At 52.6% G+C, this 60,948-nt stretch overlaps 1 protein-coding gene across 1 annotated transcript; it reads right to left on the bottom strand.

The window, feature by feature from the left end:
* Positions 1-265: 265 nt before the first annotated feature.
* On the bottom strand, positions 266-31,771 carry CARD11 (caspase recruitment domain family member 11). Its single transcript, XM_081035778.1, has 23 exons — positions 31,561-31,771; positions 29,728-29,865; positions 28,340-28,665; positions 25,371-25,550; positions 24,387-24,539; positions 23,797-23,922; positions 23,067-23,264; positions 21,117-21,293; positions 20,218-20,269; positions 19,032-19,114; positions 17,862-17,962; positions 16,880-16,932; positions 14,826-14,958; positions 14,032-14,233; positions 13,530-13,656; positions 10,511-10,751; positions 9,905-10,001; positions 9,383-9,478; positions 7,672-7,807; positions 6,729-6,908; positions 4,205-4,329; positions 2,652-2,767; positions 266-1,135 (listed from the first exon to the last, which is right to left on the bottom strand). The coding sequence occupies exons 1-23, from the start codon at positions 31,757-31,759 to the stop codon at positions 931-933; spliced, it is 3,444 nt and encodes a 1,147-aa protein (XP_080891904.1). The 5' UTR covers positions 31,760-31,771; the 3' UTR covers positions 266-930.
* Positions 31,772-60,948: the final 29,177 nt, after the last annotated feature.

The following is a 60,948-nucleotide window of genomic DNA, read 5'->3' as shown; positions in this document are numbered from 1 at the left end:
ACGGGACCTTTGCTAGCTGTGGAGGGAAGCACAGCTTTCTTGTACCCTCAGGTCCTGGGCAAACCCAGTACAAAGCCTTACCCCGAAGGCCCCCTCCTGAATGGAGGAAGCAACGCTGCACATAGGAATACCACACACAGAGATACGGAGAACTCATGTAGGGAGAGCTGAGTAAGCGGAGGCCGGGCTCAGGCCTGGAGGCAGGGGGACGCAGGGGCACAGACGACGAGACCTCCCAAATAGCCCATGAAAGGACGGGCCTTCCCCAGGGTAAGTATAATTTATTGTCCAAATCAGGACACATCTTAGGCAAAGGGGGTGCTGTTAGTAGAGGAGTAAATCAGGCCTGTCCGGGGAAAACTGGGATGTTTGGTCTGCCCCCTCCACCCCACATATGACACGGAGCCTGAACAAAGTCTGCTGGTTTGCAGGTTAGGAAGATGGCAAGAGCTGAAAACCTCTGCAAACTAGTAAATTGAAAAGATGGTTGAAAACAAGGAAACGGGGAAATTTTAATGCAAGAAAAACCACCGCATGGCACAGTTCCCGTTTCACCAGCTCTGTGCTGCCTGGAGATGTGCACATTGTGCTCCCTGAGGGCAGGCGGGTGCCTGGCTCCCAGGGTCCCTGCCCAACATGTGGTACACCTGTCCCCTGCGTTACATTCAACTGCTGTTTTGGCCCCTCGGGGCCGCTGGCATCGGCCTTGCTTTGTGTCCTCTGTGGGGCCCTTCCTGCCCACTAATGCCAGCAGAGCTGGAGGACTCAGCAGGGTCAGCCCTGGAGGAACAAACTGTCCCCTGTGCCCCGGGACTTCCTGGAGGGGCTCTAACTGGGTGGGACGGAACCCCCAGGCTGGGGCGGCTCTGTGGGTGCAGGCTGCCCCACACCCCACAGCACTGCCATGTCCCGCTCAGGCTCAGGCCCATCTCACAGCTGGTCCTCATCCACCCAGACGGTCTTGCGCTGTTCCTCGCCGATCTTGTCCTTGATGACCCGGAGCAGCTCCTCCACGCTGCCCCACATGTCGGCCTCCACTGTGGCATACAGGCAAGGCAGGGCCTCCAGCTCCTTCTCCTTCAGCCGGCACAGGCGCAGGAACTCCTCCTCGGTCTCGGGCCGGGGAAGCATCTTCCTGTGGGCAGAGGAAGAGGGGGATGCAGGCGGGGCTGGGGGGCGAGGCTGCAGGGCCTGCTGGGCTGGTGGGCTGGTCCCTGGGCTGTAGGACCGCTGCCTGCCCACCCGGGAGAGCCTCAGGAAGTGGCACTGTGCGCCCTGGCCACCCCCTGCAGGAGGCCTGCCCAGCCCTCCTGGGGCCACCCTCATCACCAGCTGACTGCCACCTTCCCTGTGCTTTCTCCATAGCGGCTGTTTCCCTTCAGCACGCTATATACTGCACCCTTCCATTCTGTTCATTATGGAAACCCCGAGAGGTGGGGACATAAAAAAAGATCATTCTTTTTAATTTTTCATTGTGGCAAAGTACATATAGAATAAAACTGACCATTTTAACCATTTTTCAGGGTGTAGTTCAGGGGTGTTAACTTTATTCACACTGTTGTGCAGCCATCACCACCATCGTCTCCAGAACTTTCATCTTGTAAAACTGAGACTCCTACCCATGAAACAGTCACTCCCAATGTCCCCCCACCCTCGCCCCAGGCACCACCACCTACTGCCTGTCTCTATGAATCTGACTCCTCTAGGAACCGCATAGAAGTGGAATCACACGGAGTGCGTCCTTTTGTGACACGTTATGCCGATTTCACTGAGCACATCCTCGGGGCATCCACGCTGGAGCAGGTGTCTGACTGGCCTTCCTTTCAGAGCTGAAGACCACCCCACTGTGTGGCTGGACCCGATTTTGCTTATCCATTCATGCATCAGGGGACACTTGGTTGCTTCTAGCTTTTGGCTACTGTGAACACCGCTGCTGTGAACGTGGGCGTGGAAATGTCTCTTCAAGGCCCTGCTTTCACATCGTTCGAGTATAGGCCCTGAAGTGGAGCTGCTGGCCCCTACGGTCATCTCTGTTCAATGTCTGAGGAATCACCACACTGTTTTCCACAGTAGCTTCGCCAGGGTTCCAATTCTCCCCAACTTTGCTAACACTTGCTAGTTTCGGGTTTTGGATACGGCCATGCTGATTGTGTGAGGTGGGGATTTTGGTCTCGTTTGCTCACTAATGGGATCCCCAGTGCCTGGCACTTGATAGGCGCCCAGGAAACATGTGGTGAAAGGATGGAGTGGGCTGCCTCTTAGTGTACTGTGCGAGGAGGGGTGGGATCAGAGATGATGTCACGTCACGCTCAGGCCCCAAACCTCAGCAGCATCCCGATTCCTCTGTCCAACCCCATAGCTAGCCTTTCAGCAAATCGCACAGCCTTGGGCCTGGATGCAGACTGCACCTTTCCTCATCACCTGCCCGACAGGGTCTGAGTCCCGCTCTTGTCCTCATGCCCACGTCCACACAGCAGCCAGGGAGCCTCGTACCCCGTTAGACCATGTCACAAATCTGCTCAAACCTCCAGCGGCTCCTGCCTCACTTGGAATACAATGGCCTGGCGTGGGCTGGACACCCACTGGCTGCAAGGCCACCTCACACCACCGCACCCCCGCGCAGGTCGGCTCCGGCCAGTCCCCTCCCCTACCTGAACCTCTTGATGTTCTTCTCTGACACCCGGATGAAGAGCACGATGGGGTAGATCCTGGACTTGATCAAGTCCCGCGAGCAGCTGATCCCGGCCTCCAGTAGACAGTGCTTGTTCTGCAAGCACAGCACCTGGCAGTCAGTGGGGGGACTTGGGAGGGGCCGTGGGGCAGGGGCAGAGGGTGGGGACGAGAGCCCAGAGGACCACTGCCCGAATCAGGGAAAGCCCCGACACAGAACCCGGTCTCCTCTGGACAAGGCCCCCGCGCCTGTGGACACTCAGTCCCACTCTGCTGTGCACAGAGGCAGGTGCTGGCCGAGCCCAGGCAGCAGGCCCAAGGTGAGCCAGGCGGTGTGAACGAGTCTTAATAAAGGTCAGAGTTGGCATCAAGGCCGCCTGCTACATTCTTGGGACTCGGCAAGGGGTGGGAAACACCTCGAGGTGCACTGGCTGGACAGTTCTGGGAGCACTGCGAGGGCTCCCAGGCACCCGCAAGCCCATTACTTCTGAAAAGGGATAATCCCTGCTTTGCTGAACGTGTCACTTTAAGAAAACAACCCCCTGCATGGAAACATGAATATGGAAAAGGGCACGTGTTCCTCAGCCAAAAGCTCGCACATTTCACAAAGTGAACATGCGTGGAGCTTGCACTGTGGTCCAAAGATAGAACCCCCCATGTTCCTTCTGCTCACTGCCCCCACCCCACCACCAGTGCAGCCACTGCCTGGATTTGTTGGACGGCATCAGCTTTTCAGCTACTGTGACCTCGGCTCCAGCCCTGCACATGCATTTTCCATCCACTCCGCTGTCAGAATTCCTGAAACTGCTACGGCCCACAGTTTAGAACCAAACCGTCCAAGGTTGGCTGATGGCTCTGCCCATGCTTTTGTCTGTGTATGACCACGCAGGGAGGATGCAGGAGTGACCATAAGCTGGACAGCAAATGCAGAGTTCCTGGTTGGGCACCTGCTCCTGACACCCCCAAGGTCGCTGCCCACAGTGAGGCTGACCCCCTGACTCTGGTCCAGCTTGCAATTGCCGCAGGCAGGGAGCTGAGCTTTCACAAAGCCTTGACCGAGAGAGAACCCCATGCTGAAGGCTGGTGAGGGGCGCGTCACCTGGCTCCAGAAGACTCTAAATTGCATGCTGACACCTTTTCTGTATCGCTGCCAGTAACCCTCTGAGGCTCCATTTTCCCACGTTTGGTGAACATGCTATCTGTCAACCCCTGCTCTCCCCATCTCTCGCCCTCACACACTTGCTCTATCTCTGGCCTTTGTTATCACAGACACACACACACACACACACACACACACACACGCCAAAGCAATGCGAACTAAGACACCAGCACTAGGAAGCCGTCATGAATAGAAGGTTTCAAGATATAAATGTGTGTCAGAGCCCGAGATGAGGGTGTGTAGAGGGTTCATATGGGGCAGGTGAGAGAGAGGGGGAAAAGGAGAGGGAGAGGCAGCCGGCAGCCCGAGCTCGCCCATGGCTGAGGGGGCCTCACAAAGAATCAGGCAGGTGTCACCCCCCAGCCCCCACCTCACCTTGGCTGCCACAGCCTCAATGTTGGCAGGAACGATACATTCAAAAGTGTTGGGGTTCTTTTCTCGGGAGTAGATGATGGTGTCCGTCTTCTGTTTTCTGAGGAACTCGTCCCTCGTGACAACATCTGTGGAGAGATGGGCCAGTTCTGAGGGTGGCACGAGGTGATCTTGGGTCAACTGTCCCATCCAGACTCTGCCTCCACCTTCTGGGCTGCAAAGCACTGCATCTTGGTCCCTTCTGGACACGTTTAAATGAATCCTGTCTCCTCCACTAGACCGCAAGGCTTCTCAGGGGCAGGGGCAGGACACACTTCTGCACAATCCCCCTGGCAACCCACAGAACTGCTGGTTAGTAAATACTTGTGGTTCGGTCTCTCAGCAATATGTTTTATTGGACAAAGCAGCTTAGACACTGTGATGCAATACTGATCACCACCTGTGTATCATTAAGGATTTCCCACTCCACTCATCCATCCATCCACTCATCCATCCATCCGTCCATCCACCCACCATCCATCCACCCACCATCCATTCACCTATCCATCTGTCTGTCCATCTGTCCATCCATCCATCCATCATCCATCCATCTACCCACCCACCGTCCATCCATCTACCTACCATTCATCCATCCACCATCCATCCACCTACCCATACATTGATCCATTACTCTGTCCATCCACCCATATATCCACCTACTTATTAATTTAGTAATTTAATATTTATCAGAAACCTACCAAGGACCAGGCATTAAGAATAAAACTATGATTAAAAATGTAGCTGTTGTACTTGAAAAACTGCAACCTAGCAGAGGAGAAGAATATGGGATACAGATAATTATAAAACAATTTAGTGGGTGCATATTGGGCCACTTATTGTGCAAGCATCAAGGAAGTATGGGGATCTGGGGGAAGAGGAGCAGGCAGGCTTCCTGGAGGAGGAGGTCCATATTGGAGCCCCCCCCCACTTGCTGTGTGACCCTGAACATGTCTTTAACCTCTCTGGGCCTCAGGTTCTGTTTGCGAAATGAGAAGGATGGAGCAGGTCCCGGCTGGCCTGTGGGAGCCCACAGCATGAGAACCACCGGGGCAGCTTAAAATAAATGACTCCTGAGGGACACGTCTGCACGAGTCTCAAAATCATTATTGGGTGAAAGAGGCCAGATACAAAAGATTCTACACTGTGTGATCCCACTAACAGAAAACTGTAGACAATGCAAATTAACGTGTGACATGGAACACGTCCCCAGTGCCTGGGGAGGGACCTGACTATAAGGGGGCCCAAGGGAACTTTTAGGGAGACACAATGTTCTGTCTCCTGGTCCTGGCTGTGCTGGCAGGGATATATACGTTCGTTCCAACTCATTCAACTGCACGTAAAATGGGGCATCTGATTGTAAGTAAACTACACCCCAAAAAGTTGATTTAAAACCTTGACACCCCTACTTGACATCCACTAAGATGGTTATTATAAAAAAACAAAAACAAAACCAGAAAATAACAAGTGCCGACGAGGACGTGGAAAATGGAGCCCTGTGCACACTGGTGGGACGTGAAACGCTGCAGCTGCCGTGGGGGACAGTGTGGAGGGTCCTCAAATAATTAAACACAGAACCACCAGGTGACCCAGCGATTCCACTCCTGGGTCTGCGCCCAACAGAACCGGAAGCGGGGTCTCAGATACCTGCATCCCACGTCCACAGCAGCGCTGTGCACAGGCGCCAGGAGGCGGGAGCAGCCCGGTGTCCACTGACGGGTGAATGACAGACAAATGCGGTCCAGTCACACAGTGGACGTTACTCGGCCTTACAAGGGAGGACACTGACACCTGCTACAGCGTGGACGGCCCCTGAGGACACTGTGCTGATGGAACCAGCCAGTCACAAAGGACACACTGTGTGATGCCACTGACATGAGGACCTAGGGGTCACGTTCAGAGACAGGAAGTAGATGGTGGTGCCTGGGGCGGGGGAGGGGGAGTTAGGGATTAATGGAGACAGAATGCCAGTTTGGGAAGAGGAGAAAGTTCTGGAGAAGGACGGTGGGGATAGCTGTCCAATAATGTGAATGTACCTAATGCCACTGAATGGTTAAGATGGGAAGTTTTATGTTATACTGACTTTGTCGCAGCTGCAATAATCCCCGGATGCCTGGCGTGCCATTGGTCCGGGTGGGCCAGGCCGTCAGCGCTAAGTACAGATGACACCGAGGGCGATTCTGGTGTGCTGCCAGCACTGGGGCCCCTCACTCTGTCCTCCCGTCACCTGGGGACGCAGGAGCCCCCAGTGGCGGGTGGCTCACTGCCACGTAATGGCCCAGAGCAGGAACCCCAAGCTGAGTCTCCTGGCTGACCCTGCGACCCTCGCCCTATCATCCTCAGACTACAATGGGACCACAGTGAACCTGGAGAGGTGGGCGTGGGCGCAGACCGCCCTGTCCACACCGGGCCAGGAGGAAGTGCGGCTGCTCCTTCGCTGCTCCATTGGCTCCTGCCCCCGCTAAGTGATGTGACCTAGTGGGGCTCTCACCCGGCTTGCACATGGTGAACTCCATGGCGCCCCCCGAGTTGAGCAGCTTCTGCACCAGCGCCTTGGCCAGCATGGTCGGTGTGAAGAGCACGGGCCGGCGGCGCTCACAGCGAAAGTTGCGCACCAGGCTGTAGGGTATCAGGCTGAGGCTCTTGCTGAGCTCGCTCTCGGGGTCCAGCTCTGGGAGGCGACAGGAGAGAGCTGGCTGTCACGCCCCTACCAGGGAGGCCCGTGTGGCAAGAGGCAGACAAGCAGTGTGTCACAAACACCAAGTCTGGTCACTTCGGAAGGCGCTGAGCTCTGAACAGGGGCTTGGACAGTGAGGAGAGGGGGAGCGAGAGTGGCCTGGGCAGAGGAAGGACAGTGAGGGGACGGTGGGAGCCCACGAGGTGGCAGGGCTGGCCAGCAGCGGCTCATGGCTCACTGCAGGAAGCCTGGAAGGCCTCCAGGGCTGAGGCGGGGAGTGACAGGGCCTCATTTCCACCTTTTCAATCCTCCCTGGCAGGGGTGTATGGGCCCCAGCAGCTGAAGGAGCCTCCCCAGAAACCAGAGGCTTGTCATTTACTTCACCCCTGACCTGGCTGTCCCCATTCCCGAAGCCCAGGCCCTCCTCTGGCCATCAGCCGGGCCTTCCACAGAGAACTGTGCAATGGCGGCCCCTCGCTGGCTTGATAAATGGCCAGAGCATGCACTGGGGAAAGAAATCAATAAGCAAACACTCCACAGCAAACAGCTCCAATTAACATGCGTCTGGGCTCAAACCAGCTCCAGCGGGTGCTGGCGGGATGCCATGCTATGGGTTGTGTGGTCCCCCCACCCAAGGCCGGGAAGGCCCGCCCCAGGCAGCACCCCATTTTGAGGGAGCAGATGTCCCAGGCCTCCTCACGGGACCCACGGCCACCGGGCCAGTGGGAGCAGGAGGGCGCTGCGGTCAGGGCCCTACCGTCCTGCCTGTCGGTCAGCAGCTTGGTGGCGTCCAGCGAGGGCCGGGCCAGGCCGCGCCGCGGGCTCCCGGGAACGATGCGAACCCGCTCGTTGCTGTTCATCCGCTTGTACTTGTTCTCTGATCTGCTGACAAACTGAGGACAGAGGGGCGGACACAGCTGTTGTCCCCACTTCGTGTCCAACCTGACCGAGCGCCTCGACGCTGACCTGGGCAGACCTGTGCTCAGGTCCCAGCTCTGCCCAGGGCCTGGGTTGTCACTTCCCCTGTGAACACAGGAGGTACCTAGCAGGTCGCGTGGGCCCTTTAGCTATTTGGGTGGCAGTAGGTAACCGAGTGGACAAATGCCACGTGTCCTTCCTCACCCAGACATGGGGCTTATGGGGGCTGGTCCTGAGCAGGCCCCCCGAGGTCCCTCCTGCAGTGCCTCCTGGTAGCGACCTTCCTGGGGAACCGGGGGGCAGTCTCTACGGGCATGGTGGGACCTGGAGTGCCCAGCGGCTAAAGGCCCTGGCTGGGAACCCCCGCTAGCAGCCTGCCCGGTGGGCGCGGGCATGACTTCACCTCCCAGGATACTGCTCTCCACAGGCCCTGCCTCGGTCCCCGACTTCTGGGGGAGTGCCTGCTCTCTTCTACAGGTCAGAGATGAGTCCTGGAGGGTGGAAAGGGACACCCCAATGGTGGACACAGAACCCAGGTTCCCACCGTATTCCCTGGGGCACTCTGAGTCTCTTCATATGCTCTTTCTGCAGGGAGAAGAATCAGGGAGCCAGGATCTCGGGCCAGCTCTGCTCGCCGGCCCTTAGGTGAGTCACCCAGATGCTCAAGGTTTTGACTGTTCATGACTTGTGGGCAGACTGTGTGGTCTCATGTGGCCCTGCCCTCAGGAGCCCCGCAGGCTTGGCAGGTTCCTTCCGCCTGTGTCTTCCTGCTGCCTGTTTGCAGCCACTGGGTTTTGGGGTCTCACCATTAACTGTCTCTGGGTTTCCTCTGTTCCAACATCAGGACAAAGCAGTGGAGTGACACACTAGCTCCACAGAAACCTAAGCAGCACAGTATCCACACAGGAACGTCCTCACAGGGTCACATCTTAATATTACTCTCTCAACTTCCGTTAGTTCATGACACAGAAAGGCCACACAGAGTACGTTCACAGTATTTATGGAGGATCACTTCTGAAGCTCTCACTACGCTACTCAGTGTTCCTTGGCTAATGACCCATGAAAAAAATTCCTTTTAGAATTAACTATAAGGGAAGATTCTTTTAGCTCTTGGTTCCAAAGAGCTAACATATTTCAGTGGTTAGATAAGATTTACAGAATCTGCTGGGATTCCCTTTTTTCCTGGGCTGCTGGGATGCTCACAGATAAATTGAACACTCAGTTGGAGGGACTAAACTGAGCCAGACATTTGAAACGTTTGTTTTCCTTTCCTGATATACAGTTTCTGATTTTTCTATTAATATTTTAACAGCGAGGTTAAGTGTTTCTCCGCCATAAGTTTCTTCACATTTTTTACGAAAGCAGGGTTTGCTTCCAACAGGTGCAGAGACCGTCTACTGACCTGTCACTGTGCGGAAAACGGGATGGGAGAGGAGAGGCACTGTGCAGAGCTGCAAGTGGTGTGCCCTCATTTTGATACAGCCTTTCCTCTCGGTACGGTGAGGGCAGAGCCACAGAAAATGGGACTGCCGTCCAGAGGCAGGCTTTACCTGAAGGAGCTGGCCAAAGAGGAAACTTGCTCGGGAGAGGCGGGGGCTGACCCGGGGGTCACTGGTGGAAAGCGCTTCTTCGGGCTGTAGAGTGTTCTGAAATGAGTTTACCCCTCAGTCAGTCCCCCTGGGCTTGGCTGGACACTTGGGCAGCACTGTAAACCAGAAATGTGTCCCGAAGCCCCTCCGTGCTAAAGGGGGAAAAGTGACAGTCATGGAATCAAGTGTCAAGTGTCGGGGGGGTCGGAAGGGTCGAGGTGCCGAGCCTTGTGCCCACAGACCAGACGGCTGGCAGGAGGCCCACGGGCACTGAGAGTCCTGGCTCAGCCAACACCGTCACCTTTCAAGTCAGAGGCTGGGGAGGGGGCAGAGGGTGGGCTCCTTTGGAGGGGGTGTCCCGTTCCTGAGAACCTAGTCGCCAGTCACCCTTCACCCCAGTGTAGTTAACAGCTCTCATTGATGATCCCTCCAAAAAAGAGCAGGAGGAAGGAGGTTTGAGGGGGCGGGGCCGCGGTGACCTACCCGGAGTGCCCTCAGCGTGTGGTGTGTGGTGTCGGCCTCCTCCCGGCCGCCTCTGTGCATCAGACGCTGCAGCTTGACCAGGAGCAGTTGCTGGGCTCTGGGCAGGAGAGAAGGGTGGGTGGCGCCTCAGGCGGGAGCGCTCCCCAAGGCCAGCCCTGGGCAGGGGACCTGTGCAGGTGTGAGCTCTGCGCCCCTGGGCACCTGGGGACAACACGGAGCCATGGCCTTGAATCCTGCCCCCAGCACTGACTCGTTACCACAGCCGGCAAAGTCTCTTCTGAGCCTGGGTTTCCTCATCTGTAAATGGAGTCTGCCTATGCTGCCCTCGCAGGGTGGGCCTGACACTGGTGTTCAGAGTCTACAGTTGCCTGTAGAGGCCTGTGCGTCTGATCAGGGGGACGCTGGGGCTCAGCCCAGAGTAGTTACGTGCAGTTACCACTGTGTAATCATGGAACCGAGCACCCAGCTGTCCGGGAGTGACAGAGAGAGGGTGCGCTGGGATGAGTGACAGCAACACCCCTGGGGAGGGAGGGGAAGCTTCCAGGAGGAGGCGGGAACGGGGGCCTCTCCGCTGAACAGGCAGCCCGGCCCAGGTCCTGGCCTCACCGGCTGTAGCTGGGTATGGTGCCCATGTCCAGGTCCTGGTCTGTGAAAGGGTCGACCCGCGCACACAGCCACTCATGCCTGTCCTGGTACATGGTGTCACGGATGTGCACGACGTCATCACACTTCAGGGACATGGAGCAGGCGTCCAGCTGGCTGGAGATGTTCAGGTTCAGCCGGATGTAGAAGGAGTCCCCGGAGGTGATCAGACCCTCCTCCATGTCCCTCAGCAGCTTCCGGTACCCTGTGGAAGGGCAGAAGGGAAAAGCAGCTCCAGCCATCAGTGGGAAGGGCGTCCCACCGCCGAGTGGCCTCCTGGAGCAAGTCCCCTTGCTGCTACCCCCAGATAACACAGCGAGTGGTTCCTGCCGAAGCTGGTGGCCAGGGAAACACCTGTCCTGCCCGATGAATGAGTAGCTGTGGTGTTTATCGGGTCCCTCTTTGTCTTGGCTGCCAAGAAGCTCAGAGTTACATTTTGTGCCACGCTGCAACACATCGATCTGTGCTACAATGTCCACGTCTCCCCAACTACACGGTGCTTGTACTTTCATTTCTTTCCTTTAATCCATGCATAACATATGTACAGTAAAGGGCATCATTCTTAAGTATTCAGCTTGATAAATTCCCACAAATGTATACACGTGGGCAAGCACCTCTCAGAGTCCTGTGTCACGCCCCGTCAGAACCCTTCCCGGGTAACCGCTAGCCTGTCACCACAGACCAGTTGTGCCTCGCTGCACATATAGTGAAGCAAACGGTAGGTTCCTTTGTGCCTGGCTTCTACTGCTCAACGTCATGTGTGAGGATCACGTGATGCCTGCCGCACTGCAGCACCCTGTGCTCCTTTTCATTGCGGCATAGTACTCCGGGTCGGTTTCTCCTTTCGCATGTGCACATCTGTGCCACTGCCAGTTTTGGGCTATTAAGGATAAATCTGCTGTAAACATTCTCCTATGTATCTTTGGTGGACACATGTACTCATTTCTCTTGGGTGTGTCACAGAAGTAGAATTATCAGGTCACTGTTGTGTATACAGTTAGCCTTCGTAATACGGCCCAGCGGTTTTCTGAAGTGGTAGGACCACGGTGTGTGTTGGTTTAACCTTCTTTAACACCATCGTGTTAACCTTATTTACAGATCCCTCTGGAAGGAAGCAGGACATAAATCATGAACACAATAAATGCTGCAAAGTGAATGTCTGTGACATAAATCCGTATCATTCCTGAAATCAGCCCTATGTGTAGAGCTGCGTGACACAGTGGAAACTCAAATGGTCCTCATAGCCAGGCCCAGAAATCGCTCATCAAATATCCACAGCACATGTGCCGGGAGATTTGAGCCAGCGGGGTTGTCTGGTCATGTTCATGGAGAAACGGGGGACTCCTGCTTAGGTCCCTCCCACCCACGGGGCCATATGAATGCTCATCACTAGCTGAGCTGTCACCTGGGAGGAGAGGCCCTACAAATGGCCTCTGGGACCCTGCCAGAGGGAGCCTCGGCTTCAGTGAATTCCAGACGGCAGGGTGACACCACTGCACACCTCTGGGGGGCACTGCTCACACTGTGTTCTTGGCTCTGCCTATCCGTGGCCAGGGCATCGCCCAGATACTTTCTGCTGGGCTGAAAAGCTAGGCCGGGGCGACGGGAGGCGCCTCCCCCTGTGAGGAGGGGGCCCTTTGTTGGGGACAGAGCAGCACTACACCTTCCTCACCGGCTGGGCACTGCCAGGAGGGAACGCGGGTGGGCAGGCGGCAGTGGGGAATGGCTAGAGGAAAGTGGCTATTTATGCTCTATTGAAACATTCATGAGCCCTGGTGGTTAAAAATAAGATCCAGCTGCAGAGATAATCATGCAGGAAAAACCCAGAGGTGAGGAGGAGAACGCAGGTTGTGGAAATGGAGGACAAAGCTCAGTGCTCGCTGCCCAGGATTCTTGGCCAAGGAAGAGGCGACTCAATGAAGCTGCTGCTGGGGGCCAGCGCAGAAGGCGGGGCGAGGTCTGGCCCTCAGTGTGGCTCAATGGCCCTGCTTGTGCCAGAGAGGCCACCCCCACAGGCGCTGCTGATGTCAAGGCTGGAAAGCCTGACAGAGAAGGCAAGCTTCAACCTGGCAGGGAGAGGGAGCACCGGGCCAGGCAGGGACGCGGCCGTTGGCTGGGAGCGCTCGCCTCCTCCTGCCGGGTGCGGCGGTCTGCTTGTGGCCGGATCTGCTGTCTCCTCTGTGAGCCAGGCGGGCAGCCAGAGGTGTGCCAGGGCAGGTGTGTGCGTGTGCTCGTGTCTGTGCCCTTCCCTGCCCACCCTCCCACACCTGCTCATCACATCCTCCTGACGGGGCTGGACTGGCTTGTGCCTCCCACTGAACAGATGAAGAAGCAGAGGATGTTTGTCCAGGGCCCCCGCCAGTGCAGGGAGGCGGGGGGCTGGGGGCCGTGCAGGGAGGTGGGGGGTCTGGGGGCCGTGCAGGGAGGTGGGGGGTCTGGGGGCCGTGCAGGGAGGCGGGGGGGGCCTGGGGGCCGTGCAGGGAGGCGGGGGGGGCCTGGGGGCCGTGCAGGGAGGCTGCGGGGTCTGGGGGCTGTGCAGGGAGGCGGGGGGGGGTGTCTGCGGGCCGTGCAGGGAGGTGGGGGGGGTCTGCGGGCCGTGCAGGGAGGTGGGGGGTCTGGGGGCCGTGCAGGGAGGTGGGGGGGGTCTGGGGGCCGTGCAGGGAGGCGGGGGGGGGTGTCTGCGGGCCGTGCAGGGAGGTGGGGGGTCTGGGGGCCGTGCAGGGAGGTGGGGGGGTCTGGGGGCCGTGCAGGGAGGTGGGGGGGCCTGGGGGCCATGCAGGGAGGCGGGGGGGTGTCTGCGGGCCGTGCAGGGAGGTGGGGGGGTCTGGGGGCCGTGCAGGGAGGCGGGGGGTCTGGGGGCCGTGCAGGGAGGCAGCGGGGTCTGGGGGTCGTGCAGGGAGGCGGGGGGTCTGGGGCCGTGCAGGGAGGCAGCGGGGTCTGGGGGCCGTGCAGGGAGGCAGCGGGGTCTGGAGGTGGGCCTCACCTTCCTGGTTGACTTTGTAGTGCAGTGTGACAGGGCCACTGCACCTCTGGATGGTCCAGTGCGCCTCCTCCTTCGTGCACGTTTCCAAGGGGACACTCTGCCTCTCACCTTTGATGCAGCCTTCTAGCTAGAGAGCAAAGACATTGTTCCTCGGCCCTGTGGGTGAGACCGCTTGCTCCACGGGAAATAAAAGCACCTCCCCCCAATACTGACAAGCTCAGCGCACCCCATACGGGCCGTTTGCCACCCAGAGCACACGTGTATACATGTGCACAGGCTCCAGAAGCAAGTGAGGAGTTGCGGAGAGAAGAGCCTGGCCAGGGACCCCTGCGGAGGCGCTGACAGTCCTGCACCTTCCAGCTCCCTCCTCCTGGCCAGGAATCCCAGCTCAGTGCAAGCTGGGGTGCGGGGATGGTCCTGTCAGCTGGGCAGAGAACACAGGGCCAGGCAGGGAGGGCCCTTGAGCAGTACTGCCCCCAGCCCCCAGCCCCCAGCCTCTCACCAGCAGCAGCTGGTGGCCCTCGTGGAGGCCTGCCTTCTCAGCCAGGGAGCCCGGCTTGACCGAGCGGATGAAGCAGCCTCGCGCGTTGCCCCCGACCAGGGTGAGCTGGGAGATGAGGCTGTCGCCGGCCAGTGTGGTGTGCTGCACCGAGGGCCCGGGCCCCCGTACGTGCCCCACGGACGTGACAGACGGCCGGAAGGGTCTGGGTCAGGAAACAAAACAGGAGTCAGGCAGTTGGAGCCAGGACACCTCTTCCAGGACACACCAGAGGGCAGGCCTCACGGGCAGCCTCCTGGGCTGTCAGCTGCCCAGGGAGTTGCGATTGCAGCCAGTGTGAGAGACAGCTGGCAACTGGCTCCTGCTGTGAAAACAGACAAGCCGCTGAGCTGCCCTCCTGGCTACTGGCCGAGACCAATGGGCGACGCTGGCTGGGAGACCTGAGGTGGCACACGGGGCACCAGGCGTACTGGCTACTCTGCTTCTCCTCACATGCCAGGAGGGCCGCTACGGGCACGGCCCACTCCTTCGGCGTGTCACTGGCGGGGCCATCCTGACACTGGAGTCCTGCTTCCTTGCCTCTACCACGCTGTGTGGCCCCGGACAACCCCCTTCCTTTCTGGGCCTGACTGCGGGTCAGGGGAAGTGACCGCTGACTCTGGGGTGCTGGGATCCCCGGATTCTAGGGGAGTTCAGGGTGACGATGATGGTCTCCTTTGTGGGGAATCGAGGCAGGGCACGGCCCGGCCCCCATCCTTGCCCCCACCCCAGTCTCCCCTTTCCCACGACCACAGTACCTTTCTAGAGAGAACTTCCTAAACATGAGGTTGACCTGCTCCAGGTCGTAGGCGTCCAGGCCCTCGGACTGGTGGGAGGAGGAGGAGGAATGGATGGAGGGGGGTCCAAAGGAGGACTGCTCATGGCTGTCATCTGCAAAGGAGCCAGGCACCCTCAGGACCCAGGAGCCGTCGGCGGCCCCTGGGCTCTCTCCGGGGCATCTTCCCCTGGGCGGGGAGGCTTGGAGAAGGGCTGGCATCAGGCAGCTGTCCCTACGGCCTCCGGGGGCACCGGGTCCAGTCCTTGCAGCCCTTTCCATACAGATATCCCGCGCCCAGGGGCCCCTCTTCAGAGGAAGCTGGCCAGCTAGCTGGTTTCTAAGGAGCCATTTTTTGTATCTGGAAAAGGGGACTTCCATTAGCAGCTGCCAGTTCTGTTTCTGAATTGGGGTCCGTGTTTTCGTTTTGGGACCACCTGAGTTTTCACCACCATCCACCAGCTTCTTGGCCTGTGGGGCTGGGGTGGGGCAGGCACTGCAGAGACTGGGCCTGTACAGAAGCCCCTCTTCCCAACTCAGTGGGACCCCAAGGATCTGGGGGGAAAGACGCCCACCGCACACAGCTCACGCCGGAGGCTCTGCAAACCCTGCTCGGGGCTGATAACAGGCGCCTCTGCAAAGGGAGTTTGTCCCGACACTGCAGAACGCTTTGGACGGCTGCCCAGAATTCTCTCCGGCTCTCCCCTTCCCAAACTCCTTCAATTCTTCTCATTACCCAGCCTCCATTAGGTGCTAACCTCTCTTTAACACTTGATAGCTTCTGATGGCCCCCAATTAAGGAGAGACACTAATCTTTCATTCTATCTGCTGGCAGCCTCAGCTGGCAGGAGTAGAAGCAGGGTGGGGGAGGCAGTTTCCGTGCTGCCAGCCCTGTTGGGGCCAGGGGCACTGCCACCACCCCAAGGCGCCCAGCTATCTCCTGAGCGGCCTGAACGCTTCCCGCTTCCACTGCTGCCCCTCCAGTCAGGTGCTCCATGCCTGTAAATATGCCCTGGTCGTGCCCGCTGTGCATAGCTGTACCACAGGCTCTGTCATGGCAAGGACACATCCGTCGTTGTGTCCCATGCACTTGTAACGGCCTGAGAGGTGTGGGGGCTGAATGTGTACTGGGTTGAACTGGACCTCCTGGCTGTAAGGGGCGGGGGCTGGTGCGACACACACTGTCCCTGGAGACCGAGCCCCCATCCCCAGCTCCCTGCATGTACATTCTGGGCCAAGGGAATATCCCCTGGTCACACCAGCTCTGCCTGAGGGAGACTACATACTCTCGGTCTCCCTACTGCTCACCTGCCCCACACTCCCATTTCAGATGACGAGAAATAACCGTAATTGCCACGCCACCCCAATTCCAGCCTTGCCCTCCCCACTAGTACTTGTCTGGTTTAGGTTGGTTAACAGTTTACCGTGTTTCTCCGAAAACAAGACCGGGTCTTATATTAAGCTGTGCTCCAAAAGACGCATTAGGGCTTACGTCCAGGGGATGTCATTCTGAAAAATCATGCTAGAGCTTATTTTCCGGTTAGGTCTAATTTTGGGGGAAACATGGTAGTATATGGGTCCTGAAGAGGTCTCCCTGCTTTCAGTCTGCCTCCCACCCTACTGTTCCTTCATCTCTGTTTCTTCTTCTGCAAAATGGGGCAACAGCATTTCTGCAAAGTTGCTAAGCATCAATTAAACTGGATCAGGTACACACAGGCCCAGCACTTCCACGGTGCTTGTCTACAATCACGAGATGTATTCTTTCTTCAAAACTCAGAGCTAACTTGGACGCGTGTGCAGCAGCTGGGGTGTCCCCACCGAGCACCAAACAAAGGACAGGCTCCTCCAGGTGTCTGCCTCCGGCCACAGGCAGCTCAGAGGCCTGTCTTCTTTGTGTAGACAGCACCTGACCACTGCTGTCTCGGAACCCATTCCACACCCATTTTCTGAGGACCTACTGTGTGCAGGGCTTCCTCCCAGGTCAGGGTGTCAGCAACATGGGAGGTGCCCTGGCTGAGTGTTCTGCTGGGTACCTACCATCAAAGTCTAAGGCATCGAATCCACCGCTGTCATTGTCTTCTTCAAGTGTGCTGCAAGACACGAGGGAAGAGTGGGGGAGAACACGTATGCATCAGAGATGGTCACGGGAAGGAAGCTTCCAGAGTGGGCAGGGCAGACAGGAAAGGATGGTCAGCAGGTGGAGCGAGGCCTATGCACCCAGGGGGAGCTGGATGAGGCTGGACGCTCCGCTGGGAGGTTGCGTCAGCCATGGAGTGGAGGGGCATGAAGAGCAGGTGGGCAGGGTCCCGGTCAGCCCCACGAGCTCTTTCCCACTCACTCTTCTTCTCTGATACAAGGACCTAACATCCACTGGTACTCAATGGGCTGCACTGGGTGAGGGGCCTGAAACAGCTGACCGTCCCGAGCCAGGACTGGAAGGGACCTGGCTCGTCAGTGTGTCCCCAGAGGTCGACGTTGTCCACATGTGGCTCGAGGCCCACACCAGGCCCTTGGCAGGACTGCAGATGTGGACCCAGCCCCTCTGGCCAGTTCTTGCTCTTGGCCCTTTGGAAACCACCCAGCTATGTCAGACTTTGAATGTGATGTGCCAAACATCTGGCTGGTTGGAAACATCTGGATGCCCAGGATTACCTCTCCTGTAGTTTTCCTTGTTGGGGACACTGATGGTTTCTGAGAGGTAAGGGGTACAGGGAACAGGAGTTGGGGGGCCATTCACAGGTCTCTCACTCTTCAGCAGGAAAAGCCAAGCCCTGGGGCCCTGGGACAGAAGAGCCTGACTTCTGGCGAGCATGGGGCAAAGTGACAAGGGTTTCATCATTTGATAGCTGCTGGGTGACCCTGGATGTCCCTTCTCTGAGCCTTAGCCGCCTCATCTGTAGAATGGGTACTATCCTGACTCTCTTTCCAGGTGGCCTCGAGGACGGCTGAGGTAGTGAGTGTTGAGTGGCACATGCAAGAACCGGCTAAGGTCCCGCCTCCTCCGCCAGCTGTCACCCACCTCCGATGAGGCGCATCTTCCTTGTAGCGTCTGACAATGGAGTCATTTCCTGGGGGCTCGGCAGTGATTGACATGATGCTGGAACGGCTCCGGTGGGGCTGCTTCAGACGTACATACAGGTGTGTTACAGGCTGGTATTTATACGCCCATGCCTCCGTGGGCATAAATATTGTATACACAGGGACTAAATGTAACTCAGTTGTGTCCCCACTAATCCAGTTGTGGGGGTCGGCAAGCTGGTTCTCAGAGTAACCTTGGCCGGAGAAGGCTCACTCAGCCCGGGGCAGCCGAGCTGGGTGCACATCTGCTCGCACAGCTGCTCCCTTCAGGAGCGGGGCAGGGAGGACACAGCCGGGAATGGCCAAGGCTCAGGGGCCAGGCTGAGCTCCATGTCCCCGGGCTGCGCCGGTCTTGGGCACTGGCTCTGGACCAGGTGGAGACCTGATGTGTGTGTGTGTGGGGGCAACAAAAGCCCCTAAACAGCATGGGGGCTAGAGGTAGACCTTTTGAAACTAGGCCTGTCGGCTCCTGGCAAGGACTGCCTTAAATAAGAGCCTGTGTCCCCCTGCCCCCCACCAGCTGCAATCAGACGAGTTGTCCTTGCCATATCTCTACGGCCCCCAGGGCCTGATTTTGGAAGCTGAGCTGACAAGCTTCCCAAGTCTTCCCTCGGGGTTAGAATGCTAAATCCCAAGCCTTGTGCTGCCTGGCTGCGGGGAGGGACTGGATATAGTGGCTGACTCCCTGGCTGGCCCTGCCCAGGTGGGCTGGAGGGGGGTGTGGGCTGGGGCAGAGGGCACCGAAGCTTTGCTCTGTGGTGCCTGCAGCTCCAGCTGCTCTTGGCCCAGGCCCCCCCCTCCCCACTCAGCAGCCGGAGTTGCCAGGGGCTGAGAAGTTGCAGCAGAATTTTCCGCCGCCTGTGCAATTCGCTACAGCCCCTTGGAGGCCCATCTCTTCCTCCCACCAAGTGTTAAATTGGGAAAGGAGGAGGCAAGAAGGTGTAAATACATCATGAGGCTGTGGAAACATCTTTAAATAAACATAAGGATGGCCTGGGCTGTAGCCCAGAACACGAGTGGTGCTGCCACAGGCCCAGCTTGGCGGGGAAAGCAACGGGGCCCAGGTCTTGGGGGAATGTGGGGGGGAGGGGCTGGTGGGGACCACGCTTACCATCTTGGGGAACGAGGTGGTGACCGGCAGGGACCGGGAGGAGCTGGGGCTGACGTCCAGGCCTTCTTCTTCTTGTCCTCTCCCTGTCCTCATCCAGACGAAGCAGGAGAGGTAGAAAGGGAAAGGGGACAGGGGACTGAGAGCCCCTGCAGCACTGAGCCCGGGGTTGACCTGTCTGAGGGGCTCAGCCTCCTATCTCCCATGAGGACTTCCTGGAGGGGAGCCTGGTCTTGTTCACCAACACGTCCCCAGCCAGGCCCATGGGGACCTCAGTCAAGGTCCCCAGCCAGCACTCCCTCTCTGGGGGGAATGTCCCAGCCCATTACCCCATCCTTAAACGAATCCCATGGCCCCTGTGGAACAGGGCCGCCTGAGCAGGGGGCAGGGCCAATGAGGGCACCTCTCCCGCTCCTTCAGGGGCAGTCTGGGGCCCTGTCCTGGGAGGTGAGCTTTCCCATCCGTGTCCCGCCTTGCCGTGTGCAGGCAGGCAGATGGACGCATGCACACACCCTAGCCTGTGGGGTGCCCTTCTGGACACTGTGTCCACTGGCAGAGATTCTCCCTTTTCCAGGCCCAGTCTAACGCCCCTTTCTTGATGGGCCTTCCCCAACCTTCCTCCAAGATCTCTCTCAGGTGTCCAGAGCTCTTCCCACCTCTCACTGACGGTCCTGAGTACATGGGCTCCCCAAGTGTCCACTTGGGCCTGCTGGTACCTGGCACTCAGTAGGTGCTTGAGTCACCTGGGCAAACCCACGCTAGCCAGTTGCCACTCCAGGGTCACAGTGAGGACCAGTGAGGGGAATTCTGAAGACAGTGTGTCTTGCAGAACTAGGTTTCATGGAAGGACCATAGCCCCATGCTCCAGGGATTGCTGACCAAAACGGTGGGAGGAAGGTCGAACAGTTGCCCGGCTGACGAGCTATGAGCAGAAACTCCAAGTTCAGCTTAAGTACTGGGGGCTCCGGATGGGCCCACAGGGAGGTGTGGCAGGCTGAGGGAACCATAGACGTGACATGGCTGCAGTCACAGCCCCTGCCCTCTCTGGTGACAAACAACATTAATTACTCTGTGGATACCCCGCTAGCTGGGGCGCCGAGGCCTTCCCAAGTTTACCCTGCAGAAGTGATCGCTACAGCGGGAGAGACAGAAGGACAGATAGCAGAGGGAATCTGGGCGTCTCACTAACCTTGACAATCTGATGTCTGCTTCAGGCTGATGGGCGATTTGGCTCTCTGCAGCTGAAAGGGGAGGGGAGAGAAAAGACAGAGGACACAAATCAAACAAGGCCTGAGACACATGTCACTGGAGTGACAGAAATAAATAAATGGAAGTGGAAATAAATAAATAAATGCTGCCCCTCGTCATGTGGCCACCGGAATCACAGAAGCCACACCACGCCCATCTCGGGGGCACTGCTCCCCGGGGCTAGTGAGGCAGCTGCTGGTACAGACAAGCTCTCCCTCGGGAGGCCGTGTGACGTGGCTCAGATGGCATGAGGAGCCCAGAGTGGCAGAGGGGAGGGGTGTGTGCGGGAGTGCCAGGCCGAGCAGAACTGGCACACGACGCAGGGGAATTTTCAGGAAAGGACGAGGCTTTTGGGCGGCTGTCCTGGCCGTAATCGGCACGAGGGCTAGCAGTTCCCCCGCTGATGTCCGACATGCTGCCTCTGGCTCCAAGTGTGCAGGGTGGGGTGCCCATCACGTGAGACTGTCTCACGCCCTCTCTCCCCAACCAGTCAGCCGTGTGCCGTGGATACTGAGCAAAGCAGACAGGATCACTGCTGGAGCCCAGCTCCCGAATGGTGCTCGGCACAGCCATTTGCTCAGTTGACATGTGAACAAACAAATAAATTTGGAAATAATGCTTATTTCATATTCTCTCTCTCCCTCTCCTACTATATTTAGAAGAAACGGGAGAATTGGTCAAAACAAACAAGTGAAGCTTGCGTTGGCACAGTCTCCATCGACAGGGCTGCAACAGCGGAGGCCCGTGTGGGGTCTGGGAGCTGCAGCCTGTGGTCGTGCCGCGCCTGGGCTGCCTGCCGGGGCTCCAGGGCCCCTGCCCCGGGCGGAGGCAAGTAAGTACCTGGATGCCCTTCAGGTTCATCCTGCGCTTGGGTGGGTGGTAAGGCAGGAAGTATCTGCTGTCTTCTGGCGACTCCTCTGAGGTTGAAGAGTCATCAGCTTCCTGACCGTTGGTCCTGGGGCCAGCGTCCCCAAAGTTCTGAGAGATGATGGTCACCGGCAGGTTCCTGGGCAGACTCTGCAAAGAGAAGCCGGGGCTGGTGATGGTGCGTGAGGAGCAGCCCGCAGGCAGATACCACTCTGCGAATGGTGCCATCACTCCGTGGCGACCCAAGCCTGAAACACTGGACGGCCTGCACCTCTTCCCTGACCCTGCGACCACCCGCACGCCAACGCTGTCATTCCAGCTCCAGTCTCTCTCCTCACGAGCCTCTGGCCAGGGGCCTGGAGCAGGCCGCGCATCCTTAGGAAAGGGACTGCCATGGGCTGCAGTCGGCCCTTTACTTCTAGACCACATCATATTCCCAGACTCCAGCCGCAGGCCTACGCTACAAACACAAAGGACTGCTGAATAAGAGTAACGATACAAACAGCTCCAACGCTGTCCTCAGGGCTCTGGATCCCTCGTCGGAAGCTGAGGCGCAACAGCATTCAGTAACTCCCACTGCCCCCCACGCCACACAGCACCTCATTCTACACTGCCCCCAAGGCCAGGCTTCTGCCCTGCTTCCCGGCACAAATCCTTCACGGTCCTAGAGCCACCGACCTCATAGTCCTGCTCCCTCCTGCTGCCCCTCCAGCCTGCCCCAGCCTCCCACTCCACAGATGACAGAACTGCCAGTCCTGGCTGCCGACGGTGTGCCCTGGGTGCCACACCCCCAGGCCTTTGCTCATGCTGTCCCCGGGGCCCCATGTTTCACTCATACATTCGCAGGTGTTGCTGATGGTCTACCCTGCATCGGGCAGTGTGCCAGGTGTTGGACAAACAGAGGGACCTTCCGGGAATTCCTGCCTGGGCACAAAATGCTAGAAAGGTTGAGCCCATAACACAGAAGCTCCAGGTTTTCACTATGGGGCCAGTGAAGGCCGAGTCCAGCCGGGGCAGGACGTGGTCAGGTGAGGTTGGGGACAGGGTTCCAAGTGGAGGTCCCGAGCCAATCAAGGGCTTCTCCTATAGGAGTCTTTCCTGAAACCTTGGGGAGCACAGCCCTCCACCCTGCTCCATGGCACCCCTTCAGTGTAATTTACAACACTGTTGAAACGCCACGCTCCTGGATTTGCCTGCAGTGCTAGATGGGAGCCCTGGGGGGGGGGGCATCTCATACTGGTTTCCCCAGGCCACTGACTAGGGGCCTCAGGCCAGCTAGTCGGCTGCGTGTGGCTGGGTTCCTCCGTGGTAAATGGGGGCAGTAATTGGACCTTCCTGGTAGGACAGTCCTGTGGGTTAAATAAGACCACGCACAGAAGGCACTTAGCACCACGTCTGCACACGACAGCACTCAGACCCACGCTGCACAATAGTACCCCCGCGCTGATGCCGGCGTTCACTCATTTCTGACTTCCCGTTCCCTGCTGTGCTGTGTACTGTGAACTTCATCCTGCCCATAAATGACAGTTTCCTCCTAGGCTTGAATGGGAGCAGGTCATCTTAAACCTGGTGACCATCCAGATGGTGCGGGGACCCCAATGGGAGGCCAGTGGCTGGCTGTGGTCAGCTGAGAAGGAGAGGAAGCTCCTTGGTGCAGTGACCTGACTGACATCACCCAGCCAGCAAGTGGCCCAGCCAGGGTTTTCACCTGCGTTTCCTAACTTCCGAGTTAATCGCTTCCACCCATCACTGCATAGACACACAGAAGGTTCGAGGACATAGATCGTTCTGGGTGTGGTAGGAGGGGTAGACTTCTGGCTTCAAATGGCTGAAGAGCCACCACAGGGAGGTGAGGACCCTGGGCGCCACCGGGGTGTTGGGAGGGCCTGGGCTCCGGGTGGGGCCACAGACAGCCCGCCCCACCTGGTCCAGGCTGCCGCTGTCCCTGGAGAGGCGCCGCAGCTTGCTCTCCAGATTGACAATGCAGGCTTCCCGCCGGACCATTTCGATCCTCATCTCGTCATTCTTCTCCTCCAGCTCACGGATCTGCTTCCTGTACTTGTCCTTCTCGATTAAGCACTGTGCGTACTGGGTCTGCGCGTCATCCCGGGAATGGAAGGCCTGCCAGGGAGGACGACAAGGCCACTTAGCTCTTCAGCCCAAGCAAAGCAGATCAGATCCGGGACGTGGGCCTGCCCAGACACCCACTGCCCAGCCCAGGCGCCAGCTGCTCTTTCCTTGACACCCTCTCCTGGGTGCCAATCACCATCAAACTGCTCCACAGCTGCCATCTGCCCGGCCCCTACCGTGAGCCAGGCCCCGTGCTCAGAGCTCTGGTGCAGTGTCTTGTTAGTGCTGTTATTATTCTTCCCATTTTACAGATGGGGGTCACTGAGGTGGGGGGAGGGGAGCTTGGCTGCAGTCACACACTGATGAGTGGCAGGGCCTGAATGTGGCTGCCTTACTCTAGAGACCACACTGTCACATGCACTGTGGCTCAGGCCCCCACCATATTCAAATGCCTGTGAATTATGAAAGCCTTTTGGATGGAATTCATCTTGAAACGGCAACAAGGAAGCTGGATTCATGAGTATCTCCTGCGTACTGACATGACACTACATGAAACGCCCTGCTGGCCACCCCGCCGCCCTACCTGGTCGCGCTCCCGCTCCACCTCCTCCAGCTGCAGCATGACTGTGTTCATGCGGTGCTTGTACATTTCGCAGTCCTTCCCCAGGGTCGAGCACTTCAGCTCCAGGTCTTCCTTCCCCTCCAGGTACTGCGGGCCACGGGGGGAATCAGCACGTGCGGCAGGGCACCCACTGGTCAGGGCTGGTGGTGGGTTTCTAGTGCCTTTCTGCTGGCCGGCCGGCCAGAGCTGGCCTGTCCCTCCCTACATCGCCTGTCCTTCGGAGATCCAGCTGTCTGACTAGCAGGGAGCACGGCAGTGGGCCAGTCAATTAACTGACATTTGCTTCAGACCTACTATGTGCCGAGGAATGTATTGGGGCAGTGTAGATACTGCACGTGTCATCCCATGGCCTTCAGTCAGGAGGGCCAGACAGTCATTGATAAATGACTACGGGGGTGCGGACGCTGGAAGCGCAGGGAGTTTATGCTCGGGTCAGGGAGAGAGGGGTCGGGGAGTCGGGTTAACTCACGTTAGTGCACAGGGGCTCCCTGGTGACGGGGCAGCCCAGGGGCACCAGGGTTGGAGGCTGCCCCACCGCCCAGCACTCCCACCTTGTCCCGCAGCTCCTCGGCCTGGCGGACCTCCTCCTGGAGGTTGTAGATCTTGTTGACCAGCTCCTGTCGGTCCTCCAGTGCCTCCTTGCGGTCATGCTCCAGGATGTCCAGGATGGCCTTGTCGGAGTCGGGAAGGCTGCGTTTCCCGGCCTGGGCGGGCGGGCGGGAAGGGTTAGGGCAGGGAGCAAGGTGGACCCAGAAGGCGGGGGTCAAAAAAGCCAGCGACAGACACTGAGAGACCAGAAGATTCTGTGCCAGGAAAGTACAGGCGTGAATCGCTGTCTCTTGGGGTCCTTAAGCAGCTTATTGTTTAAGAATTTTATCACCTGGAAAAAAGCATAAAACCCACTTGTGCTCAGGAATACCCCGTGGCCTGTTGTTCTGCCCTAGCTCTTCTCAGAGCCGGAGAATCATGTGCTGCTCTTCAAACACCTCACAGGTGACAACAGAGAGGGCTGATCGGCCTTCTAGATGCTTCCCCTGAAATATCAACTAATCTGCCCTGATTAAACCGTGTCCATCCTCTGCTCCGCACCAGAGCCTTACACACCAGGCAGCCAGTCCCGGGGAATTAATGCTACAGGGCTGCCTGTTTCCTTTCCTTAGATATATTCTGGGGCGTTAGTCCACAGTGACTTGTTTAACCCCCACACCTGACTCTGTGGTGCCAAAAGCAGGCAGGCTGGACGTTTTAACAAACCACACGGAGCTGGCTTGTGGCTGATTTCTCAGATCTTTAAGGGCAAGTGGGTTTCCGGCTGTACCTTCCTCAGGGCGCCCGGGACACTGGCATGTGAATGATTTTTGTGGAGTGCGTCAATTGAGGAAACTTTTCACAAGTGTTATTTCACGTGACGTCATATCTGTGAGAAGTGGGTGTGTGCTCACACCGTCTACAGAGGAGGAAACTACTTCGCCCCAGGATGCCATGAGTTGCCTGCAGTCCTGGGCAGGTGACTGGCCCCGCCCTCCCCGGTTCACCTGTATGATGGACTGCAGCTCCTGGATCTTGGTCTTCAGCATCTCATTCTCCCGCTCCAGCTCCAGAACCTGCTCCTTCTTGGGCCGATTCTCGATGTCATTTTTTAGTTTCAGTGACTGGTTCCTCTCCAGCTTGCATTCCTCCTCCATCTTATTCAACCGATGTTTCAGCTGATCGATCTGCAACAGCCCAGCAGGGACGAGGGGAGAAAGCCGTTGGCAGGAAACACTCGGGAAAGGCCATGCTTCCTCAGATGGCCCTGAACTTGCAGCAGAACCTGTGCTATGCCCCCTCTCTCCTTCTTCCAGGTGGTGACAGAGAAGGGTGCAAAGAAACCCCTTCCAGTGAAACAAGCCACCATCTCCTAGCTGGTGAAGAGTTCCTGATTCATTAATTTAGAATAGTTCTAAAGGCGCTTAGAAAATGCCCTCAGGTAACTTTTATGGGGTGGAACAGGCTACACAGGAGGATAAAAGATACCCACCAGTGTTTCCCTGAGGTCTGTTACCCACTTCAATGCCCTTTTATGATGGGCTTCAAACTCTGATCCTCAGAGCTCAAGGACGGCCCTGACAAGCCCTAGTGTTACGCACAGGAAGTTAGGGTGCAGGGCCCCATGCCTACTCCACCCCCCAGAGCAGCTCTGCTTGCACAGATTTTATTCTCTTGGGTTTCGCACAAGATTTTATTTGAACAAACGGCGCTGTTGCTAGACGAACGGCTGGAGACCCACTGGGCTGTAAGTTGACAGGACCTCTGGTCCAAAGGACCTGCCCAGAGTTAGTATCAGAAGTAGTTTCCTGGAGGAAGCAGTTACTACATCTACAAGCGGGACCACTGGAGCTATGCTGGGTTCAGTCTCAAGAGGTGAGTGTCAGGAACTGGGATCAAAAGACTTCTTAAGCCTTTGTGACTCAGAGTGTCTGCTCCCCCAAACGGATCAGCCTTGGTAAAACACCCGAAACAAGGGGATTGTTTTCAGGGGCTGCAGGGAAGGGAGGCACCAAAGGGGTGGCTGTCCTTTTTAAATTATAGGCTTATGGGAGAATAGCTTCGAGATATCTGGCAGGTAAGGGTGGTGGCTTTAACAAGGAAAGGACAGCTGCTGCAGCCCCATGGCCCGAGGGGAGGAGGAATGAGGCCCCCAAGGAAGCAGCCTGGGGCTGAGTAATCACCTAGGGACTCCATAGGCCTAGACACGCTGTCTCAGCATTAATGTATCTCCAGGGAAAGAAAATACAGGAGAAAGTTCTCAGAGAGAAACTTGTAAGTCCCTGCCAGAGGTTAACTCCCCAAATCCTGGGTAAAACAGAATCTTGGAAGATCCACCCAAGTACCCCGAACAGAGCCTCAGTTCTACCCGAGTGGGCATGGAGTGCCAGCACTGTGGGGTGCTTACTGGGTCACCCACTTTACCAGGCTTATGATGGTGCAGTGTCTCAGCAATCCTAGGGCGTAAGTATTATTTTCATTATTGCCATTTACAAATGAGGAAACTGAGGCCAAGAGCCAACTATGGTGAAACTAGAAGCCAGATTTGAACTCAAATTTATAGGATTGAAGAGCTCATGCTCTTAACAGAAACTCTATTACCCGCTGTGCCACTGACTCAATTCATCTGAATTCAGTAGATTGTTTACTGATCTGCTTGCTTCAACTAAATCGTAAGTGACCTGAGCAGAAATCAGGTTATTTATCCCCATGTCCCCCACAGTGCTAAGCACCGTGTCTTATGCATGACAGGTGCTTAATAAATATTCTATTTTCCACCCAGTAGCCAAAGTGATCCTTCTAGATATAAATCAATTGTCACTCCCCAGCTCTCAATCCTTCAGTGGCTTCCTACCACAGCTGGAATATATTACCAAGCTCTTACCAGGTCCCCGCGATCTGGACCCTGGCCATCTCTCCCACCTTTCATGCCCCTTACTCATTTGGCTCCAGAAAAACACCAAACATGCCCCCTACTTGGGACCTTTTGCATGGCTGTGTCCTTCCGTTTCCTCAGATCTCTGGTCACGTGTCCCCTTCTCACCAGCCTTTCCCAGCCATCCTATTTAAAACAGCATTCCTCACAATCCTCATACTCTTTATTTTCCTCTCAGTACTGCCAGACGTGTATCTATTTGTCTTCAGATTAGAATGTAAGCCTCATGACAGCAGGGCCTTCCTTGGTCTTGAGTTATGTGTCCCTGGAAAACACCCTGGTGCATGGTGGCTGTCCATAAGCACAAAGAATGAGTGAGTTAAGCCAAGTCCCTTCCCTTTCTCCATCTTGATGGTGAAGTCATTAATGACATCAATTATCCGGCGGGCAGACTATTCATTGATAAGTCTATTGGCTACCCCACTGAGCTTTGTGGAGACAGTTGTGAAAGGCAGAGCCCCAGCCTCAAGGACCTCATGCCTCCCCGGAACAGGTGCTGTGTCCATCTCCTCGCTGCCTTTCTGGGGCCACCGTCTGGTCCCCTGGGTCTTCCCACCTTCCCCCTCACCTGGCGTGGTGCATTATCTCTGTGCGCATAAGTGCACATGCTCACGGTGGATTGGGACCCAGAGCAGGAGGGAAACCCCACCGGGCCATGTGGGCTTGTCTGCACTTGTGTGTGGTAGGTCTAACCTCCTGAGCAGGATGGAAGCGCCACTGGGTTCCTGTGCCCTGGTCTGCACATGCACATGTGATCTGGGTCCTGATGCGGTGGCAGGAAGCCCCACTTGTTCTGTGTGCACATGCGCACACATGCGAATGGTGGAGGTGGGTCTTTACCTGTCACACTCAGCTTCCTGGGTCCGTGTGCGCACGTGTCCGGTGGGTCTAGGCCTTCGGAAACACGTGGCCCCCCTTCCCCCTCTGCTAGTGGAGGAACGCGAAGCTCTGGCGGCCCACTGCCCGCACGGCGTCTTGGGCGCCAGCAGCCTCGCTGCCCCTTGCTGGGCTCGGCCCAGTGGCCCCCGCCGCGGCCCTCACCTCGAGTTGGAGGTCTCGGCTTCTCATGACTGCCATGTTCTTCTCCTCACTGAGCTGGGCGTAGCGCATGGCCAGGGTGTAGTTGTCATCCTTCACCTTGACCAGCTCGTCATTGTAGCCGTCCCGCTCCTCCTTCATCTTGTAATACCGATCCTGGAACGTCAGCAGCTCCACCCGTGTCAGCGTCAGCTGCTTCTTCTCGTCCTCCAGCTGCCGCGACTTGGCCAGCAGCTCGCAGCGCTGCAGGTCCTTGGCCTTCATCTGCTGCTGCAGCTTGATGACCTCGTTCATCAGGAAATGCGTGAGGCCCTCGTGGCCCTCCTCCACTGTGGAGAGGGGCAGCTGGTCAGGCCTGGGGCCGGGGAGTGCAGGAGGGGGCTTCCAGACGTGGGCCAGGCGCCACTCGTTCACTCATTCACTCACCAACACGTTACTACCGTTAGGCACTGGGGTTCAGGGTGAGCAACACAGCCTTGGGCCCGGCAGCGCTCACGGTCTGCTAAGGGAGACAGACATTAAGAAAGCAGATGATCACACACAACTGTAACTACAGACTGAGGCCTTGACTGTGAGAGTGTGTACCCGGGACCAGGTCCAGCCCGCTGGCAGAGGGCTCAGAGAAGGCTCCTGACAGTTGAGCTGCAATGTTAAGTGTAGGAGGAAAACACACTCTAGAAGTGGAGCATTGCCAAGGCCCTACCGGGAGGCGGGAGGGACTTGGCACATTTCAGGAACTGAAGGAAGACCAAAGTGGCGGGAACCCAGAGAGAGACAGAGGCAGAAAGGTGAGACTGGGAGTGTCAGCAGGGGCTGGACCACGTTCAACCTGTGTGGGCTGCATTAAAGATGTGGGTATTTAGATGGAAGCAAAGGAAAACCGCGGAAAGGTCTTACGCAGGGGAGGTTTATGTAAGGAGAGGAGAAAGCACTGGCAAGCGTAGAGTGGACAGTGTTGTAGGGATCTGGACTGGGTAGTGGTGGAGATAGAGAGAAGACTGATTCAGGAATGTTTAGGAAGGAAAATTAAGAGAACAAGATGACCAAGGGTTCTAGCTCAGGAGACTGGCCAGAGAGTAGCAAGGCAAGTACAAGATCCAGAGGGTAGTACCAGTATCTCTTCTACCCCACCAATGTCCATGGGGTGTTCCATGAACACCTACTTCTCTCGGCTCCTGCTTCAGTTTGCCCGTCACCTACTTTGCATCATCAGGCAGAAATAAGTGGTTGACAGCCCATAAGTGCCAGAGGGGCACAGTCCTAATGCCACGGACTCATAGCTTTAGAACTGTCTCACCACAACATAGGGACACACACACACACACACACACACACACACACACACACACATCTACCAGAGTCTGAATGCTCTGGATGGCAAAACCACTCACCCACGATGGTGGAGAATCTCCGGGTGGGCTCCTTCCCAGTCACCAGTTTGTACAGTTCTGGGTAATAAAATTCCAGGCTCTCCAAGAAGACCACATAGCCCCTTTGGCCCTTGGTATGTAGAATGTCTAGTAATCGGCCTAGGGGAAAAGCCAAGTCACTCAGTGAGAAGAAGAGGACATGACTGATTAAATGCAAGTCTCCATGTCCAATCTTATCCTGGACTCTAGGAAGACAGATTCTGTCACCACATTCTGTCACTCCTGAGTTGTATCTTGGAGTCCAGATAATGTAAATCAAAGTGCCGGGCTCGCAACAGGGATTCAGTGGGTGTGAGTTCCCTTTTTCTAAGAAATTGGTAGAACCAGGATAAATGGAATTGCAGCCTCGGGAAACCAACAGTTTCAAAGAGCTTCCCAGTTGACCAGGATTAAAAGGAACCATATAGGCATCAGCTCTTATGTGATTGAAGGAAGTTGGAAGTACAATAGCAATTACAGAATAACACGTGTTTCTCTGGGATTTAGAGCAGAAAGACAAACATTTGTGTGGGGAGCGAGGAGAAGTTACAGGAAGCAGGCATAGCTCCCTGTCTTCTTTGGGATTATCACATACTCTGGAAACATCTTTAACCTAAACGTAATTTGCCCAGCAGTTTTCAGTTTCCACCCTACTGGATCCACTTATTGTTTACATTTCTTGGCCCTTCCTTAAACAATTTATTTTCAGTTGTTTCTTCCCTTGAGGTCCTAAAACTACCTTTTCCGTAGGATAGACATAACAAGTAAGTTTCATCTTGTGTCAACGGATTGCTTGGCGGAGCTGCCTGGAGCACTGTGTTGAGAAGGCGTCTAAAGTTATATCCAAGCTCAGGAGGAAAGCATGCTGTGATTAGTGATTTCTGTCATGTAAGCAAAAGAGAGTCACAGCGTATGAGCTACTTATCAGCAGTCACATGCGGGAAGGTGATTTTCAAACCTTTTAAACCAGGAGCCACAGAAATATATTTTACACTGTGTGACCTTGTGCCCACACACAAAGACAAATACACAGACATATATATACATATATATATATACACACACACATACATATATAAACCCAGAACAAGTTTCACAAACCACTCTTATTAGGGTGAATGAATGTGATAAAATGTCATGGACACTAACTAGGCAGTCTAGAAAAGTCTATGGACCCCTTCTCAGAATAATACTTTTTTTCCTCCTTTTTTTAATTAAAATTTATTGGGGTGACAATGATAGAGTAATACTTTTAAACAGATAAAATGCATTGGATTACAACAAGAAACAATTACAATAAAATACAGCGATCAGATGTTCAAGTTATGACTCAGTAATGTGCTCCTCTATTGATGCATTAAATAACACAATGTCACGACAGGTCTAATAAGTACTACAATTTCAAGGGAGAGATGAGTGTAAATGATATTTGGGGAGATCCGTAACAGCTGTAATGTGATGTAATGTGATATGAAGACGCCTGTAAGTTTTCCTGGCGACAAAGTCACAGGTGTTGCTACTCGTTACTGTCATTTGGTGCCTACCTACATTCATCATTGAAGGGGATACGAAGGCTCAGTTAGGTGAGAGAAATAACCGTAATCCCCCCACCCAAGTTCGGGACCCTCTGAGTTCCATACTTAGCTTGGTGGGGGCACAGGGGTGGGCAGAGGTCTGTCTGTGGACCCCAACAGAAAAACTCACGACGTCCAGACCCGTCGTGTGGGTACAGCTGCCTGGAGGTGAAGGGCATTTCCTGCAGCTGCCACCAGGGAACCGCGTGCCCCGCCCCTAGGGGCCCCGCTGGGTACCCACCTGCCCGGTTGATCTTGGATGGCAGCATGGGTGCATTGAGTACTTCGTCCTCATCTTGCTCGTCGATGACCTTGCACTGGCGCAGGTAGGGGGTGAGCTTGGCAGGGTTGATGTAGCGGCTGAGCATGTGCCGGTTACATTCCACGTTCTCCCACAGGGCGTCCTCCTCGTCCTTCAGGGTCTCCATGTAGTCATCCATCTTGGGCCCTCCCCCTCTCAGACAGAAACCCCAACAAGGTCAACAGCAGGGCGTCACTGGGCAGCCCTGTCCAGTGCTTCCGAGTGCTCTCTAGGGTACAGGAAGTTGGAGAAGTACAGGGAAGTCTGGATGTGTTTTACCTACTTAAGAAAGGAGGGCACAGGAATACGGGGATGTATGGGGGGAGAGGGGACAGGTTGCAGCTGGAGAGCCTTTCCATCCCAGTTTGTACATCTCACTAAGGACGTACCTTTCCCAAAACAATACATACTACGATTTTTGGTTTTACAACGTCACATAAATGGTGTCATACCATATGCTTCCTTGTTTCCGTTTAAAACTTGCTTTTTACTCTCTACATTTTTTGAGATTTATTTACGTTGATACATAGAAATCTAGTGTGTCCATTTTTAAACAGCTTTAATGAGATATAATTCATGGACTATACAATTTACCTTTTTAAAGTGTACAATTCAAAGGTTTTCAATATATTTACAGTTGTGCAACTATCATCACGATTAGTTTTAGAACATTTTCATCAACCCCAAAGAAACTCCACATCGCTTAGCAGTCTCTCCCATTTCCCTCCAATACATGCCCCTCCCCCACCCCAGGCAACCACTCATCTACCTCTGTGTCTACAGATTTGCCTGCTTTGGACATTTCATGTACAGCAGGCCCTTGAAAAATGTAGTTTCATTCAATTGTCCGTATTAACAATCTCTGAACTTCAATTGCCTTGTTCATCTTTAACTGCTGAACACATTATCCCATTGGAAGGATATACCAAAATTTCTTCTCCATTTCCCTACTGATGGATATTTAATGTCCCCCCAAGTGTTTACTTGACCATTTAGAACTATTTGCAAGAGGGAAAAAATGGAAACAACCTAAATATTCGTCAGCAGATATTCCAGGACCCTTTTATACCACAGCATAGAGCACAGGTGTGGTGACATGAAAACATCCCAAGACACATTGTTTTTCAAAAGAGTAAATTTCAGAAGACATGCACGCAGTATACATAATAAAAAAAGTTTGGGTCTTTGTCCCAGGCTCCTGGCACAGAGCTCTTAGAACTCTTGGACTCCTGTGTGGTGAGAGTGTATCTTTTGTATGGTAACAAGATGACTAGTTGATAAAGGCCCCTAGGGAGCCACACGGGTCTTTCTATTAAACAGCAGGGAACACCAGATCAAGGCTCTCGGGCCAGGCCCTCCAGGTGGGCCATTTTGTCACCTCTTTTCCGGGACAAGGAGACTACCTGCCTGTGGACAAACTCCGCGGCAGCTTCTGGTCTCAGCCCCTTACTCAGTCACTGGAAACATTTATCGTGTGGCTCCCTATGGCTGTTTCCGTGAAGCTCAAAGTCCTGATCTTGATCCCCAAGGCGCTGTGTGGTTTGCCTCCTGCCCGCCCTCCTGGTCTCATCCTGACGGTGTCCCATACACGCTGGCCTCTCTCATTTTCCACAAACTCCTGCTTGCTTCAGAGCCTGCTGCCTGCACTTCCCCTCACTGCCCCCCCGTCACGGCTCAGGTAACCTCCCCTTTATTGTTTGCTCTAAAGGAGATGACATGAGAAGTACCTGGCATGTGGCAGGCTCACGATGGCAGCTGCTCCCCTGTGATGGAGGTTTGACTTTACTCCTGCCTGGGGCTTGTCCCTCCTGGAGCCAGTCTCCTGAATCTGGAGTTGCGATGGCAGGGATCTGTCCAAGGAGAAAGAACATGACTTGGCACAGAGGTGGTCAGAGAGCGAGAGCAGCATTCAGGTATCAAAGTGATGCCGAGTGCATCTTTCCAGGTGACAGTGACGAGACGCACCTGCCCAGGAGCTGCTGGGAAGCAGGGCTTTTGTGCCAGCCTGTGGGCAGTCTGGAAGGTCGCACTGGCTGCAGGTTCTAAGACCCCTGGGAACAGAAGTTGGGGCACACGTGGCCTGGGGGTTGCTCATAGCGGGGGATGATCTCTCTATGCAGAATGGAGACCTTCTCATCAGCCACTAATTCATGAGGTCAAAAACAGCAACCACATTCCTGAGCCCAGATGAGTTCCCTTCACTGTGAGTTATGTCTTCAGCCCCCGGCTGGCCGTGGGTTTGGGCAGGAACATGCCACGGCACACTCTGTGATTTCCCCAAGGTGACATTTCTTATGGTGACTGACAAGGCTGTGGGAATGCCTGGCTGCTCTAGGAGCCTGACTGTGGATTTTATCGGGAAGGGCCAGTTCTCTTTCTGGAGAATGGGAGGCTAGGGAGAGGGAAAGGTGGGGCTCAAACTCTGAGAAGGTGAGAGGGGCCTGACTTCTGACAGCTGCCGGGGTCCCTGTGGTGGGGCCTCAGGCAGATGCTCCACAACTGCTCCACTTGGGAGTGATGGGGACCCTGGGAAGCCACTGCTTCATCAGCAACTTGCTTGGTTTTGGCTTTGAGGATTAATTACAGGTGACACCAGCTCTCTCAGAGCTGACAGAAGCTGTTCTTGTAGGGTGTCAGCTGGATTGGAGTGAGCTGTCACCGGCCCTGGGCCCCAGGGAAGTGGCAGTGACACGCTTCTCTGGAGGACACCGTCTCCTCGGTGTCCTCATGGCCTCCCTGCTCTGTAGCTGGGACAAGAGCAGTTGCACTGCTGTGGGCACCGCGGATGAGGGCTGGGGCATGACCTGCAGAGCCAAGTGCCAAGACCAGTAGGGCTGGCCACAGGCCAGCAAGCAGGGGCAACGGGGAATGAGCCTTTCCTGCGCTGGCGTTAGAAAGGAGAACATGTGTTTCTCTTATAATCAGAAAGTTTTTAAAACATTAATTGTGAGGGAGGGAAAACAGGTATGCATAGGTGAGGAGGGGGAAACCGAGGCATGGGACAACCAGTTGTGAGGGTGACCCACTATTTATGCCCTCAGAGGCCGGAGAAATGTATAGCGTAAGAGGTGTCTCAAGAGACTGACTTATGGGTAGAACATTCAACAGGCTGAAGCATCTCCCTTGATGCTTACAGACCATTGACTGTGTGCCTGGTACTTTGCTAAGCAGAACCCTATCTCAAGGTCTCTTTGAGATAGGTGCTATTATTATTATCATCATCGTCATCATCATCATCTTATATCATCGTCATCATTACCATCATCACCATCACCATCAGCATCATCATCGCTGTCTTACATCATCACCATCATCATCACCATCACCATCACCACCATCATCACCATCACCATCATCACTATCACCACCATCATCACCACCATCACCATCATCATCACCATCATCGTCATCACTGTCTTACATCACCACCATCATCATCATCATCATCATCATCACCATCATCACCATCACCATCATCATCACCATCATCGTCATCACTGTCTTACATCATCACCATCATCATCATCATCATCATCATCATCACCACTGTCTTATAGCCAAGGAAATCAAAGCTGGGAGAGGTCAAAGTCTTATAATTAGCATGGGAGGCAGGATTTGGACCCAAGGTTCTCTGACTTCCTCTTTTTTTTTTTTTATTAATTTTATTGGGGTGACAATTGTTAGTAAATTTACATAGATTTCAGGTGTACAATTCTGTATTATATCGTCTATAAATCCCATTGTGTGTTCACCACCCAGAGTCAGTTCTCCTTCCATCACCATATATTTGATCCCCTTTACCCTCATCACCCACCCCCCACCCCCTTACCCTCTGGTAACCACTAAATTATTGTCTGTGTCTATGAGTTTTTGTTTCTCATTTGTTTGTCTTGTTCTTTTTGGTTTATATACCACATATCAGTGAAATCATAGGGTTCTCTGCTTTTTCTGTCTGACTTATTTCACTTAGCATTATACTCTCAAGATCCATCCATGTTGTCACAAATGCTCCTATATCATCTTTCCTTAACGCCGAATAGTATTCCATTGTGTATATGTACCACAACTTCTTTATCCATTCATCTATCGAAGGACATTTTGGTTGTTTCCATGTCTTGGCCACCGTAAACAAAGCTGCAATGAACATTGGCGTACACGTGTCTCTATAGAGAAATGCTTTTATATTTTTGGGGTAGATACCCAGGAGCGCGATTGCTGGGTCATATGGTAATTCTATTCGTAATTTCTTGAGGAACCTCCACACTGCCTTCCATAGCGGCTGCACCACTCTGACTTCCTCTTAATCACTACTATAAAGACCCTACAACTGCCTTTTTTTTTCAGGTTTACCATTTAAATGACACTAACCAGAAAGTATACATACAAAAGCTCCGTGAAACATCACTTGAACACACAAGCTTAAGACAGAACCAAAAACAGGTTCTAAGATGGCAGATATTGGCTCAGGGTTAAAAAAAGAACAACTACTGCTTCTCAGAAAAGGCATCAATTGCTTGGTGAGTTAGTCATTAGTGTAGTTCAAGCCCCATTTCAACCCCACAGCGAAGCCCACTAGAGAAGCACTCGTACACACTGCCTGTGTTGCTCCCACTTAAGAATAAAGACAGCCAAGGATCATGTGATGTTTGAGGAATGGCTCCACATGGAAGGAAGAGATCAGAGGAGATAAAGTAAGACAAAGAATCCAGGAAGCAGACAATGCACAGAATAAGATAAAACTTTAAAAAAACACTATTTGATAATTAAAATCCATTAAGACATAAAATAATGTATCCATAAAACAATAGTAAGATGCTATAAAAAGGGAACAAAGAATGAGTTCTTGGCAATTCAAATAAGGTAGCAGGAATTCATAATTAATAAAAGGTTTGGAAGATGAAGTTGAAGAAGTCTCCCAAAAATTTAATAAAAAGAGAAGGAAGATAAGAAGAGAGAGGGATGAGATCTACTCAGACGGTCTAATGTCCAATAAATAGAAATCCTAGGAAGAGATTACAGAGGTTATATTTCCTTTGTTGTATATCTTTTGAGGATATAATATAAATTATGGGATGAAATTATCAGAGAAATAATATTAGACGATTCTCCAAATGTAAGAACACGAGCCTTCAGATTTAAAGAGACTTTGAACATTCAGTACAATCAGTGGAAAAGAACCTACGCAAAGCATCATTATGAAGTTTCAGGTCACCAGGGAATAACAGAAGACCCTAAAAGCTTCCAGAAAGAAAATATCAGGTCATCTGCAAAGGATGGGAAGCGAGCTTGGCCTCAGATCTTTCCCTAGCAACACTGGAAGCTGGGAGATAATAAAGCAGTACCTTCACATTTTTGACGGAAAATACTTTTAACCTAGAATTGTGAACCCACCCAAGCTATTACGTGTGAAAATAGAATACTATTTTCAGAAAGGCAAGGACTCTATACTCTTTCTTAGGAAGCTACTGGAGGACATACTCTAGTAAAATGAGGGAATAAAACAATAAAGAGGAAGGCATGCAGCCCAGAAAACAGAATCTAACTGGACAAAACACCAGGGAAAGGCCAAGGAGAGAGGGACGCAGCAAGAAGTAACTGCCAAGATTATGCTAGGACTATCGAGGGCCCATTGGGAGGCTGCCTGGAGGAAAACACTGAATGATTATCTGATATATTTGATAATTTAGGCAATGATATTGTTAAGCAAAGGACAGGTCTGAGAGTCAGATGGAGAAACAGTTAAGGACAGGTACATAGAGAGTTAGAAGTGGGTGCCTCTGGGATCAGGACCAGGGATATTGATGGCCAGGCTGGGAACTGATGTTTTTCTTTACATTTCACTGCTTTGCTCTGCATGACACACATATTATCTTGGTAAAACAATTAATTAAAAGAATAATACATGAGTGGGACAATTAAGTTCGCAAACTTTCCACTGTGCACTTACATGGTGGAAAGTTCATGAACTTTATTTGTCCGACCTTTGTGTGTCAATAGTTGGAAACAGGAATTCATAAAAGTATAAAGAACCAAACAGTTACCTCCCTTCTCTGCACACTTACCACGTTCTATCTTTTGTAATGGCTGTCATACGGCTCACACCTTCATAAACCAGAAGTGCTGTGTGTTGGGCACTTCAGAGATGTCACCTCCCTTCACCTTCATAGGAGTGTGATAAGATAGGTTTTAATGTTCCCATTTTATGATGAGAAGGCAGGATCAGAGAGTTATAATAAATAATGGGGTGAGATCCCACTAAGTGGTAGAGCAGAGATTCCAACTCGGCCCTCAGTGACTCCATGCCCTCTGATCTTAATTAAACTAGCAAATATCACCACTAACATTTATTAAGCATACATCTAATCTAACCAATTAGATTACCTGCATCCTGGGTGCCCTATCTTCCTCTTTACTGCTTCCTTCCCTCATTTTGCTGGAGCGTATTCTGTAACAGCTGTCTATGAAAGGTGCATGGTAGTTGCTGTAGGCAGACACCCTGTGGATTATCTCATGTAACACGACCAACCTATGAGGCAGCTACTACTATCACCCCCATTTTATAGAAGAGGAAACAGGTTCAGGGAGGTTCAGCGATCTGCCACACATGTGTCTCACCTCGGCCTCCTCCACAGAACTTAGCATGGGGCCTTACTCTTAGTAGGTGTTCAATATGTATTTGTTGGATGAATAAATAAAAATCAAATCCTGAATAAAATAAACAGTGAGGCTGCTGTTATTTCAAATCCAGAGAATGCCAAGCCCTTTGGAAATAAGTGTCCTTGTGGGACAGACACCTCTTCTCTTACGAGTTGCCCCAGGGCAAAAGCTCCGGAACCAGGAGGGGGTGAGTCAACAGCCAGTCAGATAAACTCACGTGTGGTTAATTGATTTGCCTGGATGATTGCAGTGAGTGGCTTCACTGAAAAGGAGGGTTTAATTATTCCAATGAAACCTTTACTTAATTGAAAGGACTTCTGGCAAAACAAGGGACAAAGATTATTTCAAAGAATGACCTACTGCCTGTGAGAAAGGACTGAAGAGACACTGGTCCTATCAGCTCCCAGCCGTGTACAGTGTTCACAGCCCTTTATGGAAAAGAACCAGAGTCATCCCTTCCTGTGCGTCTCCACCCCCACCCCGCCTCGTTCCCTTTCATTGCTACAAAAAGGGCACTTAGAGAAGCAGCTAAAAAATTCCCCCACAGGATTCTTCCTTGGATCCCACTTTTTAACCTCTGTCTATCTCAGCTCATTCAACTGAAATATTGAGATAATATTTCCCATCAATTAACATGTGTACAGCAATCAACGGAGCTTCACTGATACGTATTTTGAAAGCAGCAATTACCATTTTACATTCACAGCGGAGTGGCAGACACTGCCAGCTTCCGACCCAGTATCCATTCTTTCTGAGTTATTAACAGAGCCCGGGTTTTGCTGGGAGTGTTCCTGTGCCCATCTGAAAAACTATATGTCTCGCCTCCCTTGCAGCTAGAGGTGGCTATGTGACACGGTCCTGACCAATGAGATGTAAGTGGGAGTTCCTAGGTGAGACTTCTAGGAAGGCTGTTTGGCTGTAGGGCAGACTCAGGTGAGCAGAGCCTTTTATTTGTCTCTGCTTCCTACCTGGAACGTGGATGCAATGCTCTGAAGCAGAGCAGCTATCTTGTGAGCACGAGGACAAAGACCACACTTGAAGTATGGCTGCCTAGGTTGCTACAAGGGCTTTGAGTCCAAGCTAACCTGAGTCCACGACCCACGAGAAGAATTAAATCTCTAGTATAAAACTCTGATTTTGTTTCTACTACTGGCAGTTAGGAAAGCCATCCTAACAGATGCATGTGACAAATAAGATCCAAGCCGTCTAAGAAAGTCACCTTGGTCCCAGCCATAGACTTCTGAGCCCTACCATCTGAGCAGCTGCTGCCATATCTGTCTGTCCATTCCTGTTCCCACAGTGAGCAGGCGACCAATACAGACTGAGGCCTGCCCATGGATGGAGTGCTGCGGGGGACAGACAGACTGTGACTCCGAGGGGTTACAATGCCATGAGGAAATAAAGCATAGGCCAGGACATGGTACCTAACAGACGATACCATCATCTGTTTGCTTAGCCATTCCTGCCTTGTAGTGCACAGGTAGGACGATGCGTGTCACCTGCCCACCACTGTCCTGCCTCCAATCCTGGTCTGCACCTTCACTTGTCAGTCTCAGGTCACTTCTCCAGCTTCCACCTACCACATCCACTAGAATCTGTCTCTCCTCTTACTTAGCCCTCATTCTTCTACGTGCACCCAACCTTTGGCCATCTCCTGTAACAGCCGGGCTTCTCGGCCATCATCCCAGGCAGGCCCTGCCCACCAACCCCGGCTGTGTCCCCAGGCACCAGGCTACCTAGAATATTTATACCTGGAACTTCCCAAGGTGCTCCATCCACCTAATTTTAGGTGACCCAGGCAAAAGCCAATGGCTTCTGGGGAATAAAAATGCTCGACTTGCTATCTTTTAGGAAAAGAGGAAGCATTAGTAGGAAATCAGGATTCAGGGGTGTGTGTGGCGGGGTGAGGCATGGCACATTCAGCGAATCCAGGGCCCAAGGCCATGGCCACACCAACCCCTCCCAATTCCCAGGCCCTGCACACGTCCAAACTGATTCCCTAGTGGCTTCAACAAAAACCAAGGCAAAAAAGTCTGGAAGAGCATGCACCTCGTGTATCACCAAAGGAAACTGCTTTCCCTCTCCCAGCTCTCCTTTTTTACACTACTGCAGGAAAGCTTTTGAAAAAATCGTAATTAGGAATGACAGATTTAAATTGCCCTGAAATGGGTATCAATTTATCACATTGGCTCTTTCAGAGCATTTGCTCCGTCTGGATTCCAGAGCCATGCACACAACAAATTGACAGCTCAGATGGTCTCTGGGAGCCTTGGCTGCGCCACTGCCAAACCCCCATCCCAGAGTGGGTCCCCCTCTCACTCCTGTGCATTCCTGTGTCTGGACAGGGTCAAGTCCGGCCCTGACCGTATGAAATGCCCTCTCTCCTGGGACACCTTGGAAGCCTGGTCAACCAATGCCCCTTCCCCACGGGGCCTTGCGTCACTGAGACCACCAGCTGGCTGCAATTCAGGAGCTGTCTGCGCTTTCAAAGACAGACCGTCCGCTTCATGTGGCCCACGAAATTCCTTCTCACTGTCATATTCTTCAAAGTCTTGGCCACCGTTTTATTATCTGGGGTGGAAGAAACTCGGAGAACATCCATCGTCCCTCTTTGAATTCGTCATGTCAGTCCTGAGACTCGGTCTGCAACCGTGCTATCTAGTGTGCAGTGGGTTTTTAATGTTTGCTGAACTGCATGCTCTTATGACCCAAGGTTTGATGATAAGAACATCCCTTGTCACAGAACTGTATGCAGTAATCAGTCAACCAGGAAGAACTTAGGGAGCGCACGCAATGTGGGTGAGCCTGGGCTGGCCCTCTGTGATGTGTCCTCCGACCCCTCCTATCCTGTGCTCCTCAGCCTCATTTCCACACCCGCTGCGAAGTCCATGAGACGAGCGCTGTGTCACGCTCATTTGTGCAGCTCTCGCACACTGCCCAGCCCGCAGTGAGCTGTCCACACATCTGCCAAGTGAGCAAACACACAAATCCCCTCCCAGAGTCCAGCCTGGAGACCTGGGCCTTCTGCTGTGCAAAAGCAACCCCATAGTGGACAGACACAGAGCATGCGCGTTGGTGCATAAACTGCAGAAATTAAGTTGTTTCACAGGAGAGGTAGACAGAACACTTTCTGGTTTTGGGAATTGGAGAGAAAGCTTGGAACGGACAAAACTGGACATGGGACAGGCTCTGCATTAATGAGCAGAGTCCTGTGCAGGGAGGAGCCCAGCGGCCCAAGGAGCTTGTACGTGAAAAGGCTGGGCCCTTGCATTTCACAGAAAATGTCACCAGCGTCGTCAGACGAAAGCCCCACTCAGAGGGCTGCCAAGAACAAGAACTGGAAAGTTGTGCGGGTGCCACATTCCGACTTAAATCTTCCCTTTTCACCTTCTCATCTGGCTTGGCTGGCACTGGAATCCCATGGGAGCATGAGGAAGGTTCAAATGGCAGACCAGCTCAGGCCCGAGGCCTTTGGACGTCTATGGAGGAACGTCTGTGAAGTTTGGTGATGAGGATACTGCAGAGCAGACTAAGCAGGAGACTGGGACTCCATTCATTCATTCATTCATTCGTTCGTTCATTCATTCATTCACTCAGTCCTTTGATTCAACAACATTACTAGCTGTAAGATAAAGGAAGAAACTGACTATGAGAAGGTTCGTGAGAAAAAAAGACAAGGACAAGTGAGGAATTGAGGGTGTCCAGAGCAGAGTAACGGGGGCAGGGAGAGGGAACCCTGAAGCAACAAGGGTGGGGAAGCCTCGAGGGTTCACAGGAAGAAGAAAGAAGAGGTGAGGAAGACGAGACAACCTGGGGAAAAGGGAGAGGAAGGAAGGAGCAAGCCTGGGTGCCAGCCCCTGGGGCCATGCTTGAAAGGCGAGCCTTAGCTCAGAGAATGCCAATCAGAGGCGCAGGACAGCAACCTGCCAGGGGCACCCTGCGGCTCCCAGGAAGGAATCTCCAGGGCCCAGAGCTGGTCCCTGCAGCGTACCAAGTGTCCTTTGAGGCCTCGGCAGTGAGCTGCACACAGAGCGAGCACTGGCCTCGCCCTCCCTCAGTTATAAGACACGCCAAAAATACACTTAGAATCGACATGGCGATCAATTTAGAATGCATTTCCAGTGTGGGGCTGTCTATTTTATGAAATGTCGTGGGAATAGGTAAATGTGGTAACACTTCTAAACACATTTCCACGTGTCTGAAAATAACTCTGCCAACTATTTCAATCAACTAGAAGGTTAGTATCTAGGAAAATGCAGATTTTAGGTTTTCTTACTTGGGAGCAGGGTCGGAGTATTGGGGGTGGGGTGTTTCGCCTCCAGCTTTCCAATTCTCCCCTCGGCGTCCAAGGTCAACACCTACAGGGAGGCACGTCAGCGCAGCGGGAACGCCTGCGCAGCAGGCTGTAGGCCCTGTCCGAGCAGGGCGCCTAGCGCCTCTCTCTCCAAAGGCCTTCAGGTCTGGTGGAAACACGGGTGCAGGAAGCAGCAGACCCGAGTTTTATGCAGACCTCAGACTTCCTTATTTTACCCCAAGGTGCTCAGGCTTGAGGTCAGAAGTGTATTTTCTCATACATCAGGACACTGGGCAAATTTCCAGGCAGCAGAGAAAGGAAGAGTGAGGAGGTGTGGGGGCTGAAACGACTTTGTTAAGATGGGCTGTCCCTGGAGTCTGTCCGCTGTCGGGTTAGAGAGTTGGGGGCTGGGAGTCCATGTGTAGGGCACCTACACACAAGGAAGGTGGAGCTCCTGCCTCGAGAGGTTACAGTATGTTGGGCTTGTTGGTGTGAGGGGACATCGTTGCCTCAAGACAAGATAGGGGCTGTGGCAGATGGATCACGGGAATCTACTCGCATCAAACAAACAGAGTCAAACCAAAGACCCTTTGCCTAAAGAGACAAAATTGACGGCTTCTCTCTGTATTCTAGTGGAAAGGGCACGGTCCTGAGTTAAGAGTCCTGGGTTTGAGCTCCAGTTCTGCCACTTGCTGCTGTGTGGCCTTGGGCATGTGGCTTCACCTCTCTGAGCCCCACTGACAAGCAGCACTTACATCTCAGGGTGGTTCCTGTGTACATACGAGGCACTACATCAACGTCACTTAGTCCACCCCTTCAGAAGCCAGCGGCAAACTCGAGACAGAAGTGAGAAGTCTCTGCCTGCATGTCCTGTATAATTACCTCCACACCAAAAGGAATTCAGAGAAAAACTGAAAAGGTTTGGCCTCAACCCTTTTGTCTGGGCTTCGGGTTTACAACGCACCCTCCTGGTGTGATAACATCTCTGTCTGCCGACCATGTAGTTACGAACCTCTGGGCAGGAACCCAGCTCACATTTCCTCGTATGCCCTGTGGCCTCGCAAGACTCTTACACAAATAGGCGTTTAATATTTATAAAGTGATTGATTTCCAATGGATAAGCACCGGCTTTCTTCTCCTTGTTACAGTTTCCTCCCTTCAGCAGGCAAGACCATTATCTCCGCACGTGTGGTGAGAATTTTCACCATGACAGCCTGCTGACGGGATCATATGCCCTTCGTCTGTACCCAGCTGGTTTTGCTGTGCCTGCAATTTGGATCGGAGCTCCAATCTGTCTTGCTCTCTCGATCAGTCATGGACTCGAAGCCTAGAATACATGTCCCTGCCATCTCTGACCTGCAGGGACAGAGCCATCTTAACTGGGCGGAATGCACAACAGCCAGCTGTTCCTCCATTCTGCCGGAGGACACTTTCTCGGGCGGTGCCCCCAAACACCACACCCGTGTCCAGGCCCCGGCTGACTTCTGCGATGTGCCCTGCCGAGGGCACTGCCAGAATCTGAAGGCCTTTCTCATTCACAAGGAGGGTCCGTTCTAGCCACTGGTATCCTGGGGTCCAGTTTGTTTTGTGGATTCCTAATTCTGTGAAAACTGAAAACCCAACAGCAGCCAGAGTGCTTTGGAATAAGCCTCACATGACACTGCCTTGCTGTGTAAAGGGGAAGTCTCCAGAAACTTCACCGGCTCACCTTCAGGAGACACCTCCCTGGACCAGCAGGGTACAATGCCATGTGTGCTGTGGGTGTCTGAGGCGCAGTGGGCACTCACTCAACATCAGAGAAGGGGGACAGAATGAGTCAGGAACAGAACCCGCAACACGCGGAGGGCGGAGGCAGGCCGAGTCTAATAAAAAATTGCTGCTGCTCAGAAGAGCTGGAAAACCATGCTCCACAAATTCTGTGTGGCCGTGCCGAGGTGCTGTCACCTAATCTGGGAGAAGAGGAACAATCGCGATGCCGGTGATAGAAAACCGCAGGGTACAACAGTGATTGTTAGTGTTCAGCTGGGCAGGAAAATAAGAGGTGTCTCACTAGTCCTCAGGGGAGTGACAAATAGTGACAACCATCGCCCAGTCCTTCTGGGGCCAATGACCCAGTTTGTGGAAGTTCCAGACACCTATCTGCCCCATTTCCCCATCTTCTGCGTGTCCCGTGGAAACGTCACCACTCACTGGAGACATTTTTAGAAGAATAAAGCAGGGTGCCTACATCCGCTGCTCTCATTACCACGATTATTAGGTGGGCACAGAAGTGAAATTCAAACCACTTGGATTTTCCATCCTGGAGTGCTCTGCCAAAGAGATGGCAAGAGAATAAGTTCATTAAAATGCATTCATTAAGCACCCACTATGTTGGGAGCAAAATAGGTTTGTGCGTCCAATCAAACGGTAGGTTTCTGAGAGGGAGAGAGAGAAGGGGGAGGCCCGAGACATTGAAAGGGGCTCTTTAGTCATAATTAACTGCAAATAAACAGTTCTCTCATGGAACGGGCCCCCCTTTCCTACCACCCCGCCCACTACCCCACATTTCAATTAGCTCTGGGTTATTCTGGTCCCTATTACTTCAGCTCATCAAGGGTTGGCCAGAATTAATTGTAATAGTGTCCTCAGGAGCCGAGCCAGACGGCAGCTCGGGAAGGCTGGCCAGAGCGGCTCGTGTCTCCCACGTGCCCCGCCAATAGGCCACTCGGAGCCCGGTCTTCACAACAAGATGGAGCTGCTCTGTGGGGCGGGCAGGGGTGTCGGGTGGGGTGAGGGTGTTGGATGGGTGGGGGTGCCAGGCGGGGTGGGGGTGCCAGGCAGGCAGGGTGCCGGATGTGGTGGGGGTGCGGGGTGGGCAGGGTGACCGGTCACTTCAGGCATTTTTGCTGTATCACGGTGCCGAGCAAGGTGCCCACTGCTCCCAGCCCTCTGCCCAGCTTCCCTTCCCAGTCCTGGCAGCCCTGAACCCTCAGTGCCAGTGATCCTTAAATAAGCACATCTTATCCACACAAAGGAATACTATTCAGCCATAAAAAGGAATGAAGTTCTGATTCTCGCTGCAGCATGGATGAACCTTGAAGACATGATGCTAAGCGAGAGAAGCCAGACACAGACCACACATTTTACGACTCCATTTGTGTGACGTGTCCCCAACAGGTAAATCCATAGAGACAGAAAGCAGAATGGTGGTGGCCAGGGCCTGGGGGAGCCGGTAACCACTAGTGGGCAGCAGGTGTATGATGGGGTGACGAAACGCTGTGGAACCAGAGGTGGTGGTGGCACGATGCTGAGAATGTGCTCAATGTACTGAACTGTTCACGTTAAAATGGGGAATTTCACCTGGATCAATAAAACAAAACAAATGAAAACAACTACGTTTTCCTGAGCACATGTGTGGTGCCCGGTCCTCAGCCAGCGCAGACCCCCGTCCCTAAAGAGCCCTGCTGGGAAGCCACCACCAACTCTAAGAAGAAACGAGCAAGGCCTAGGGAGACGATATCCCGGGGTGAGGCTTGATTTGAGCCCCATGTGGCAGGTACACGCACGTCACCATGTCACTCCAGTGGCTTTCACACCTGAGGTTCTGGAACCTGTGGGAGCCAGGAGAGTGACTTTTGCGTCCTACGGTGTCACGGAAACAGCTGGAGAGAGGCAGAGGCAGCAAACGAAGGTGGTGCGAGGGGTAGGAGAGAGGATGAGGACAGAAAAGGGAACAGAAACTCAGAGCTTTTTTTAGTGCCCACAGGTGCGTGGCTGAGAAAAGGGAAGAGAAATGAAGCAAGAGGCAGCACACGGAGGGAAGATGGCGGGGGTGGTGAGCGCTGGGCGCAGGGCTGTGAGAGGAAGAGTGGGCCTGGACGGGGGGCTGGACAGTGTCAGCGTCCTGTCAGCCATCCTCCTCCTGCGAGCCCGGACCATACGCATCTTTCACACAAACTTGAGAAATTTCCTGTAGGCCGGCTCACCTGTTTGAAAGCCGTGAGAGAGCTTGAAATGTAAAAATACAGCGACTCATATTTTCCACGTAACTGAGATAAAGGAGTCAGGAGGAGTTGTCGCAAAACATCTCAAAACACAACACTGATTTTCCTTCTAAGGAGAGAGTTCTGTAGCTGGCCTCTCTTTTAGTGATCTGTTGTGTAAAAGTGTCTTTAAATGAATTTGTCGGGGTTGCAGGCTGGTGGGTGTTTCTTTTCACTTTCTCTATTACCACGCACCAGCAATACAAGATCGGGTTTTTCAGATGGTGTTGGAGGCTTCCTACACATTTGTGATGGAAATACTTTAACAAGTCTCTGAAGTTAACAGTGAATGGAAGTAGGGAATCTTTAAGCTCAGAGATAATGTCTGGCTTCTTGCCACGGAAATGAAAGCTTGTAAATCAGAGGCACACCGGAAAGCCTTTTTGGGGGGTGGTGTTGCCAAATGATAACAACAGCCAGTGATTACATGAGGCACCAGGACGCCGGACAGCAGAGACCGAGGCTGTTAGGAACAACCAGCTGCTTTTACGGTCCTTTATCTCTGCTGCCTGCGTGCCAGGAGCTCTGTAAGAAGCCAGGCTCGAAGGCTGGCCACCCAGCGTCACACAAGCATATTGTAGGCCAGGCTGGGGCTTCATTGGGCGGGTGGTGAAATTTCTGCATTGAGGGATGTTATCTGCGGGGTGACTTTCAGATATCATGAATTTATCACTCATTTCTCATCGTAAAGGAAGCCTCTAAGCCCCAGGCGACTTCCTCAAACCAGTGACATCAGTTTGACCCCTGAAAAGTAGACTAAGTCTCTAGTCAGCAAAAGCCCCCTGGAGCGGGGAGTAGGGGCTGCAAAAGTTTCTTCGAGCCTACGGGACTTCATGGCTTCCTGAAACATTTCATTAGGAAACCAGGAACCTTCAATGATGCCTCCAAGAGGTCCTGGGCAGGGAGGTGAGCTTCCCTGGTCCTTCTGCCCCCCTTGGCCAGCCTTTCCCCCTAGAATTGTGGATCAAGGTCTCCCTCCTGGTTCGGCTATGAAGTGACTCCTTCTCATTCCATTTTGCTGGTGGCCGGGGCTGGGCCTCGGTGAGCCTTCGGGTTCACTCTGTATGCATTTCTCCGTATGCAAAGAAAGAAGCCTGAATGTCACACAACAGGCTTCTTTCTTTGCATACGGAGTCTTAATAAACCTCCGAGGAACTGATGGAAAAGGGCTCCCCAGGAAGGGCGGGAATCCAGAGAGGCCAAGGCTGGGGGCTCCAGGTTAAGGCAAGGGCCTGTCTTCTGGAAACACACACTGCACGCACGTCCTCTCCACCCCACGGGAGCTGTGGTATCTCACAGCTTCACCAAGAACATGATCTGTCACGCACGCAGCCCACTTCTCAGCCCTCTGCACCGTCCTGCATCAGGATAAAGTCAGAGAAACCCAGCACATCACAATGGAGCGCTCTGCCTGCCCAGAGCAGTCACCAGGCACATGTCGAGAGCCCTCTGTGGCTCAGGTCTAATGCCCTGTGCCATCGAAGCTGCAGCGTGCAAAGCTGCCCAGCACCAGCTGCTGAGGGGCCACAGGTTAAGAAAAGAGATGAACAGGAACATGCATGAAGCCATTAGAGCACAGTGTGGACGCGATACAGAGAAACAGCTGGGGCCACACAGTGGCCCCTGATCTGCTGCAGAACATTCTCTGGGAACAAGAGTGGGGCTCCACTCGCTCTGCTCCGGAGCAAAGGGATAAGCCAGGTGAGAAGTGTACTCACATGTCTGCAAACTAGCTCGTCCTGGGGGGGGTCTATCCGGGGTCCTCTCAAAACCCTCTCCTCCAGCGCGTTGCCAGCCAGGCCCCCAGAAAACGCTGATGCTGCAGCCTCTCCCGGAAGCCCACACACACCCCACAGAAGCCACCTCTATTTTTAGCAGGGGCAGAAGTGGGGGCTGGGGTGGGCTGCCATACTTCCCTTTTTATTTTTGTTCTGAGCAGAGTCTGTGGGTGACTTTCCATGGGGCGGGGGCTGGGAGAAGAGAAGGGGCTGTGCTCCCCGGAAGGCATGTCAGGTGGGAGCTGTAGAGAACTGGGGGCCATGTCTGTCCCGGGGTGGGGGGCAAAAGGGGAGAGAGGAATGGGCAGGCTCCAGGCATCACCCCAGATCTGCCTGTCCTGCTGGCCTGCCACTATGACGGACGTCACCCAGGAGACCACAGTCCCCTGACTGAACTGCATCAAGGAGGACGATGGTTGGCAGGAAGTGCAGGACCTAGAACATTCCTGGAAGATGCTTCCAAAAGTCTCACACTGTGCTGCCCAGAGCCCATCACACCACCATGTGCTTCTCTTCCCAACATCTCGGACTCCCCGGTCTGCAGCAGAGACCTGAACACCCCATTCCCCTGGCAGGCCTGCAGTGTAGATGCTTGGTGCAACTATCAGGCAGAGAGACTGAGCAGTGGGTGGGTGCATGGAGCTTCCCGCACACAGAGGGGATCCACAAAGGTTAGCCCCGCCCCCTTTCCTAGAGGCCTGCCCGTCCCCTCCAGTCCTACACAGCCGGACACAAGTCTCACCCTATGCTCCACGCCTCTTCACACATTGGCCAAAGCCCAAGTCCTCTCGATTTCCCAGCCTGCATCGATTGTGAGGGAACTGACTGCTCCCTTTTCTTCTCTAAAGACAGTTTGGTCTGATCAGCAAGCTGCATGCACCACAATCATACAGTTCAATGAGTATGGAAAAGAACACACTCCCGAGAGCAAGACCCGGTCAAGAACACAGCATGGCCACCACCTAGAAAGTTCCTTCCAGGCCCTTCCCATCCCGGGCCTTCACCCCCAAGGTGGCCGCTGAGGCAGTGAGTTCTATCAGTTTTGCCTTTTCTCGAACCTCAGACACCAGAAGGCACAGGAGCCCTCATTAGGGGCTGCCGGTTTCTTCACTGAGTGCTTGGCGGTGCGGCCGTCTGGTGTGTGTCAGCAGCTTGTTCCTTTTTGTTTCTCAGCCGTGTTCCATTGACATGCGGTCCACTTTGTTTATCGGCTCACCAGCTGGTGGACATTTGGGGTGTTCCCCAAATCCACTTAGTGGGACATTATTGCACAGTCTTTGCCTGTGTGTGCTGTCCTTTCTTTTGAGTGAACACCCGGGACAGGACTGCTGGGTCATCTATGCTTAACTTTGTAAGCAAGCGCCATGTGGCTTTCCGAAGTGGTCCCATCATTCCGTCCTCCACCTGAAGTGAGGCCAAGTCCAGTTCCCCCACATCCTCGTCAACACTTGGCCGTTAGGTTTTGCCATTTCAGGCCTTCTCCTCGCTGAGTAGTGACACTGTCCCGTCACACTGCACACCCCACACTCCCCACCTCACACCTAGGTCCTGCCTCTCCTTCCACCTGGGCCTCTTATCCTTTCACACGTTCCCACGTGTACTGGGTTCAATAGTGTCCCTCCAAACCCATGTCCACCTGGGATGTCAGAAAGTGACCTTATTTGGAAATAAGGTTTTTGTAGGTGTACCTTCAGAGGAAGCATGGCTCTGCCTGGATTCCTCCTTCATTTCAGACTTCCGGCCTCCACAAATGTGAGAAGAAACTGCTGCTGTTTTAAGTCAACCACCTTGTAGCAATTTGTTACGGCAGCTTCGGGAAACTCATACATACCCGGTAACAGCTCCAACCACGTTTCCCAGTCAAACTCCTACCAGCCACACTTCCTCCCACAGGAAGCCTTCCCTGACTGCCCTCACCTTACAGGTTTTCCTCTTCCCTGGGCACCTCCAGGCAGGACCCACATCGGCTAAGGGCAGGACACTGCAGCCACCACTGACCAGCTGGGTGACCTTGGGCAACATGTGAACTCTATTTCAATAAGAGGCTGGCAGGAAACAGACATCACATAGCTGGGTCCAGGAAGAGTGTAATAAAGGGACAATCTGCAAAGGAGTGGCTGGGAGTCCATAGGGAACAGTGCGGCCGCCTGGGGCTGTAACCACTGGAGTTCCCACCAAGAAATGGCAAAACCTAAAGGGGAGGAAGGGAGTGGACAGTGAAGCATGGAAACTCTGCACAGGAGCCAGCCTTCAGGAGAGGGGCATGGCCACCCCCAGAGGGGGCTGGGGGACTGAATGCCTGCCCCCGCCCCATCCTGTTCCCCCATGAATGGGGCTTATTCAGGGCAGCCTCTGGGCACAGCAGGTGGGGTGGGTCTGCAGGGTCCAGGGAGGTCTTCTAGCACATTCTCTGAGCCCTGGGTCTCTCCTCTGTCTGGTGGGGACAACAACAGTGTAACCTCGCAGGAGAGTGAGGATGAAGAGACGCTGCTGGCCGAGGAGAGGACAGCGTGGGGAGGGCCCCTGCCTCGCCCTGCTCAGCATGGCAGCCTCCTTCCTGAGGCCAGAAGGGGTTTCTGGCATCTCCTGGTTATCTTGCCAGGTCCTCCGCATTTACAATATAATTGCTGATTTGAGCTGAAATGAGGAGGAAGAATTGAGCCCGCCCCTGCCTCGGGGCCGGGGAGCAGCCTTAGAGGAATCCCTGGAAGACACAGCTCCTCAGGCTTCCTGCTTCTTGGCCTCTGATCTGAAAGCTGTCCCTTACAGGAGCGCCACACAGGGAAGCCCCGGGGAACCTCAGCTCCTTCAGTTTCGTTCTCCCAACAGCCCTGTGCTCTGGTTATGGTCAGGAAACCGAGGCGCAGAGAAGTCGTAGGATTTGCCCCAGCTCGCGTGGTGTCAGTCAGCTTGGGCTGCTGCGACCAAGTCCCACAGGCTGGCTGGTTTAAAGAACTGGCATTTATTTCTCTTAGTTTTAGAGGCTGAGTCTGATTCGGTGTCTGGTCGAGACCACTTTGCTGCATTCTCACGTGGCCTTCCTTGGTGCACGCTCCAGACGCGGAGAGCTCGGGTTTCTCCTCCTCTTCTCATGAGATCACTGATCCCACCCTGCGGGTTCCTCCCTCACGGCCTCATCTAACCAGAATCCCTCCTGAAGGCCACCTCCAAATACTGTCCCACTGGGGTCAGTGCTTCAACAAACGATTCTGGGGCACACGTGTTGGGCCCACAGCGTGTGCTGAGTGGCAGGAAGTGCTGACAGCCTGGCTGGCACAGGATGGAGAGAGCACTCGCCTCTGCTGCAGGGCCAGGGCCTCCCTCAGTTACCTGCTGTGCTGTGGGCACCGCTGGGACCTTGTCAACTGGGTGGCGGCTCCCTGAGCGAATCAGTCGGAGGGAGGTTCGGAGCGAAGATTCAGTTTTCCGCGATCAGAGCACGAGGCAATGGACTCTCAGAGCCGGGAGGGGTCTTAGATACCATTCCTCCACCCACATTGCTGTTGCACAGTTGAGGGAATACATGTGCCACGAGGTAAAACGCACGACTGGCTGAATCACAACTGCCCACGAATGGCCCAGGGCCTGCTGCCGGCAGTCACGGGCCCCTTGTGTGCACGCTCTCCTGTCGGTGTCAGACGGCCGCCCTGGAACAGGTCCTTCTGGCCTCCATGTTGCAGGAGAGGGTCTGGAAGTGGAGGCGTTGAACGCAGGGTCCTGGACGGAGCTTGGGGAGGAGCAGGGACTAATCCTGATCTTCTCACAGCCCTGTACAGATCCTTCCCTCGCCCCCACTTTTCCCTTCTTCCCACGGAACAAGCAGGCCCTTCCCAGCTTAAACAGGAGATCATATCAGGAAGCTGAACCGGCCAGCCGCAAGCTCAGGGGGTTGCCCAGTCCCGGGGGCTCCGGCCGCACTCGGCGGGAGGTGGGAGACCCACCAAGGCTGGAAGCCCCTTGCACCTCTGGGATTGTAAAACACTCCTTGTCGGAGAGACTGAAGGTACAATTTTCCGTGACTGCCTGAAGAGATCCCACTGGGCTTGTCATGGAGGGCACACAAGGGGTGACACCACCACTGAAGAGTAGGAGGAGACGAATCCTCCTGAGCAGTGCTGAGAAGAGGGGTCACTTGAGGCCATGGAGGAAAGGGTGCTGAGAAAGCCCCCGGGAAGCCGGCACTGGCTGTCACACGTGGAAGGAAGTGGCATCTAAGTGCTTCCTGCAGACACAGCCAATGAGGCTGGAGTCTGAAGTTGTGGGGAAAGGATGATTCTTCTGGTATGAAGAAGAAAAAGAACACAACCAGCTGGCTCTGCAGTAAGGTCAGCCCCACAGAAGCCTGGCAGCCCTGGGGAGGAAACACACCCCACGGGACTCGGGGCTTTGGTGTGTGAGGCCCGGCCCAGTCCCCGGCCCTTCCAAACGCGAGCGGGCCGGGGAGGAGCTCCTTGTCCGCTGCCGCTCCCAGGATGGCCAGGTCTGTCCTGCCGAAGCCCGAAACCAGCTCAGGACCAGGCCTGCCCAAGAACTCAGGATCCGACCTGCTCCCCGACGCTGTTTTATTTATCTCCGCTCTGAAATCCCAGCTCTAAACAGAGCAAGCCCTCGACTGCTGACTCAGCTGCTGGAGCCCAAACTCATAAAATCCTATTTCAAAAAGGTCCAATGATTTTATTTTCTGATCATAAATATGAAATTTAATTAGCAGCTTGCTGTTAATGAAGTCACAGTGGAAGCCAGCCCGGAGACGCAGAGAGGGGAGGACAATGGCCCAGCATAAAACAGCACCGCTGCCTGTTAACTCTTTCCTCTCCCCGCCCCTTGCTGTGTCCCCGCAAAGCCTGGATGGACAGCAGAGAGGTCTCCTTCAGCCTGGTAGGACGAGTGGACCCCTCACTCAGGCAGAGAATCGGATGTGAGTCACACGTCCCCTCCTCGGGTCTGTGGGAGGTGCCTGGGCACTCTGGCCAGGTCGGAGGCTGGCTCTGTCTTTCTCTACAACTCCCACTGTCCATGGCAGAAAGGAGGGATTAGGAAGAACCCAGAGTCTATGCAGAGAACCTGAAGGAAAAGCCACCAGTTACTCAGTTTGACAGCTGGACATCAGCGGGTGAACAATTCACGCTTCATGAAACACACCACACTCAACACCCACCCTGTTCCTCCAACTCCCCCTGGCCTCAGTTTCTCTAAGAGAGGACTCTATACAGTCTATAAACAGTTTCTCTATAAAGTAGGACTATTAATACCCACCCAGGGCTGGTGGCATCTAGACGCTGGTCAAAAGCACTTCTAAAGCACATCCCTGGATGACAGCAGGTGCTCAATTTGGGGACCTGTCATCGTCATCCTCCTCCTCGCATGAGTTCATGAGTGAAATCTAAAGTCCAGAACTCACTACGCTCTGAAGTTCTATCGAGGAGAAAGGGACTATTCCAAGCCTTATCCAACAAGCTGAAGTTAAACCTCATTCATTTCCTGAACAAGACAGGGAAAACCCAGCCCACGTGGTGGGTGGTGAACTAACGCTAATGTCACCTAGTGTGTTTCACTTTAGTATCTACAACGCACACGTGTATGGACAGTGAAAGGGTGTGTCCCCTGCATGTGCAGAGTCATGGTGGGCATACACCCTGCGTGGACATGGGTGCAGGTGTACTGACACCCCAAACATGAACAGCGGCTACACAGGGGAGCAGGCCCCGTGTCCTCCTATGGAGTCTGCAGCCTCAAACCTGAGACTTACTCGGTAGTCAAGACACCCAAATCACATTCTAGAAAAAGTTTCTGGCAGAAGGTAATAGAGTTTTGGAAGGTTGTTTCCTTTCTTTGAAATGGAAGTGTATTGCCAAGCTGCCGGCATTTGGGCTCCTGAACAAGCAGGAACAGCACACATTTTGGATCCTTGTGTCTCTGCATGGGATTCTCTTAGGGTCACAGCTGAGATTTCTGTGATGCTGGAGCCTAACCCCTCAGGTAGAACTGTCAGCCCCAACAGGTGCAACTGGCTTTGGGGATTCAGTGTGACGGGGGAACTAAGTTTGTGTGAAGCAAGCCCTTTCTCTCCCTTTGCTGGGTTTAGTGCTGTGGTCTGCCCTGTACTACAAGCATCAGCTGGCCGCCCTCATGTGGACCATCCCAATGGGAGCCCTGGCCCACACTCAGTTCCTCACTGATCACAGTGCTGTTTATGGCCCTTCAGGTCCCCGAGATCCCGGAATCAGAGCCTGCATTTTAACAAGCTCTCCAGTGGGGGTCACAGACCCTGAGCAGCTCTGCTGGGACTCAGGACTCGCTGTCGGCAGGCAGGCCTTGTTGACTTGCCTGCTCACGCCCCTCCTAAGTCCTCTAGAACCTAGGCTTGACACACGTGCCAGTCTCTACTGGCTTGCACTCTGCCTGGTCTTCGATGGCATTTCTGCCCTCCCATGTTGGCTCCATACGCTCCAGAGTCCTCCGGGTCACTGAGCCCCAAGCGGGACCAGATCTTCATACTTCATCCCACATGGCCCTCACCTGGCTCTGCACTGGCCAGGAAGCCCAGGCGTTCAGACATGCTGTGACATTCTGGTGGCCCGTTGATTCCATACCTGTCACCTCCACCTGGAAGCAACTTCCAGGACTTGGGGCTTGCTGCCCACCGCCTACTTCTGCTTCACTCATCTCTCAATCTCTCAAGGTTTAAGGAAGAACACTGCTTGCTTGTAACTAGTCTTTTTGTAAACAAGGATTCTTTTGCAAAGTAAGGATTAAGCCCCACAACTATTTCTTAGGAAAATCTAGTATTTCATACAATATAGTAGGGTATGCTTGAAGTCTTACTTGGGCACAGGGTGCTTAATGAATCCTGATTACAATAAATCCTAAACCACTGGCAATCTTTTACAACACCCTCTTATCTGGCCTGGTGAATTCAGATGAGTTGTGAGGTACGTGGCAAGTAACACATGATGAATAACAGTGAAAACATTATAAAATGGGACAAGATATTTGAAACAGCTGTTTGTAGACACTGGACAACAGGTGGTTCAAGTCGACCTGATGGTGGGTAATTCACGAAGTGAGTCTCACGACCGCTCTGGCTTTCTGCCTGAATATACCGTATACAGGTGGGGCGGAGAGATGGAGCTCAAACAGAGCACAGCCGCCTCACCGAACTGAGGACACAGATCAGATCAGGCTGCTGAGCTCTGCCATTTGGGAGAGTGATACCAAGAGGAGGAAACTACAGGGAGAAAGCGTGTTTGGCTAAATACTAAAGAACATATGCACAGGTAAGACTCCACGAGCTTGGCGGGAGCCACCACCCAGGGGCTGTGAACTGAGAGGTTTCCAATGACACCCAGGACTGAGAGATGCGGGGTTGTGCCTAGCCAGACCACAGGGATCTCACTGCGATCCCTTTAGAGACCTAGAAAGCCCATACTTTGGGGGTAGGCTAGTCAAACTCCAGAAAAAAGACCACTCTAGGTGCACCTAACAAAGCTTCAAAATAAGTTTCAAAAGAATCAAGCCTATTCACACATTAATTAACTATTTGCCAGATCAAAACCTATAACTTACAAACATCAAAATCTAGCAACCCGCCATCCACAATGACCAGAATTCAGTAACATTTTACTAGACATGTATATAAGCCAATAAATTTGACTCATAACCAAGAGAAAAATGACTCAAGGAAAACAGACCCAGAAATTACAGAAAAGTTGGAATTTGCACAGGAAGACTTTAAAACAGCTATTATAAATATGTCAGATTTGAAAAAAATATGAACATAAAAAGGCAAAAGATATGAAACAAGAAATAACCAAAAGGAAATTCTAGAATGTACTAGAATATATGAATTTATATATAAAAATTAGACTGTATGAATTAAAAATTCATTAGATGGGTTAAATGACCATTTAAAATTTGCAGAAGAAAAAAACAGTGAATTGGGAAACAGGGCAATAAGAACAATACAACTAAGGCACAGAGGGCAACAGAAAGGTTGAAAAGAATGAAACAAAGAATCAGTGAATTGTGGGATGATATCAAGTGGTCTAACATTAATGTTATTAGAGTCCCAGTAGGAAAAGAGCAAGGGGAATTGTGGAAGAGAAGACTTTAAAGATATTTCCAAATTTGGTAAAAAATATCAACACACATATCCAAGAAATGCAATGAATTAAAAGCAAAATAAACAATAAAACCAAGCATAAGGTGTATCTTAAGCAAATTGCTGCAAATAAAAAGAGCAATCTTAAAAGCAGACAGAGAAAAAAGACACATTACATACAATGGAATAGTGACGAGAATCAGAGTTTATTTCTCATGAGAAACAATGCAAAGAAAAGGACAATGAAGTATATCTTTAAAGTGCTGAAACAAAACATCTAACTTGGAATTCTTTATCCAGTGAAATATCTTTCAAAAATAAGACAAAATAAAGGTCTTTTCTTTGATAAATGAAAAGCTGAAAAATATTTATCACCAGCAGACCGACAGTATAAGGAATATCAAAGAATATTCTTAGACTGAAGAAAAATGATACCAGATGGAAACTTGGATCTGCAGGGATTGAAGAGAGCCAAAAATGGTAGAAACGTGAGTAAATATAAAATATTTTTATTTGTAATTTCTTTAAAAGAGAATTGATAGCTGAGAGCAAAACTAAAAACAATCTATTGTGCAGTTTATAAAACATGTAGAAATTATATGATAATAATAACACAAGGGATGAGGGGGGTTAAATGAAAGTATATGTTGTAAGTCTTTATATGTGAAGTGATATAATGTGAATTCAAGATCGGCTGTGATTAAGTTAAAGATACATTTTTATAAACCATGGAGCAACTACACACACAAATAAAACAAAGCAGTGGGCTAACAAGTCAACAGAGATAAAACGGAATACCAAAAAGACCTTGATTCATCCAAAGGAAGGGAGGAAAGGAGGGCAGATGAGACAAAGAACAGATGGATCAAAGGGGAAACAAATGCTTAGATGGTAAACGTAACTTTTCAGTTAAAAGACAGAAGTTATCAGAGTGGATGGAAAGATGATTAAACAATATGCTGTTTCTCAGAGACACACTTTAAATATAAAGACACAGATCAGGCAAAAGTAAAAACATGGAAACACTATTCATAGAAACTTCCATAAATTCTTTCATAAAATAGAGGGAGAATACTTCTCACTTCATTTTATGTGGCCAACAGTAAGCTATTCCAAAACCAAAGACAACACAGGATAAGAAAAGTACAAACCAGTACTCCTCATGAACATAGATGCAAAAACCCTTAAATGTAATTTTAGCATAAAATTTCAGAAATGTATAGAAAGGATAATACATCATGACCAATCAATCAAGGCCAGTTTTTCCCCTCCTTTCATAAGATGTATTTATATATCGTGATTTAAGAGTACTTTCTGAAAAGTACTTCATATTTTTTAAATTGCCTTGTTTGTCTTCAACATTCTTAATTGTCATGGATTACACAGATATATGTGTAGGGGTATATTGTGTATATACATGTGGGTTGTGTTTTTTCCATTGCATGTATTGGTTCCATGGACATATGACCCCCCCCCCCAAGCTGTGGGAGTGATTGGCCAGGCCTTGTTTTTGTTCTTTTGAAGAACAGAGTGGTACATAGAAAATAAATCGCATTATAAATCTCTTTTAAAAAAAGAAAAAAAAAATCTCCACCTCTTATATTGTTTGATTGAAAAATTGGTTGATTCCAGGAATACAAGGTTGGTCCAACATTCAAATATCAAACAATATAATTAATCATGTAAATGGAGACTAAAGTAGAAAAAAATGATTATCTCAATACTTGCAGAAGTCATTTGGCAAAATTCAACACCCATTCTTTGAAAAACTCTCAGCAAACTAGAATAGAAAGGATTGAAATCATATGGTTTTCTGCTTTTTCTGTCTGACTTATTTCACTTAGCATTATACTCTCAAGATCCATCCATGTTGTCTCAAATGTTCCTATATCATCTTTTCTTATAGCCGAATAGTATTCCATTAACAACAAAAGAACAAGACAAACAAATGAGAAACAAAAACTCATAGACACAGACAATAGTTTAGTGGTTACCAGAGGGTAAGGGGGGGGAGTGGGGGCTGGGTGATGAGGGTAAGGGGGATCAAATATATGGTGATGGAAGGAGAACTGACTCTGGGTGGTGAACACACAATGGGATTTATGGATGATGCAATACAGAATTGTACACTTGAAATCTATGTAATTTCACTAACAAATGTCACCCCAATAAATTAAAAAAAAAAAGAAAGGATTGCCCCCAACCTGATAACTGCGCGGCTGATACTTTGTGATATTCACACTAATCACGTCTACTCAGCATTGTGCTGGGGGTTCTACATAGTGCCGCAGGCAAAGAAGAAAAAGAAATAAAGGGAATGAAATTGGAAAGGAAGAGGTGAACTGTCATTATCTGCAGACAACATGATTGTAAAAAAATCCAAAGGAACCCATAAAAAACCTACTAGAATTGATAATCACTACTAATAATCATTCACTAATTTAGCAAGGACACAGGACACAATGTCAAAATCTGACAATAACCCCCCCCAGTATAAAAAACACATAAAATACTTGGGATTTAATTATACTGAAAGATGTATCAAGTGTCTACACTGAAAACTACTAAACGTTGCTAAAAAAAAAAAATTAAAAGGAGCCCTAAATCAAATGGAGTGATACATCATCTTCCTGAACTGGAAGACTCTTCAATATTGTTAAGATGTGAGTTAGGTCCAAACTGACCTACGCCGCCAATCAGTTCCAATCAAACACCAAAAAGCTTTTTTGGCAGGCACAGTATGAACAAACCGATTCTAATAGTTATATAGGAAGGCAGGGGCTAGAGAGCGACAACAATTTTTGGAGAAAACAGAATAAAATTGGAAAAATATAATATATATTCATATATGTGTATTAATTATGTATTTGTTGTTATACATTTATATATATCTGGTCCACCTAGAAGCATCACTAACATCCATGGGTCCTGAGAAACTGAGAACACACCCCTGACACTTGTTAACGCTACAGGAAGGGGGTTAGGGGTGTGCGGGGAGAAGCTCACGTCCACAGATGGAGCCAAAGGTCGGGCCCTTGCCTTTTCTCCTGGAAGGAGTTTGGCTGTTTGCTTTCTCCACAGAGGAACTAACCTGCAGGTTTAGCTGCGGAACTGGTTCTCAGCAGCTCTGTCCCTAATGCACCCCACCAACCTACCCCTTCCCTTTCTCCAGGCTGCAGGAAACAGCTATTCCTCACTGAGGAAGTTCAAACGCCAGGGACCTGAGTGTGTGTGTGTGTACTTTCTGGAAAAGGAGGCCCTCAAAACGACACTGTTTATACACAAGAAAAGGGACAGTTAGAAGGTTGAACTGGAATGGGTTCTACACAAGAATGCCTTTGCCAGAGAGAAGCTCTGAAGTCTGCAAGAAAATGCAGACTTGTTAAAAATGCTCAGTCCCCCGTTGGTAACTGTCTTAGTCAGCTCAGGCTGCCATAACAGAACACCACAGGCTGGGGGCTTAAACAACAGACACTTATTTCCTCACAGTTCTGGAAGCTAGAAGTCCAAGATCAAGGTGTCAGCAGGGTTGGTTTCTGGTGAGGGCTCTCTCCCTGACTTGCAGACGGCTACTTTCTTGCTGTGGCCTCACATGGCCTTTTCTCTGTGCACACATCCCTGGTATGTCTTCCTCTTCTTACAAGGAGACTCATCCTATTGGCCCAGGGCCCCACTTTTATGACCTCACTTAACCTTAATCACCTGTTTAAAGGACCACCTCCAAATACAGTCACATTAGGGCTTAGGGTGTCAATGTACGAATGGGGGGGGCACGATTCAGTCCATAACAGTAATTAAGCCTGCCACTCCTTCCCCGTCATGACAGAACACATGAACCAAAATGGACATTTTTAAACAAAGGAGATCTCACTGATAGCACCCAAATGAACACAGCCCTTTGGGATGGTCTTTCCAACAGCCCTGCAATTACTCAACATATCTCATGGAACGTCCTCTGAATTGCTTTCAGTTTATAAATAACAGCCCCAAAGCTTGGAAAGGACTCCAATTCTTCTGTACGCAATGACTCCATCACTGGAAAAGGTAGCGTGCCCACACAGCAGCCACGCCAAAGCACCTGAGGTTTCCTGCCCACGTTTGCCCGCTGTGTCCTATGCTGGCATGGCCCCTCACGCCATGTCCACTTGGTGAGTCCCTCACGTCCCTCACGGCTCAGAGCACCACTCCCTCAGCTCCTTCCTCCACGATTCCCAATCCCTGACTCTGAGACTACCACTTGTCACATGGTTCCTCCACTCCACAATCTGCCCGTGAGGGAGGAGACCTGTCTTTTCACCAGTGGAACCAAGGCATCGTTACAGTAGGTGCGCGCCACATGTCTGACCTCATCTAAGAGCCGTTCTAGCCTCCCCTCACCCTGCCCAGACCCAAAGCAGCCACAGGCCCGTTTTGTCCCAGAGATCAATGAGAACCATCAGACCTACCGCCGCTCTCTGCATCTCTGTGCCTGAAACC

This window comes from Rhinolophus hipposideros (assembly GCF_964194185.1).
Source record: "Rhinolophus hipposideros genome assembly, chromosome: 23".
Classification (NCBI taxonomy): domain Eukaryota; kingdom Metazoa; phylum Chordata; class Mammalia; order Chiroptera; family Rhinolophidae; genus Rhinolophus; species Rhinolophus hipposideros.
This window is presented reverse-complemented; position numbering and strand designations above follow the sequence as displayed.

What these genes read in the sequence shown, in the direction of transcription:
- CARD11 (XM_081035778.1), bottom strand. Translation starts at nt 31,759, where the DNA reads ATGGATGACTACATGGAGACCCTGAAGGACGAGGAGGACGCCCTGTGG. An exon ending in GAGATTCTCCACCATCGTGG is followed by an intron (nt 28,666 to 29,727) that starts GTGAGTGGTTTT and finishes CCCTCTCCACAG; the next exon opens with TGGAGGAGGGCCACGAGGGC. An exon ending in TGGAGCGGGAGCGCGACCAG is followed by an intron (nt 23,265 to 23,796) that starts GTAGGGCGGCGG and finishes CCTCCCTGGCAG; the next exon opens with GCCTTCCATTCCCGGGATGA.